General features: G+C 38.4%; 1 protein-coding gene and 1 pseudogene across 2 annotated transcripts; both read left to right on the plus strand.

Annotated features, from left to right (window-relative positions):
• Positions 1–858: 858 nt before the first annotated feature.
• On the plus strand, positions 859–23,442 carry LOC309602004 (polyadenylate-binding protein-interacting protein 1-like; the record flags this gene model as incomplete). Its single annotated transcript, XM_082335281.1, has 11 exons — positions 859–1,084; positions 2,340–2,521; positions 7,931–8,119; positions 11,478–11,590; positions 13,088–13,199; positions 14,519–14,644; positions 17,875–17,981; positions 20,015–20,132; positions 20,268–20,322; positions 20,943–21,036; positions 23,218–23,442. 11 exons carry the CDS (start codon positions 859–861, stop codon positions 23,309–23,311), a joined length of 1,416 nt encoding a protein of 471 aa, XP_082191407.1. The 3' UTR covers positions 23,312–23,442.
• A 447-nt stretch (positions 23,443–23,889) lies between these two features.
• Positions 23,890–48,822, plus strand: LOC309602009 (uncharacterized protein C5orf34-like; annotated as a pseudogene). The gene is made up of 14 exons: positions 23,890–23,999; positions 25,165–25,301; positions 26,933–27,141; positions 27,631–27,720; positions 30,868–31,507; positions 32,158–32,258; positions 33,551–33,682; positions 36,391–36,482; positions 36,707–36,776; positions 43,796–43,962; positions 46,125–46,213; positions 46,959–47,051; positions 47,845–47,901; positions 48,642–48,822. The product of its transcript is annotated as an uncharacterized protein C5orf34-like (transcript).
• The last annotated feature ends 3,847 nt before the right edge of the window (positions 48,823–52,669 follow it).

Below are 52,669 nucleotides of genomic sequence, written 5' to 3' on the forward strand. Positions count from 1 at the left end.
TTCACCCAGTTTCTGTAGTTTTATCAGCTCTGGCCACTGTCCAGTCTTTGGTGCTAAGATGTTCCCTTCTATCAGCTTGTTAGCTCTTCTTCAAGGTTAGAGCTGTTAATTTTCCACGGTTCGTTACTTACACAAACATTTCCATATCTTTTAGCTCCCTCCCAAATTCCTTTCCCAAGGCACAAGTGGTTAGTAGTTTTGCTAATTGGAAAATTAATGATGTCCTGCAGGACATTAACAGCATGCTATTTGTTCCTGTAGGGAAGCAATCACAAGAGAATATTGTCTTTTTGAAAACACCATTTCCAAGCTTTTGTGATTTTTGAGGAAGGTGTGACTCAAATACATCCCGAGGCCCCAGAACCGGCTGCTAACACAAATAAACCCCACACTTGTTTGTTGTTGGAAGTCGATCCGGTGTTGGGGGGGGCGGGGCTGACTCATCAGTTCTGAACACGTGGGGTTGGCAACGCGGCCCGAAATCCGGACGAGAGCCTTTAACCCGTAGCAGCCGAGCTGACCTTCTCTACGGTAGTAGCTCTTGCGGACATCCCGCCTGGCCTGCACCTGCGGGCAGTAGCGGCTCAGGCACCCCCGGCGCGGCGGAGCCGCGGCTGCCTGGCGGGCTGCGCTCCCACCCCTCCCGGCGGCAGGCGGCGCTAGGCCCTGGCGGCGCCGAGGTTGCTATGGCGACGGGAGGTGCGAGGCCGCGAGGGGGCGCTGTGAGCCGCTCTGGGTCGCGACCATCGTGGCGGTGCGTGTGGGGGTGAAACTGAAAGTGAAGGGCTCGGGCCGCGGCGAAGCGGGATTGCATCGCTGGCTCCTTCCCATGAGTGCCTGAGCCACCCTGGTCTGAGCATGTCGGATAGTTTCGACCGGGCTCCAGGTGCTGGCCGGGGTCGAGGAGGCGCCGTCCCCCTCAGCGGTGCGGGCGTGTCGGAGAGCGGCGGTAGGGCCTGCCTTGGGGGCAGCGGTTCTCACATCTCAGGCTCGGCCGAGCAGCAACACAAAACGGGCGGCTTCTTCCCGCAGCAGGAACCGTTGCGGTCTCCGAAGACGACGCCACTGGGCACCGGATACGCAGGTACTGGCCGCTGTGCAGCAGTTCCTTCCCCGCCCTTCCGGAGGCCCTCAGTGCCGAAGGTGTCGGGGAGCGGCCCCCTAAAGCCCGCCGCGCTCCCCTCCTTTGCGCGCACCGCCCTGCTCCTGCTTCGCTTGCTGCTCCGACACCCTCCCCCTCCCCCACTTCGCCGTCCCACTGAGAATGGAGCCCTTCCCCCCCCCACCTCTCTCTGGTCTGGCCGCGAGGGCGCGTCCTTTCTCCCGCCCCCCGCACTTAGGGGCTGAGAGGCCACCGTGGCCTGAGGGCCAGCGCTCTGCGCATCCCGGGCGCCTGCCTGGCTCCTCTCGGCACCGCATGGAGATCAGCCGCGTAGAGGGCCTGGCAATTGCACTTTTCCTTAGATGATCGGTCATGTTTCTGGGCTATGGACCTGTGCCTAAGTAAAGGTATGATATTGTGTTGTAGCCTGCTTGCATCACCTTTCTGTCCGTCCCTCCCCTTCTGTGCCCACATACCTGTGTGTGTGTTTTATCCATTTGTTAATCTGACCGCAGATGGTCTCAGTCTTGCCTTTATTGAAGAACTCTTTAACTCTGGTATAAAGGTTTGCCAAAAAATAAACCCAACCCAAAGGTAACATAAAGCATTGTTTGTTGGTTAGCTTTTTTTAGGTAGATATCAGATTCTGTTTTCAATAAATTTAGGAGCTAATTTATAAAGAAAGATTTGGAAAGATGTGGTTTAAAAAACACCGTTTCATTGGATTTTTTTTTTTTTTTTTTGCAAATGGTCTATGAGAACATCAATAGTTAAATGTCTTTCAAGATTGTGTTAAAAATTAGTGGTCTTCCATTTATTGACCTTCAGTCTTGCCTTTGCATCTGAAATCTATGAAAAACCCACAAAATCAACAAGCATATCATAAGAAGATTTACTAGTTTCTCAGGTTAGCTCTTTTAGAAAGCATCAGCTGCGGCATCTCCTCCGGCTGCGGTTTGGCAGCTTTTAGAAAGCATGTTTTCACGGGGGAGGAGATGGACGCCCCCCTTTTTTTTGTCACCTTCACATAAACATTGTGTTTGCTTTCTGCCATGTAGAGTTTGCTAAAGTGAAAACTTTATTCATATTTAAGAAAAACAATATATTTGAAAGTATATTTATAGTATAAGTAAAAGTATATTTAAAGTCCAAAAAGTGATGTATTCTGTGCGTACTCTGTGTGAATACATAGTAATTTAGCGATTTCTAAGAAAAACTGTTAACAAAAACTTTTCAGAACACCTGCAACAGGCAAGAATTCCATCTGGATCACAAGATAAAGTTTCAGTTCCTGATTCTGGACCGGAAATGGCTGAACCTCAGGTGGCTGTGGCTCCTGTGGTAATGTCGAAATTGTCTGTTAAAGCACCTGAGTTTTATCCATCAGGATACAACCAGAACTTCAGTCAGAGCTTTGCAGTAAGTGTTTATCTTATCTTTTTAGTATATGCTAATTTACTTCAAGTTAACAATGTTTTCTTGAGATCTTATGTATCAGATAACTTGAATGCTGCATTTGCCAAAGAGATTCCAAAAATTCGGATGATAACCTCCAGAGACACAGTCAGAATGTTAAATGATAATGAGTGAATATTATGCTGTGTATGAGAGCCTTTAGTGTGGGTTATTTTGCTAAAGCTTGCTGCAGATAACCACATTCCTTGTTGATTATACCAAGCATTGATTACACCCAACGTCACAGTAAGCTTTTTGGCAACTGCCTCTGTTGTAGTTACATCTGCACTGCGTTTTAAGTAAAAGCTTAGCTGCGCTTTTATTCAGATTTCACAGGTTTTTGAAGCAAGCATGGGAGAAAGCTTGAACTTTAGCTTTTCTAAGCACAGGCTTTACCTTTCCTAAATTTATTGTGCCATGGGTATGATTGGCCATGACTGCCTAACTTTATGTACTATCATGTGTCTTTTAATTCCTTCGGTGATATTGTATCACCAAAGGGCAAAAAAGTAGGGTTGGGCTTGTTCCTAGCAGTTAACGTACCCACATACCTAATATGAAATGTACTTGCAGCCAGACTAAGGGTAATCTCAGATCAATATTGTAGATTCATCATGTAATAAAAGTTGATACTTATTTTATACTCCCCTTGTCTTCCATATTATTGCTACAGTAATTCTACTCCAGGGAAATTCTATGTGAATTCTTGGAATATCCTTTTGTTATGCAAGCAGACAAACTCTGGTACTATATATAAATAGGTGGGAACTATTACAAATACAATCAAGTGATAATAAACAATTATACTGAAACAAATAGATTTTGAATAACTTAGAGAAAAATACTTGATTTGAATGCTCAACATGGTGGTTTGGTGTTTTGAAGTTTTTTCTTCACCAGTAAAATCAGTTATCTGGATGTTACCAGCTTTCCCAGCTTATTGAATAAAATCACTGTCCTGGATAATACAAGCTCATAGCCAATATACAACTGCTAACAAATGCCAATACGAACATGCTTCAGCGAATGGATAATCTAGGAGAAAAAAATACTACTTTGCCCCACTACATGTTACATGTTTTCTATAAATAAAAAAAAAAAAAGCCATTTGGAATGGCATGCATGTGCATACATATAATTACGAAGTTTTGAGGCCAGCGATGTTGCTTTTCAGCTGTTTTGCAAAAACACACAAGCATGTGGGAGTTCCAGGTTGCTATGTTGTAGGAATATGCTATGAATATAAGTGACCTGTCTATTAATTAAAATAACTCTTAAAATGCTAGCAAAACCTAGAACATTTATTTAGAAGTATGCTGTAGGGACCCTAATCTAATCAGAGTATACTAGGCATAGAATAGTGATGTTTCAGACTTGTTAGTCCTTCACTATTACAAAGTTTGGTGGTTTTTTTTTTTTTTTTACTTTAACAACTGAATTAATTTCATAAACTGGGTCCACCTGCAATAAAAATAAGGAATTTAGCACACTTTACTATTACACAGATTTTCACCGTGAGTTTTAAAATTTGAATCAAAACAAAGTTTTGAGAAAATTTTCTGTTTTTCTGACTTAGAGTTAATACTTAGCTTTCATTTATCATGTTCCCTGGAATTTTTAGATCTGAAATCTCACGTTGTTTTTGCTATTTATTAAGCATTTATTGTTTTAGAAATAATGTGTTGATTCCTTGTTTGACTGTACATTACTGTAATTACTATGTGTGTCCGTATAATACTTGATTATTAGATTAGTTAATCTCCAGTTAGTTCTGATACTTAAAACTATCAGTTACCTGTGAAGATACTTTAAGGGGTACAGCATCCAAGGCATACTGGAATTTTCAGAAAAACTTTACTGGGACTTTGGGGAGGAAAGACCTCCATGGGATTCTCTGTTTGCATACAGCTGTCCATCCCATATGAAGTTGTGGATGTCTGCAGTAGAATTGGTGACTAGATTTAGATTTGGATTGCCAGTAGGAAATGTCAGACTTGTTCTCTGGCATGGGTATATGAGGATAATATGGCTGTCACTCTATCAGAAGGGCATAATGTTCTCACTTCATAGTTTTAGGAGTGAGATTTATATTATCTTAGGTGGAATCTTCCCCCCACCTCTTCCTCCCCCCTAACTAATTTCAAAAAGGAGGCTAAGCAGCCTCAGTGGTAGGTTTTATACTTTTAGCCAAGCGTGAGGGTGCCACTTAAGCTCATACAACATGAATAGGTTATTTTGTACATGCAACAGTCTTTGTACTTAATTTTGCAATAACTTTATTGTAAACTTGTTGAGTACGTATAATCTGAAGGAAAAAAAGCTTGTTCCTAAGAAGTCTGACGAAATCAAATCAATGATAAAGTATTGGTAACTAAGTTCCTAAGTGGAAATGTTGTGAATACTTCTCAGGTATAGGAAAATGGTAATTAGCACGTACTGAAACAGAGCCTGAGAGCAGATTTTGCTCATGGATCTTTGCTATAGACTTTCTGGGTTTTATCTTTATGTAAATTAGAGGGATTTTAGTACCTACTTAGCCTTGTCATTGTTATGTCTTTAAACTAATGAACTGACTCTTAGAAGAGAGGCAAATCTATTACCTTTAAGTTAGCGACTCTTGTGTTTTTGTTGTGAATAATCCAGGATCCAGTCCTATAGCTATTAAACATAAAGGAGAAGGATTAGACAGTGTTGGCCTGACTGAGAAATCATTGAAATTACTGGAAAATTTCTAGTTGACTTTCATGGCTTTGAATCATAAATTTTTAATGAATGTGTAAACTTATAGCCTCCTTTTGGCCAACTACTGTTTAAAAATAGCCAAGAGGAATTTGCTTTACTTTCCCTTAGTTGATACAGTATGTGGTGCTGTCTTCTCTGTTAAATCTTAAAATCTGCTGGTGAGAAACATGAATGGTTTATGTCTAGAAGTTACTGGACTAAATCTAATTAGTTTTTAAAGTATTGAGTGTTACTAATTTAGCAATATATAACATATAATTCAAACATTATTATCTTTCTCTCCCATTTGTTCTGTTCCCTGGCATAGTTACTAAAACCTAGACTGCCTTTGGAGTTGCATATTTAGTATAGGTAGATGAATGTGGTGCTGAGTTTAGCCTCTGTGTTTAGCCTTTTAAATACAAAATGGGAAGAGGAATATGAATACAGGGACACTGATATACCAAATGGGATTGGAGCCCCTTCCAAAACAAGGACATTTTCCTCCAAGATTGACTTTTTATTAGGTGAGGATGAGAGGAAGATACCTTCCTCTCTGCAAAATGAGGGTCTCATAACAACCTGATGGCTGTCAGAAAGAGCAGCTTCTTTTACTAGCTACAACAATTGCACCCCCTGCAACCTGGCTGGAGAGTTTTCAAACAGGTTGTTTGAAGAGATGCTAGTTCAGCTGTATGTGACTAAGCTGCAGTTGTTGCACAATAATGTCATAGTTCTGTGGAACAAAATAGTTTAACTTTATTATACAGAATTTTTACTTGGCTATTTGAAATTGCCTAGTAAAAGTTGATTTCCTTTAGAGAAATAGAATATTTAGCAAGTTACATAGAGGCCTGTTAGCTTTTATTTTTTGGTTTCATAAGCTCCAAGCTGTTAGAATTCTGTAATAATTTAGGTTGGAAAGGACCTCTGAAGTTCCTCTGGTCCAATCCCCAACTCAAAGCAAAACCAACTTGGATCTGGTTGTTGAAGGCTTTATCCTTATGAGTAGTAACAATTTGCCACCGTTTCCTTAAACCCATATTTTTTTCCTATTTCTGGTGGGTCACGTTAAGTAACTTTGTCTTCAGTATTATTCACTGGACAAATATTCTACTTAATTAAACATCATAAGAAATCTTTCTAGTTTTTCTTCTGTTACATTGATGTCTCCTTCATTAGCTAAAGTTGTATACCCTTACAACATGGGTCTTTGAAGAATTTTGGAAAATCTGCATATTTTTTTTTTTCCCCCTACACATTCTTCATAGGTCACGAAACTAATGTCAATACTTGATTTTCAGCAATGTGTATCTGTCTTTCTCCACAGTTCGTATCCAGGGTTTTTATCTTTCACAGATCCATGTTGCTTCACAGTAGAGGAGAGACTGAGGTGTTTTGAAGACAAAAAGTAAAGGATATCCCCTCATTAAGGGAGAATATAATTATAAACCTTATCAATGTATTTATGTCCACTAAGTAAAGAAAAAGTGGCTTATCGTTTTTTAGCTCAAATTTTCATTACAGTAGATATATTTGAAATATTTTTCATGTTAAATAGTAGATCATTTGAGAATTCTGATATCCTGTATGTTACCCTTGTGTCTTGAATCGCTAATTATAAGTCAGTTCTTTAGCAATCCCTCTTCGGGCTCCTGCTTGCACTTCTGAGATCTCATGAGATACTTTCCACAATCTTTTGTATAGTGTGATAAAGTGAATTATTTGTACTGTGTTATTACGAGTTACATCACAAAGTATGTTGCTTCCTATGCTATTCCTCTCATATACTAGCATTGTAATCATCCGGAACAGCATTGACTTTAGAGACTGTTACATACATTCATTTTTTGAATGGACAAAATTAGCAGCCTTCTGTTCCATCAGCAGGAGTATAAACATTGATAAAGTGATATTGTTCTAGTTCCTCCTTTCTTTAGGGAGCAGGTGTGTTTACTGTCTGGTTTTTAACATCAGTAACTGCAAATTAATGCATTACCATTTGAATAGTTTCATTTCATGCCTTGTAATCTTTCATCCATTGCCAAGAGATGCAAATTTGCTGACTTTAAAAGATCAGTTTTCCTGGCTATATTTTATACATGGGAACACTACACTGTATTGTATTTCTGTAATTTCTCCCCCTCCTGCATATTTTGGAGCACTTTTGTGCTCTATGTAAGCTCAAAATATTTTGTTTCCAATTTTCAATTATTTTTCCTTTTACAATTCATATATCTGCAGCACAGTTTGTGTGTGCATCAGGAAAGGGTGTTGTGCCTCAGTTTGGTAGTTTTATTCTTAACAGGTATACTTACTTGTTAGTTTGTTAGTTAATCTTACACCCAACTTGGCAAACTGATTTCTTTTTAATCTGTCTTCTGATGTGTTTTGCTGGGAGACCCTAATATCTATAAAAACATGTTACCTAGTTCTTAATATGATAGGACTACTGGAGCTTTCTGATGCATTGAGGTCTATGCTCTCTAAAAATGTTTAAGTGAACCATGTAATAAAGATCACTATCAAGTATGCAGAGCATCAGGAGTTATTCAAGATTAAGGGCTATATGGTTACTTCTGGAGATAGAAGTGTAACAACTTTTATTTTGGGTTCCTTTTAAATAGCTGGTATATTTTTTCACTGCTATAGGATTCTTCCTTTGAAGATGGATATAATGGCTATCTGACTTTGGCAGAATATGTACAAGACTTCCTAAATCACCTCACGGAGCAACCAGGTTGTTTTGAAACTGAAATAGAGCAGTTTGCCGAAACACTGAATGGCTGGGTCACTGCAGATGAAACTTTGCAAGAACTTGTTGAACTCATATATCAGCAGGTAGCCTGTGTATTCTGTCTTATAACATGGATGTTATGCCTCTGTTACCTAGTGTCCAAGATATGTGTACTAGTAATATTTGTTATATCGTTGTACCTATGTAGTGTTTTAATGGTTTGAATTTTTCTTTTTAGGCTGAAACATATAGGGAAAGATTTTTCTCAATAAACTGAAATGATAGCTCAAGCGTGGGATACTTGGCTGGTTGATAAATTTCCCTGATTTACTCTGTTTCCTTTGCTGTGTATTTGAATCTCCTGGGTCATGTACTACAGTTGAAATTACAGCAGTTAAAGGAGTTATATTTGAATTGCTGGATTTATATAGTAGAGACTGAAGAAACTCTTAAGCAATGTCAATTGTACATTTTTATTCTATCCTACAAAAAAATTCTTCATAGTACTTAAATATTTTTAATTCCTTGGTATTTTAAAAAAATAAATTTATACCTACTGTACACATCACCCTTTGGGAAATGCTCTTTTACTGACAGGCTTTGTTCTTCATTTGGAATTATACCTATTTCAGAACAGCATAATTGGAAAAAAAGGAAAGCTAGTCTGCTGGTAACTAGGTCCAGTCCCATGGATGGAGACCTTGAACTGAACTCTCTACTAATTGGGAGAGCCATTGGAAAGAACAGCTTAATCTGTGTTGCTAAGCAAATGAGCTGCTGTTACTGTCTTCTGGGCTTGCTGCAGAGAATGAAGTCACACTTGTGCTTGCTATTTATTACATTGGGCGTCTCTCACTTTCCTGAGTTGCTTTCCAATTCTACCTATAATTTTATTGGAAGAAAAAAAGAGGAATTTATCCTATTTATAACTTCATATGTGTTAAATAAATTGACTCTCATTAAATGAAAGTATTTTAATGTTGCCTCCTCTCCCCCTATTTAAAACAAGTCCAATGTTAGGGTTGGCTGTGTCTTCCTTAACTGAGAAGCATTGAGTGTTATCAGTCTGAAATGTAACAGTTTTATGTGAAAAATAAAACTTGGCTCAGTGCAAAATGCTGTCCTAGTATCCAAAAGCATATGATCTTAGCTTTGTTGTATGTCAGGATATGATAGTGTTTGAGTGTCAGTCAACTATGCTGCTTATTCTTCTGTCTTGAGCTTCTGCTCAAGTATTTGTTTCCTCATCCTGGTTTATTACAAAACTTCAATTAAAATTGCTGAAGTGTGTTCATAAGCATCTGCTTCAGTGATGTTTAAGCAGATTTACAGATGCTAGGTTTGTGAAGGAAAAAGGCTAAAATGAAAGAAACCTAAGTCCTGTACAGTTTTTCCCTTCATCTGGGTATCGGGTATCTTAGCATGTCTATAAGAATTAATTATCTACTTCCCTCTGTTCTTCCTAATCTATATATGTCTCAACAGAGTAAAGTGCTGTTCTCTTGTTTTCCAAAAGCTGAACACTCTGACTCCATGGCTTAAGAATCTTGACTGTTGTCTAGTTAATACAGTGGATTGTTGCTGTTACAGCAACTGAAATTTCTCAAGATACGTATTGGTAGACTAGCCTTCATGCTTAGATTCTGACTTTTTTTGAGTCGGAGATAAACTAGGATTACCAAGCAACAATAATTCAGGGAAGACATTATTGCATTATAATGATTGATTATTAAGATGATGTGAAGTGGTTTTCTTTGGTCTCTGCATGCTGTGCCAGGTCATAATACCCAAAATTGAATTGTTTCCGTATTTGATGCAACCACAAATACAGACTAATTGATTGGGAAGATAATGGTTTTTAAAAAAAAAAAAAAAAAAATGCAGATGAGGTTTGAAGAAGTTGTGGGCTTTGGTTGTGTGGTGTTTTTGGTGTGTTTTTGTTTGTGTTTGTTGGTGTTTGTTGGTTTGTTTGGTAGGTTTTTTTTTTTTGGTTTTTTTTGTTTGTGGTTGGTTTTTTTTTTTTTTTAAGGAAAGAGAAGTGTAATTTAAGTGATATATTTTTGCCTTATAAAAAGGGGGGCACCTCTTCTAGTCCAAGCAACTGATTGAACCAAAGCACCAAAAAGCTTGTTAGCTATTTCACATGCCTCTTAAAGGAAACTAAAGTCGATTTGACTAATTACTTAAATTTGAGTATCTTCCAAAGACAACTCGGTTCTTTCTAGCAGCGTTATGCACGTAGTACAATTACATTGAGTGCATATTTTCCTCTGCCTGTAGAAGGTAACTAGCTATAATGCACTGACATGCTAATGGCAAGATGCTTTTTTCAAACAAATTAGAAGCAGAAGCATGCAAGTACGTCTATAGTGCTGATAGATGATCAAGATGTAAAAGAAACGTTTAAAGATGAGAAAGCCAAAGGAGAAGTTTAATGAATTCTTAGCATCCCTGAGTTTTTTTGGCAGAGCTGATAGTTACTTAGACCAGAGCCTCTTTTCACTGAAGCTGTATCTGAGAAATACTTTCAAATTCAAGTCTTGTTAGAAGAGAGTTCAAAACAAATGAACAGTAATAAATTGCCAAAATAAGGGGATGTTCTACTTTAAGTTCTAAGAGAGGTTGAATGTAGACACTAATGAATTCCCAATTTTTTCTACCTCTTGGAATTTTCAAGTATCAGATTTAAAGCAAAATATTTTTCAGACAGTGTATAACTTATGTTGTGGAATTTCGTTGCCACCACCTGTTTTTAGATGATAAAACTATAAATGTTCAACGGTAACAGGATTTGTTTTGAACTTGTTTTTGTTTTGCTTTTTTAAAAAAAGGACCCATCAAGAGCTATTAACTGTAATGATACCGTTTTAGCATTTGAATCAGGAGTTTGCTATTCTGCAATTTGCTGGAGCATGTACAGGAGAAAGTATTTATCTTTACTTGCAATGTTCTTGTGCTCTTTTCCTGGGCATTCACTATTGCCCAAAATAGATTCTGGGATAAATAGCACTTAGACTGAATGAAGGTGACTTATTTATTTTGTATTAATGCACTCATTGCTCCTTAAGAGAGTGTGTGTCCTTGAAAAAGTGTCTTAATGTCCACTGTTGATTTTTTTTTTTTTTTTTTTTTTTTTTAAAATAAACAGTTTGTAAGTGACTTTCAGACACTCTTTGGTGTAGGTCACAATGGAGAAGTAGAATTGAGGACACATGGCATAATGGTGGTTGTCTTAAAGCCACAAAATCACATAATAAACTTTTAAGTGCTGAAATGCATATAGCAAAGTGTTGATGAGATACAAAAATTAACATGAGAAACAGTAATTATTAATCTTCTGCTCTTCAGTTGTCTAGTCAACTGTTGTTAAACACAGTTTTCCAAAAAGCTTTTAAAGATGTTTCCTGATAACCTAATCATGACTTTTATGAATAATTTATTTTTCCACTTTTATTTTGGAAGGCCACATCTGTCCCAAATTTTTCCTACATGGGAGCACGGTTGTGTAACTATCTATCTCACCATCTAACCATTAGTCCACAAAGTGGGAACTTCCGACAGTTGTTACTACAAAGGTCAGTATTGGCATGTCATTTTAAGCCTGTTACTTTCTCAGGTCAAGTGTCTTCCTCTTTTGTATGTAACTCTTAACATAGCGTGCAAAGAGGTATGATTTAAAATAGAAGTTTAGATTGAGGATTATTAAAGCACAGTTACATACTGAATATCGAATACATATATTTTAAAATATTTTTATATTTTTTAATATGGAAATAGGATTCAATTTGGGGTTCTGTAGGCTTATTTGAACCGAGTATATTAGATTGATACTGAATTACAGGGTAAATTTGAAAGCCAGTCAACTTTAAAAGTATACTAAATGCACATATATATATTGACTCTTGTCAGGACTTATTTAATTGTGTTTTTCTTTAAGGACTTTTGGCTTTCTAAACTTCAGAATTGCTGCTTATTTTAAAAGTTTCACTTGGTCCACCTATGTTTAGGAGCAAAGGCATGATAAACTTAGATCATCATCAAAATGCATTGCTGTTAATCGGCAGTGGTACCTTATGGAGAAGCTGAATTTTTTATCTTGTGGGTTTTTTAATCATGTTTGTTACTTGAACAATACCATGAAGGAAATCCCTGTTAATGTTGGATTTATCTGATTCCTGGTTTTAAAGTCAACCCAATAGATAACATTCCTTTTAGCACCCTGAACCCATAAATTTGAAGTTGCTTATGTTTTTATTGCTAATATGGATGGAATGGGGGGGGGGGGGGGGGGGAGGGAGATTAACAAGCTAACAATATGAATACAGAGAACTCCTGTTTCTCAGCCCAAGTTTCTACTTGAAATTTTTTATTTCAACTCCGTAGATTTTTCAGTTTCTCAGGTATTTCTCAATCTATTACATAACCATTGAGAATACATTGGAGGTTGTCTTGCTTTCTTTGTTATTTCAAATATTTTTTAATTCTGGTTTTGAACTGCTATGTAAACTTGTATATTTTTTGATACAGTTGTTGAATACTAGAAAATTACCTCACTGCCATGTTATCTTAATCCTCAGTATTTGCATTTATATCTAAATTATGCATCACTGTCACTTAAAATGGTGAGATAAAGAATTTATCGAATAAGTGTAAAGACATCTAAGATAATGTGGGCAGCACCCTGAAAGGGGGAAAATGTTTTTCAGAGTATACCTACTTTATTTCTGTTGATGTTTGGCTGCCTATGTTAAACTTCCTGGACCCATATTCTAATATATAAACTGTGTAACTGTCTTTTACATGTTGCAATTTGCTCTGTTTTATTTTGCTGTCTTAGATATCTCTGTGCTTGAAAACACAATCATGTAATCATATGTGTTCATCTAGAAGGACAAAAATCCACATTGCCTTTGTGAAGTCCTCTCACTTCCTTCACAAATCATACTTCCTAGCATTCAGCATTTAACAGTTTTAATGCAGTGAATAAGTTCTTAGCATTCTATTAAATAAGTAGCATGTTACATATGTTGGGATGTCTACAGATTATATGATTTTTGTTTTAATGTTTTCAGGTGTCGAACAGAATATGAAAACAGAGATGAAGCTGCCAAAGGAGATGAGACTACTCGAGAACAATTTCATGCCTTTGTGTTGTTCTTAGCTGAACTTTACCTGAACCTAGAGGTAAGAAGAAAGTTGCATGTCAGATGGTTCTTCATTAATTTTTGTTGTGTTTAGGTAAACACTAAAATGGAGTATCATTTGAGGTGTGGTGTTATGGTTTTGTGTTTTTGGTTTTTTTTAAGGGAGAGGGGAATAAAGTAAAGACTTTAGAACAGTTTCATTTTAACGTGTGTCCAAGAAACAGATAAACAAAAAAGGACAAGATCATCAGAAGAGAAATGTATAAAGATTAAAAAAAAAAAAAGTGTAAGAACTCATAAAAAGAACCAACCGTAAACCACCTTTAAAATGAAGCTTTTGGTATTTTCTTTTGTCTGGTAAACCCACCAGATTACTACACTTAACCAACATAGGAAATGTTACAACCTAGCAGAAGCAGATCAGGATCAATAACCCATGTAATTGAGTATTCAGCGATTAATAGGAGCTATTATCAAATGCTTGAGGAAGATGTGGGAATCTTCAAAATGAACAATTAAAAATGCAGACCTTTAAAAAGATTTCTTCTGAAGGCTGAGTCCTTGGCTTATGCATGAAGCATGAAATCTTGTATTTAGAACACTTTTTTTTTTTTATGTGTACATACACTTTTTTTGCACATATACATTCTTTGACTCTTATACCTGTGAGTTCAGTAAGTTCACTAACTGCTTGTAGTGTCCTTAAAAATATATTTTTGACTGGATTATTTCAAAGGTTTGATTTAAGCAGATACTATAAAAATGTTCTGCTGGCATGAGGAAAGAAAACTCTTCCATTTTTGTTCATAAGTGGGCCTTGAGATCTAACTTTCACTTTCTAGAAGTAAAAAGGAAGCTTTCCAAAGGGTTTGGGGGAGGGGGAGTTGCCCAGTTTGGTTGAGTATACCGTTTATTTTTAAACCATTTTATATAATTTTTTTTAAAATATATAAATAGTGCCATCTAGAAGTAAGCTACTCTACAGCTCTAGAGAATGTATAACATAGGATGAGAAAGAACATGGGATTCTGAGAATTTGGGATGATGTGGACCACTTGCCAGGCGTTTTGCAGCTTTTTTTTTTTTTTAGCAATTTATTAGCAGAGAAACAAAATGCTAGACATGCATTGTTATGTATATGTCAGAATTGTAAGGATACTACTCAAAGTCTGTGTTCTAGAATAGTTACAGTATTTGACATATTCTTCCAACGGAAGAGCTCAACTATGTTAATCCCAAACCATATCATACAGCATTCGAGAGAGAGAAAATGTGACTAAATTAATTTCTAAAACTTAAGTCTTTTAAATATGGTTTGGTTTTTTTTCTGTTTTGTTTTTTTTTTAATATATTTTGCAGATTAAAGGAACAAAGGGACAGGTAACGCGAGCAGAAATTCTTCAAGAAGGCCTTTGGGAATTACTAAATACGCTCTTCTCTAATCCTGTGGATAATAATTTGATATGTGCAGTGAAACTGCTGAAGGTGAGACAGTAGTTTTAAAAGGAAAAAAAGTGTTGTTTTTTTTTTTAATATATCATCATAGTCGTGAATAGAAGAGGGAAGCTCATGAGTGCTACTTGTTTATATAATTATATGTAGATCATAATATATTTTAAAAACAAATACTAAGGTACTTTTGTTTTTTTTTTTTCTTCTTGAGTTTTTTTTCATCTGGGATAAGTAAAAATAGAATACATGACAGCTGACAGTGGAAAGTGAGGAAAATGAGGTATGGTCATATATGGTTCTTGCTGGTGAACTGGTGGAAAAAAAAAAAATTAAGGAAAAAAAAAAAAATCAAGTGAAAGCCTATTTCTTTGTGCCACAGGCTAGAATGGTTTCCTGGGCCACAGATTCAAGATCCAGGCTAACAGAGGTAGCCATTATTGGAGTTAAGCAACTGCCTGTCATTCTTGGATGTCCAGCTCATATGCTTCCATGTCTTGCGAATGCTTTAACTGGATGCCTCAAAAAAGAAATGAGCAATGCATGAAGTCAGTGGGTTGTGCTTCTGGAATGCATAAAGTGTAGGTGACAATGTCTTATGAAAGTATTTCTTGTCAGAAAGATGAGAATTTTTGCATATCTGAATGAAGTGCTTGAAGATTGGGAAGAGAAAGCAGAAAGGCTTTGGATAATGGGAAGAATATTTTTTCAAAAAGCCCTACTAGACAAGGAAAGGTATGCAGGGAGCATTATGTTTCTTTTTGAGACAATGGATGTACCTTTGGGAACAGTGGAGGAAACAACTGCAAATGAGGAAATATTTATGGAGTTTTATGCATTACATCATTAGTGGAGCAAGCTGTACTTTTTTTCCTTAGTGCTATTATGAAATTGAGCAAACAAAAAAAAGTAACGTATTACTCTAAAAGTAAAATGCGAGGCCATTTGTGTACATATAAGAGCAGTAGAACTGAAGCCAAGGTGCAAAGGAGTAAGCAATCCCTTTAGCTCTCCTTTTGCCACTTCTGGTGTGGGAGAAAACTGTTACCAACTTGAATGAATTGTGGGGTTTTGGGTATGTTCTCTGTTCTGAAGGACACTCAGCAGTTAGGGTTTATCACTTGAGGGTTTTGGGGGGTTTTTTTGTGTGTTTGTGTGTTGGTTTTTTTTTGTTTGTTTTTTTTCAGCAAAAGGTTCTTTATATTGGTTATTTCCTACTGTATTGTCTGCATCATTACTACTGTAGAAATATTTCTCTTTCATGATGAAGACAAGCCTCTTTGCTCTCAAGTTTTACTTAGGAAAAAAATAGGCTCTATGCAGGGAGAAACTTTTATCTTCACAAGCCATGGTTATACTCATAGTTGGGAAAACAATTTATTTTAGGAATGAAGGTCAAAAGCTAAACAGTATTTTTATGGAGTTTTGTTTCTGATTTTTGTGGTTGGTCAGTTTGTTTTTCCTCATTCTTCCCCCTTCCTCCCACTCTATAATTTTTTCAGACTCTTCTATCTTAAATTCCAATTCTGGGAGCTTCTTTTGATATGGTAAATAGGGAAGAAAGGTTTTGCATCATACAGTTTTTAAACCCTTTAAATGAAGTTTGGATGTTTAAGCAGGTTACTTCATAGCAAGTGTGAGGTTGTGTTCAACAAGCATATTCACTCCTGCAGTCAGTCTTTATGTTGAAAGTGATTTCCTGAGGTAAGGCCCACTGAAGAACCTTTCAGAAAGACAGTACACAAATTGGGAAGCTTTCCAGTGCTGCTTTGTTTTCTGATTGTTCTCCAAAGAAGATGCGAGGGCTCACTATTTCTGTGAAAATTCACAGAAGTATTTATTTGGCTTCAGAATAAAAGACAGTTTTGTGGGGTTTTTTGGTTGTTTTTTAATGCAAGTATTTTCTGATGTCTCAAAGTATCTACAGATACACTCCAACATTTGTAGCTAGACTGGGCTACCTCATGAAACCTTGGTTTCACTACTGAAGCAATAAATGTCTCCTGTTGTCCTTTCCATTTAATATAGTGATAGATACAGATTTTTTCACCTGTTTGCTTTGCAATATATTTATTTTTAATTACACCTTCTTGGTGGTGTTATCTAATTACCTAGGATCAAGGCAGGACCACAGTAGAAAACTGGGAATGTGAAACAAGTGCTGACAGAGATGCTTGCTTTTATCTTTGCATTTTATTCCTTTGTATCATTGGATGCCATTCCAAGCATTTCTGGATCATGCAATATTTATTCTGAGTAGATCAGGAATTGCTAATTACTTTGACCATAGTGGCAAACTAATTTTTCGTAGTTTAACTCTCATCTCCTACTGTGCAATTATTGGGCAATGAAGTACTTATTCTTAACAGAAAAGGCTTTCATCCACAGCAGTTCTAGACTGTCTGCTGCTAAAGCGCTCTCAGCAGCAGCTTCAGTCTCACAGATTTGATATATTAAAACTCAGGCTGGCTTGGTCAGATAATTCTTGGCTCCTTATATATATATATATATATATATATATATATATATATATATATATATATATAAAAAATACATACACACACACACACACCCCCAGATGAAATTCTCTGGCATGTCTGATGCTAGGTATGTTTACTGAAGTCTTTCTAAAGCTTACTAACCTATTGTTATTCTCAGGTAAGCCTGTGGCAGCATCTGCAAAAATATGGTCTCTTTTTTTTCATAGCATGTACTTAAAACAATTAAGACCTGACAAATGCTGTTAGTCCTTTCAAACAGGATTTAGAATGTTGCAATATTTCGGTGTCAAGGTGACCCACGTAACAGTATGGTCAAATGCAATCTCCATGTCCCGCTGATGCGCAACTTCAGAAAGATGAAGTGTAACGATTTTTCACAAGAAATCACTGCAATATTAAAAAAAAAAAAGTAACATGTATGCATTTTGTTGTAATGTGACTGTTTCACAGTGTAATTAAATTGCTGGAGAGCTGTTTCAAAATCATGTTTCAAGACTGAAAGGAGGGAAGTGGCTGTGAACTTCTAGACAACATAAACATTGGGCATAGAGTTACCATACTGTCTATAGTTTAAAATAAACTATTTACAAGGTCTATTAATCTGTTTAGCAAAAAAATGTAGGAGATTGGGACCTTCAACCCTCAGGTAGTTGCACAATACATCTAAGTGTTCTGGATTGTTACAGAATCTCTTCTGTTGACAGTTTCTTAAAGTTTTATAATTTGCTTTAAAAAAAAAAAAAATTACTAATCCCTTGTCTTTAGTTGACAGGCTCAGTTTTAGAAGATGCCTGGAAAGAAAAAGGAAAGAATTATATGGAGGAAATGATTCAGAGAATTGAAAATGTTGTATTGGATGCAAACTGTAGCAGGTGAGAAGATGATAAATTGATGTGCGGTGTTCTGTTTTATATTAAACAGAACACCTTAAAAATGTCCAAAACATTACCTTAAAACTTTCATTTACAGAAAATAAGGTGATATTTGGGTAACTTCCCATCAAACAAACACCCCCCCAATTGAAAATTACTTTTTGTTATATTTTTGGTTTTGGTTTGGTTTTTATCTTTTACTAGAGATGCATGTTCTACTTGATGAGATGGTGGTGGTGTTTTGGTTTGGGGGTTGTTTTGGGGGTGTGTGTGGGGTTTTTTTGTTTGTTTGTTTGGGTTTTTTTGTTTGTTTTAAAACCTTTAAGTGTTGAAATCTCCCTTAAGTGCTTTAGGCTCTAAAAGCACGTATAAATACAAAAATACAATAGTGGTGTGTCGTGGTTTACCGTGTGTCACCGGTGGGATGGGAGAGAGAATCAGAAGGGTAAAAGGGAGAAAACTCGTGGGTTGAGATAAGAACAGTTTAATAATTGAAGTAAAATAAAATAGAACAGTTAAATAGGCAAAGCAAAAACCGTGCATGCAAACAAAACAAACCAAGGAATTCATTCGCTCCTTCCCATCGGCAGGCAGGTGTTCAGCCATCCCCAGGAAAGCAGGGCTCCATCACGCGTAACGGTTACTTGGGAAGACAAACGCCATCACACCAAATGTCCAACCCTTCCTCCTTCTTCCCCCAGCTTATATACTGAGCATGACGTCATATGGTATGGAATAGCCCCTTGGCCAGTCTGGGTCAGCTGTCCTGGCTGTGCCCCCTCCCAGCTTCTTGTGCACCCGGCAGAGCAGGGGAAGCTGAGAAGTCCTTGACCAGTGTAAGCACTACTTAGCACCTATTTAGCAACAGCTTAGCACTACTTAGCAAGAACCAAAGCATCAGTGTCTCATCATCGACATTGTTCTCATCCTAAACCCAAAACACAGCCCCATACCGGCTACCAAGAAGAAAATTAACTCTATCCCAGCTGAAACCAGGACATGGCAATATCTCATAGTTTATACTTTTAAATCTGAATTTAACAGCGTTAAACATAGTATACAAATCACTGTAAATGTAAGGGCAAAATGGAATATGCTTTTTCTGGAGAATGTACCTTTTTGGTAGGTTCTTACTACAGGCTGGAAAAGAATGAGTGGTTGACTAATGTATTCTGTTTCTCAATTTGCAATCAACTGCATGCATGAGGTTATTTTATTCTGCTGTGTTTCATCCTCAGCTTCTTGCAAACTTACTAAAAACCTATAGAGGGTTCAGACATTGTGACCTGATCTCTTGCCATATGGAGGGATGACAGCAGGTAGCTGGTAGCATCTGTTGGTTGTAATTTAGCTGCCTCCCAGGGAAGATGAGGAAAATCTTGCTTCAAGAACCAGAGAAAATAGCACAAGTCTGAGGCTTCAAAGACACGGAAGCATGAACCTCTTTTAATAGAGGAAGCAACCAAAGAGATTTTTTTTTTTTTTTTTTTCCTTAATGAGACTCACTGAACTCTTCTCCGTGGACTTGCTTAAAGAAGAAAGCATTTTCTCTTATTTTAGGGATTAAATGGGTGGTGGCATCTAATGTATTGGAGACATTACTTTTCACTGTTGACTTACAGAGTTTCAATGTATATTAGAGAGCTAAAGTTAGAAGCATAAATTAGATTATTAAAATGCAATTTGAAGATCACCCCCTGTTTTCCCCAGTATTATCCTCTTATAAGAAAAGCATTTGTTCCTCGACTTGTGCTGCAATTTTGGTATCTTGATTTAAAAACTATAGCAATTTCTGTTTCATATGGACTCCTTCACCACAGAGGAAGTAGAGAGTGTGTGTCATAATTGAGAGGGACACGTAAAGCATCTAGACTTGCAGGAAAAAAAACTAACTCAGAATTATCTGCAGACTGGACCAAATTTTGTCCTTTTTGGAGCTTTTTTGAGATTTAGCTATCTAGTATATGCAAGATATAGCCCAATTATTGCTTAGCACAAAACACTAACTTTTGTGATGCTTCTATTTATTTCAGAGATGTGAAACATATGCTTCTGAAACTAGTAGAACTACGATCAAGTAACTGGGGTAGAGTTCATGGAACTTGTCCACATACAGAAGCTACCCCTGAAAATGACCCAAACTATTTTATGGTAAGAATGTACTGACACTTCAGTTCATTAATTTAATGTGAATTTAACTTTAATTCATAGACAATTACATTGCTGGAAGCTACAAGTAGCTGTCTCTCTGAACATGTATAACTTACTGTATAACTTTATTCTTAGAATGAACCAACTTTTTACACTTCTGATGGTGTTCCTTTCACTGCAGCAGATCCAGGTACGTCACAAGCTTAGTATACCTGTCTTCTCAATCTTCTTTAAAAAGTTGTAATTAAATTTATGTCCTGTTGAAGTACATAAAAAGTTGTTCTTAAAATATTTGAAACTCATACAACTTAAAAGACAAAATTATGTCTGAATTCTTGGCTTTGTGTAACGCATGTCTTATTCTGTATTAAAAGAAGGTAAATGTTTGAAATGGAGAATGTGCATTTGAGTTCATATAGTTCAGAAGAATTTGTGCCATAGTTCTCAGTGCTTGGTCTCTCCAGGAAGCCAGAAATCTTCAAGTCTTCTTTTGTTTGTCCATTGTTAGTAGCAAAAGGGTTTGTTTCTTCCTTGGTTTCTTTGTTTTCTATAATCTGAGCACAACATGGCATGACATCATTTGAGGTAAAGACATCTGTGACTACTTCTACAGTTCTCTGGGAAAATAGGTATCATTCTTAGAGGTTGATTGATGTCTTGAGAAAACACTGTAGCAGGAGTTTTTTTTTCTAGAATATGTTTTGTGCCATTTATGGTTTCATTAAATAGGCTATTTTCAAACTGTATAGATGTATGTTAATTTAGAGGGCTAGTCTTATATATTACTTGGTCTCATTTTTACTATGCCAGATTACCAAGAAAAATACCAAGAGCTGCTTGAAAGAGAGGATTTGTTTCCAGATTATGAAGAAAATGGAACAGATTTATCAGGACCTGGAGATCAGTATGTTTTCTTTTTGAGTGATAGTGTTTGGTTTTTTTAACAGTAGTTGTTTTTACTGCAGACTTAGGAATCCAATCTTGACAAAAATGAAACTAAATAATAATATTATTTAGCCCTACAATGGAAGTTATGTATTTGTTCAGATGTAAGTTGGTTTGTAATCACACAAGTCTGAAACAAATTTTATACTTCTCCAACTGAGTAGGGCAATTAAATTTCAGATATTTTTGCACACGTACAAACATACTCTCTTCTACGTTTTTAAAAAAATAAATTTGCAAGCAAAATGAAGCACCAGACCTTCAAGTGTTGGTAGTGAGGCAACCTGAATTCATTTGACTGATGTGCATACGTGTCCTAGCTAGAGATAATTACAAAATTTTTGGTGTCTTTCAAAGGGAGGAGGTTGTTAAGTTTCTCTCCTCAGGATAAGTAGTATTCCCTCAATTAAATGGCTATTCAGTATTCCTGTAGAACAAGAAAAGCAACCTAATGGCAAAAGGGGAAGCAATAGATAGGAATATAGTCTGACTTTCTGACACCGGTTTATAAGAATTTGATAGGAAACCAGTAAAAGAAATACAGTCTAAAATAAATTGTTCTGAGCTTTGTACTCATCTGGTTGAAGGAGGAATTTCAGATCATGATTTGATACCCAAAAACATTTTCAGTATTGTTTTTGTGTGATAAGAGTGCTGGTCTGGATTTATATTTTTGTTAGTAAATTAGGAAACTTTTAGATGGCACCTAGCTGAGGGGAGTTGTAGGAACTTTGGAAGATAAATTAAATATGTCATTGGAAATCAACAAGCTCATACTGTGGAAATAACTACCCTCGTGAACTGCTGTGCTTAGAACAAATTAAATGCAAAATGGAGACAGACAGCAGTTAAACACAGCAAATCTGAAGAGTGACATGTGGAAGACTGAATCAACCTTCATGCAAGGTGACTGTGGAACCTTCTTTGTTGAAGGCTTAAGAAAAGCTTAGACAAATCTATCCTGATCTGTCAGCTATTTCTCATGATTGACATCAGGGAGAAGGGTTCTATGTCGAGTTCCTTCTCAAGCCTATACTTCTACAGGAAAGGATGAACAAATAAAATAAATATGTAAACCGCTTCTTTAATGTGCAGTGCTCAAGAAAAAATGCTTTCCTTATTATATGTTTCTGTAGCGCTTACTGTGGTTTTGTGCAGAACACACCGTTTATGGCCTCTGTGCAGATGAGGCATGCAGATTCCTTTGTTTGGAACTAAGGCACAGAAGATAATAAACTGGGCACCTGAAACTAACGCACACTTTTTGAGAGTCAATAGCTGCTGACTTTTTTTAAGGTTGTTTAGAATTATATACGCTATCATGTTCAAGCTATAACTCTGTTGTCCTGGTTTATGGTGATGAACGCTCCAGTTGGACCTAGAGAAAACAAGGAACACTCAAGTTATTTCCCAATAACGTGAGGAGAAAGCAAGCTGTTAAGTGATCCCCATCACTTCTCAGCTTTATTTTGAAACTCTGTGGTAGTCTCCACTTTGCGCAATACTGATTATCATTAATGGGATCCAGTCTTTTCTCTGACCTAAAAGAGAGATCTTTTCTGAAAGACTGGTTACCATGTAATAGAAGGTAATATAATGCAGATGCAAAAGGGAGGTGAATTAAGGTTGCCTTCTTTCATATATCAACAAATAGGAATACAGGTTTTCTATATAAATATGTTTTTGAGTAGTGTGCAACCAAGACAGTTGATGGCAGTATTTGAACTAGGATGTTAACCAACCAAAATTATGCTAATATGATGCTAATTATGTTTTTTGTAAATACATCAGTGCAAATGAATTATTAAATTTTTGAAAGCTTGTATTGCATTATTGCATTTTTTCTATTCTCTTGAAAACTCTTTCTGTCTTTTAACCTGTGGACAGCATAAGATGATCTAAAATGGTGACAAACTGTAGCAATTTGTACATATCTATGCTGCTTTGAGGTTTCTGTTTGTTTTCCTAGTACCCATAATTTTTTTCTTCTTAGTTCCCTTTTAGTAAATGTCATAGTTAACTACTATTTATAAAGCTCTGTTTTATTCTTGACATCTACATAAATATTTCACCTATTTACTGTTTCTGAAAATCTGTACATAAACTTAAATTGGTGATTTTTTTTTTTTTATTTTTTTAGGTATTTTGATGACTGTGATGACAAGATGGATCCAGAAATTGAAGAAGCATATGAAAAATTCTGTCTAGAATCAGAACATAAGAGAAAACAGTGAGATGTTACACATTAACGTTAGTTTATTAAACCAGTTTAAGTATGGTTAAAATACAGGGGGAGACACAACACTTGTACCAAAATAAGGAAGTTTAGTTTCTCCAAGTACTAAAGTTACACAATTTCATTTTGTTAAACAGAATCTGCCAAAAATTGTAAACTTATGCCCTGTAACTTAATATGTTGTGTATATATCATAGTTTATTTTATGTACAGGTATATGAACAGTGTTTTGGCTGCAATAAAATTGACTTTAGAAGTATCATAATGGAAATTAAAATTTAATGGGGAACTGTCCCATAAAATTTCCCTTGGGGGGTGAAAGGGGAAGAATAACTTGATCTAAATTTAATTGCTTGCTTGGTTTAGTATACATTAGGACTTATCCTTTTTGCCATATACAAGATCTGGTATTGAATTTTTTTTTTTTTAACTAAGGAGCATATGATCCAAATACAGATATCCCCCCCCCCCCCCATAGATCACAATCATGAGATCATGAGAAGTGGTTTGTGAAGGGTTTGTTCTGTGGGGGGTGTTTTTTTGTTTTGTTTCTTTCCTTTTCCTTCCTCTTCTAAAACATGAGTGAGGTCTGGACTCTTTTTCCTGGAATAAACATGTTATATGTTGATATGTGAAAAAGCAAGCAGTATTTTGGAAGTCAGGTGCTTTCAAGAATTTTGGTTCAGGTAAGCTTATTTTCAACTTTTACAAGCAAAAACTATCCTTTAATTTGCTGTGTTCTTCAAGACTACATGAATATAATTGTTTTAACCCATGCTTCTCCAAGAGTATGTGCAGTGCTTAATATATTTTTTTGAATGTATCTAACATGTCTAACCTTCCAGCAACCCTTGTAACTTTCTCCATTCTTTTAATTATTTTATATAGCTTGTTTTAATTTTGTAGTTTGAGTAAATTCATATATTTCATAAATGTTAACATTCTGAAGCCAGCTGCTCTTTTTTGACCCTGTTAGTCTTCCTAGGATACACCATTGTTGTTGCCAAACTGTTGTACTACTTCCTGTTACCTGTTATTGGTTAGACTGAGTAGAACCCCTTACCAGAAACAAATGGGAAATATTTCCCGAAAGGTAGCTACTGTAAAGAACACATGTTGTAAATATGCATGTAAATAATTATCTGTTTGGTGAAATAACTTGTGTGTCTGCTAATACAGTGAGCACTGACTGTTTTCTGGATGTTTATTTAACATACTCATTTAGGTTGGAGTTTTGAAGAGAAAATTTAACTAGCTTTGTTTCCTTTGGTATAATTTACACTATCTTGTCTTTTTGCTTTTAAAAAAGTTTGGGTTTGTTGTGTTTTGTTGTTTTTTTTTTTTTTTTTTTTTTGCATTCAAATATGCATTATAGTAAGGTAATAGTGTCTTCAAGAGACTCTGCCTTGCATGTTTAGTTTTGCATCTTTTGTATAAGTGCCTTTTTTTTTTTTTTTTTCTTTCCCCCTGAAAAGTAGCTGTCAGACTCCAGATGTATACTCTGTCAGCTTGTGGAGACAGTATGTCTTAGATGTAGATAAGAAATATGCTAAGTCATCCCATACAAAAATTTTGGGAACTAGGAATTGTATATTTAAGGCAATTCAGATCAAGGTTTGCAAAATAAGCTTTTTTCCCTCCACCAGCAATACTGAAAAATCAAAGTGGGACTTTTGCTCAAAAGAGTGGAGAAGTTTGTGGTGTCTGTGCATATGAAGGTTTGTAAGAGCTTTAAGCCTGTATTGCAGTAAGGAAAAATTGGTTTTAACTCTGTCCTACTGAGTAAGGAAGACAGGATAACCTTTGCCTTAAATGTTTAACAATCTGTCTTACTTGTCTTAAATTTCACAGGAGTCTAATACCAAATTAGTGATGTTGGAATGAGATGTGAGAGAGCTAAAGAAAGAAGCAGGCTTTGCACTGTCACAATCGCCATCTGCTGCTTCTCTGCCCACTTTTAACTGCCAGTAGTTCTGTGTATGATAGAGGTGAGTCTTGAGAGGTTTAAAGATTTCACCTGAATTTTAGCATTTACAAGTCTTAAGCGCACTGTGTAAAAGTGTTTTTCATCTACAAGTTTCTGGATGATACCTTACAGATAAACAACCCTTTAAAAAATTTCTTTTCTTTGTGGCATAATGTAAGCCAGTGAAGGCACAGAAACATGGAAAGGAAACTTTAGGGGAGAAGTGAAGCAAACTTCTTTAGTGCTGGTTCTGAAAAGAAACATCCTTTGCATTCAAATTCTGGCACATGACCAAGCTTCACACATCAGAAGTAGTATGCACAATATTTGCCACTCCTGGCAACTCAATTGTGATTTAAAGAAAATGTTTAGTATTTGAAAATCACACTTTGCTTTAAGTTGTTTCAAACTGGGCTGCAAGAGGTGCTTCTTTCATTCAAAAGCAAACCACATGCAGAGTTACATATTCAGAAATGAAGTTAACTTTTTCTCAGTAATATCTTTTCAAATCTGCTAAGGACTTCGTGCTATTGGCCTATTTATTTATTTATTAGGAAAACAGATGGTCACTGAGGTTTTTGAATGTTGGCTTATTTCTCTCTGGGCCAGTATTTCATTATCACATTCTGCCTTTCTTTCCTACTGCACAGAACTCATTCAATTGGTGATAGTTCAAGTTTGCAATTTTTCTCTGAATCAATTATAGTTCTAATCATCCAGTTTATGCCTGTGGATCCTTGTAGTTGATACAGGAACAGAAAATGACATTCTGGCCAAAAGGCAAGGAAGATACTGCACTGTTTGCACTCTGTGAATTGCTGATTTGCCACCTCTACTTCAGCCTACTTGACCTATTTCCACAGTTCCTATGCTTAGAGTTCTGACCATAGCAGTGAAGTTGCCAGCAAAATATAATGCATCTTCTGTAAATAATAAAAAGTAATAAAGCAGAGAAGTACCATTATTTGTATTTTTGATGGATAAAATACAAATACTTCAAAACTCAGCCAGGACTAGAATGTGTATTTCTGAACCCTAGTTCAGCCCTATAAATGTTATACTTGCTTGCTTTAAAACCAAGTATCTCTATACTGCTAGATTTACATACAATAAAAGTTATAAAAGGAGGATTCATAATCCAAATATATACTTTGAAACTTGCTTCAGGCAAGTACTATGCAGAATAATAATCATTAAAAAGGATATTACAAATAGAACCAGATTTCTTTTAATGTATGGCTGTGTCTGCAGCCACTTGACTGGATGTTGACCTACCCTCTACTTTGCTGAGAAAGCAGTTGTAGAGAATGGGAATTTGTACTGAATGTACTTCTGCCATGATTACATACTGATCTAAGAAATCTGTACTTCTGTAGATAAAAAGAGACATCCCTGTTTCCAGCAGATAGTGATAAAAGCTAAAAAAAGTTAAAGTAAAAAGGCACAGTCTGTATTTTCATCTAGCTTGTTTTACATATGTGTGTATAAATTGGGTCACATTTTCGACCTGTTATCTGTTAGCAGGAAGATAAGGTAAATTCACCAAATAAACGTATGCGCGGGAGGGAGGGAGCTCGGCGGGCCGCCCCGCCCCGGGCTTCCCGCGAGGCGGGCCACGGGCGCCTTCTGTTGATTCCCCGTTGTCCTGCGTAGCCCCTTCCGGGGAGATGGACGTGGAAAGCGTGATGGTGCTGTACAGGGACAACTCGGTGAAGGTGCACTACGCGGGGGGCTCCCTCTTGTTGCTGTCTCCTTGTTGCTTCGAGTACCTGTATGAAGCGGCGTTCCCCGCCTCTGCTCACCCCCTCCAGCAGGCGGAGACCACCCGCCGCTGGGCTGCCTTCGTCGTCAGTGCCTACAGGGTACGTGGTGGGTTGGCTTTGTCAGGCCCTTTGCCCCGCGGAAGGGAAGATGGGCTCGGGAGGAGTGTGGCTTGTGTTACTGTCTCCATCGGAGGCAAGCAGGTTTTGGAAAGCAGTCTTAATGAAGAGTACTTGAACTGCCATTCAGGAGTAAAAGAATTGCTGCTTAGGAAGTAGTGTCTCTTGCCTGCCGCATTCTTGTGAAGCCTGTAACGCAGAAACTGGGAGTCGCACAGAAGTCCTGTTACCTGTGCCCCATAGGGGAGGGAAAAGAAAAAACAAAACAAACAAAAAAACAAAACAAAAAAAAACCCCACAAAGCAAAACACAACCCAACAAAATTGTTGTTGCTCTGTGTAAAATGGAGGGGATTTCTTGGATCCTGCTCCAGAAAAGAAGAGGATGAAATCCGCTAAAATGTTTTTATTGCATAGAAAAACTCATTATATTACTGGGGTTGTTTTGTTGTTTTTTTTCACGCTTAATTAGGAACAGCTTCTACGAGCTCTAGATTTCTGGAACAAGTTTTCTTCTCACCTGTACTTACCTTCATGTATTATATCCCCAGAAAGAAAAAAGGTGAGTTTTACATATGTAATGCTTTTGTAAAATAAACGTCCCTAGTTGTCTGACAAAGTAGACTTACATAATTCATAATTTAACATGCATGTGGCTAATGCGTTTGTCAACTTGATCAGAATACAGCCATTTTAAATTACAGTTTTAAATGTTACTTAGTCCTCTATTTATGCATATCCTTTGCAGCTGAACACTAAAGAGTTTGCTTACTCTTAGTAAGACTAAAACCTAGGATTTTGTACATTTGATAGAATGAACTATTTTATATATTGTTGCTTTGCTGTACAAGACTTGGTGAAATACAATGGTACTTTCTGAGAGGCTGTCAGGTTCAGAATCCTTTTGTTTCCCCTGTTAAGTACCTGTGTGAGTCTGTTAAGGGGGCCTGAGAGAGGACCAGGGCAGAGTGTTGCTCTGTGGAAATGGCTACCCCAAGTCAGACTGAAGGTCCATCTAGCCCCTGTTTACTGTTTAAGAGCTTTACTCCTCATCAGCATCCATTTGGTGTTGCTGCTGAATGCATTTGAGTGTGTGCACTGTGGTGGGAGTCTTTAGAAGCCTGATAAATCAGGTGAGTTTTAAGTTTTTAAAAATTTTAGACTGATGTTTTATTAGAAACACACTTCATGCTAACATTTAGTTGTTAAAAACATTGTCAAACAGTATCACTACATACTTACAGCAGTTGGTCCTTAACAGCAATACCGCGTTCACTGCAAGTGTACAGCACCACAGAGCTGATGCACTGTCCTTAGCACTAGTGGGTAACCTTCTACCTTCCCCCTGGGCCAGGATCTTGTTCTTCTGGAAGATGGCTGAATTTCTAGACAGATTCTAATTTAGCTTCCACCGTGACTACCTGCTTCAGGATACTGAGGGATAACTTTCCCAAGCCATGGTAAGTGCCTTATCCTGTTGCTTGGATTTTTTTCTTATGTCTGTCTGTCCCCTCCCCCCCAATTTATTAGCTGCTGCTTTTTTTTAAAGCAAAAGCAGTCTTTTTGTAGCTCTTGAGATTGTACTTCTTCAGTGACCAGTAACTTACTATCAGTTTATTGTTCAGTGGCCTCTATTTTCAACCAGTGCCTATGTTTTCAAGGCCTCTGCTATTTCCCCACACTTTAGCAGTCCATTATAACAAGATAACAGTTAGCAAGCTCCAGTTTATTCAGCATGTTCTCATAACAAGTTGGTAATGAGCCTAAAGGGTCAGCCTGGGGCTTTGCAGTTAGCATAAGACATAGTTAGTATAAGACCTGTGGCCTGTTACTAGCTGTGACAATACTACTTTTACTGGGCCACTGAGTACAAAAACGCTTCTACAGTTATACTGTATTACTTTGTTTTGAATTCAAGCATAAGCAATCTAGTACTATGGTTTGCTTAGGTTCTGCTTTGGCCACACTAACCATCCACATCTCTGGGCAGCTTGACAAGGAGGATCCTGTCAGTGTGGCCTGTATAGAACTGCATATAGTATTCAAAATGCAGGTTAACCACAAACATATGCAGCGGTATAGTTCTATCTTCTGTTTTGTTCTTGTTCCTTTCCTAGAAATTTCTAACATTTGATATACTGCTTAAGCTGCTACTGAACGTAGAGTATGTTTTCATGGAACTGTCAATCATAACACCAAGATCTCATTCCTGGGTGGTGGTAGTCAGCTCGGAGCCCATCCTTTTATATATAAAACTTAGAATTGCCTTTTCCCATTTATATCACATTATATTTTTCTCCACTGAAATATTATCTGCAGCCTTATTGTCTGCTCACTTTTATATTTTTTTTTTTAGGGTCCTTTTGCAATTCTTTACGGTAAATTTTCATCTTTAGTGCCCCAAATATCTTCAGCAGACTTTCTCACCTTACTAATACACTAGTGCTGTCATATTTCACTTTTATTGGACTCCAGGCTTTTCTAGTGCTGCACCAAAGTATGATCCTGGCTGAAACATATTTGATTAAAGGTCAGTCAAATGAGACAAAGCTGATTAAATTGAGATAAAATAAATGAGGAGTGTGAATAATCTTTGGTTAACTTTTTTTTTTTTTCCACACCTTATTTGAGAGGGTTTGCACTTCTGTGTTTATCTAGTGCTATACCTGGAGTCTTCAAATGAAAGCAGACTAAGGATATCTTCTGTGCAGTGATCAGGCATAAGGACAATACAAAGGAAAATATCTCCTTTTGGGGCAGAACTTTTGCAGATGACTAGAAAAGCATTCTCTATCTTGACAGAATTTTTCTAGTTTCAGCATGTGAGTAGTGCATTTTTTTAAACTACATGTAACTATATCTCCTCTTTGGGCAAAGCTTTAATCTGGGGTTTGAGGTAGATGCAGTGCTTGTTTGGAGTAATTTGTTGAGAATAATTTGCTTCGTCTTTGTAGAAGGGGTAGCACGAGGGCATATGCTGTGAAAATGGTTTTTGTTTGTTTTGAACAAAAGTGCTAATTGAAGCAGCAATCTGTACTTGAATATCACTGCATTATGATGAGGCTATTCTTCTGAGACTTTCCAAATGTTGTATTGTAAAACTCTCAAATCTTTATTATATTTTAAATTCTTCAGATATATGCTCTATCCACATCCCAGCAATAGCTGTGCAAACGTTCTCAATAAATTTCCGTTTTGGTAAAAATGCATAAATACATGTTACATGCCATTTTTACAGGCTTATTTTAATTTTATAAATAAAAAGACTATTTCAGAGCATGTGGCATTTTAATGTACACAATTTTAATGTGGACTTTCCATGAACTCTACTGATAACTGATATGATCAAGATAATTTAGGCTTTCTCTTCAGTGCTTCTTAAGAAGCAACTGGAAACAAATATCTACTGCCTGTGGGCAGTTGTGCCTGGTCAGTTTGCCATGTATCTTAATAGTTTATGAATGAATATTAAATGACAACCTTATTGCTAGATAAAATCCTGTTGAAACAGGAGGAAGTGGATATGAAGGTTAGATATTTTGCTTCCTCTTGAGTTCATGTATGCAAATAAACACAGAGTAAAGTTTCTTGCCATACATCACCATGCAGAAGGACCAAATTAATTTAAATGTAAATCCTTCACTGTAACTTCTGGCAAGCATGTAGTTTTTTATCTTGCAATACGTTCATATCCTTTTTCTTGTATTAGTTTCTTTTCAGTGATGTCTTAGAAGTTAGGTGGCCTGACCCTGCTATGGCTGATCTGACAAGATGTATAGAGAATGGCAGTGTGAAGATCTCATCAGTAGATGGTTATGCTCACCTTTACCTGTCAGAATTGCAGCAAGAATTTACAATAGAGTTCTTATGCAAAGTCAACTAGTCATCTGCAGCATCCTTACGCTCCTCGCAAAAGAACAGCAACTATCAAACCAGAGATCAGTATGGAAAATCAAGTAAAAATTCTGTTCCAGAAATGTCTTCGAGACAAACAAGAATTGAGAATAAGAATGAACACGGTTGTGCTGAAGGTAAATACAGAGAACCAACCAAGCCAAAGGACCAGAGAGAGATGGAGTCCCTTTGTTTTACACAAATTGTTCTTCTGAATACACCTGGGTTACACAGCATTGGTCTGTTTCCTCCTACCCAGAAGAATGGAAATACCCTTTGTCATTGACATTAGTGCACTGTAACTTAGATACTGTTAAGAATGTAATGAAGACATGTGAGAATAACAACTATACATCTATAGGAGCTGACGTTTTAATAGACCCTGAAACACATGAAAAAGTTTCTAGTTTGCCTACAGCTTTGCCACTCAGCTGCAGAGCCCCATATTTACACAGGTAATTTAAACTGTTTACTACTTAGTTGTTAACATGTGTTTTACAATTTTGCAATTCTGAACTTCAACCTCTAGCAAAATAACTGAATTCTAGCTATAAGAAATAAAAAATGTATTATATTCTTTTTTTATTAAGAACTTCTTGACATGAAACTTGTGAAACCAACATTGTGTATCCTACTGTAATGGATAAATAGTAATTAGTCCAGAGAAAAATAAATTTTATTTTCTGACATGCTGTATAAATATGTAAATGAAAAAATACTGAAAAAGAACACAGGGGTTTGGGTTGGTTTGTTTTTCAGAAGATAATACTTTTGAGGTGGGCCAGTGACATATATTCTGTCAGCACCCCTAAGAATAATTAAAAAACCTTTGCAGGTTTGAGAAAATAAGTTTGGTAACTAATGTGGATAACTAAGGAATCAGAGGACACTGAAAATATGTGGCCTCTTCCTTTGAATACATGTGCATGCATCTGTTCTTGGTATAGAAACATATTTCCATTTAGGATACAGAAATTATCATCAGCAAAAAGAGAGAAAAACAAAACAAACAAACAAAAAAACCCAAACCAACAACAAACCAAAAAAAACCAACCAAAGCAACACACATTTGAACTTACTGAAGCTTTTACTGTATTTTATACAGGTGGGAGTTTCTGTGACTTTTCTATAGAAGAATCAAGATACTGAAAAATATTCATGCCCTCAGCTAATTCAAATTGTATGGTGCCAGGGTGTGTTTTATAGGTATGAAGGAGAGCATGCTTTTCATTTTTGGAAGACTTCATTTGTATGGGAACTAGAGACAACTAAGACATTTCATCTTTTCTCACCTCTTGAGAAATTGTACACAATCTTCATGTAAGATTCTGTTAATTTTTGCTGTTTGTTCATTGGGCTTCAAATTTTCTAGTACAGTATATTTCCAGGTCTGAAATTGGGTATGCCTGAAACAATAAATCTGAAATCATATTTAAGGCTTTTAAAGAAGTGATCTGTTTTCTTAGGGGTTTACTGGACAGCTGGAGCTCCCATAGACTTTACTGACAATTATGGTGCTTGGTTTCTTTGCAAATTACATCGCTCCTTTTGATGCTGAAGATTTCGCGCTTTAGAAATGTTTGTCTTGGTGACCTACATAATTTGCATGTTGCAGGCAGCTAAACTGGATTTTCCTGGCAAAATCACTTTGTTCATATGTTTTTTACAAAAAAAAAAAAACCCACAACTTTTTTAAAATTGCTCTTTCAAATCTGTTATACAAGCTTTGAAAATGCTACAGTTGCTATCAGCATCTAAAAGTCTGATAAAAGCATAATCAGTCTTTAAAGCTTTAAATCTTTCTGCCCAGTGTTCTTCATTTTTCTCAGTGTAATGCCTAAATTTTCATCTCATCTGAACAAAATGTTTAGCAGCTTTTCAGTACTATAACTTATTTCTTTGGAAGTATGGTGAGTAGCCATACTTAGTCTTAAAGTCCCATTACTGAAGTCCAGGCATCTAACCACAGAGTTGCAGAATTGGGTCCTTAAATGGGTTTTAGACTCTGAGATATCATATGATCACAAGAAAAAGACCACTGATCTTAGTGAAAAAAACACACAGCTGCAGTGGAAATTAAGACTTCAGGTTGTTGAGGAAACATTCAGTCTGATAATTCTCTCTGGACCAGCCCTACCTAGCATACAGAGAGAGTGGATTTTCTCTTTAGCATTGCTGTATTTTGTGGTCGGTGGAATGGGGATTGAGCAGCTCTTGTGAGATGTTTACCTCAACACAAAAAAGCTCTCCTTAGTTTGTTTAAAAATAAACACACTCACACCCTACCCCCACCCCATGCAAACAAAGAGCTTGGTAAAGCTAATCTTCTGTGTTAAAAGAAGTAATTGGTATACTCTTCTGTTTGTGAAACAAGAGTAGAAAGTTTTTTCATGTGAGAGTTGTGTTGAAAATGTGTTTGCGCTTAGTGCTTTCTTCAAGGGTACTAACCTGTTTTGCTTGTCTAGTGACACAGCATTTGAAATAATTTTTTTAAGAAGTATTTCCCTTCTTATCTATGGTAGGACAAACATCACAGAAATTTATCCTGGTGATGACTCATTTTTAAGTCAGAGGGAACATTTTTGGGAGACTACTTTGTACATTATGCAATCCAGAAAGGAACAAAAAAAGTATAAAACTATTTTAAAATATGTTCCCAATTCCTTCAACTTAGCAGCTTTCTTAATTTTAAGACATTTGGCTATGGAGTCTATAGTGAAGTTCCTACATAGGTAATTACTATAATGACTGAATCAAACAATCATACAAAAAATAAGATTATTCCTTCTGTTTCAGAATGTATTTTCATAAATTTTAGACACAATAAGAAAAATCTTATGCATTGTAACATTTATTTCACAAGCTCAAGTAAGTACTGCAGTAAGATTCTATAATATCCATTTCTCACTAGAAGAGTAGTTTACTTTTTAAACTAATAATCTTTATGTACTTGGAGTTGTTTTCTTTTTTACTATATGGAGACAGAACCTAGAAGATGCAGGTTCTGTTCCGGTTCTGCCACAAACTGGCTGTTCAGTGCTGGAGAAATAGTTTTGCTTCTGTCTTGTCTAGTAAATTTCCCAGAGTAGAGATCCTCTCAAGTACATAAGCACAATGTATTGCATCTAACTGCAAAGAAAAACAAAAGAAGGTAGTAAGCTTCTGTTTCCACACTTGCAGTTCATATGCTGGAGAAAAATGGACTAGCATATGTGAGACAAAACAAGAATCATAAAATCGTTAAGGTTGGAAAAAACTCTTAAGATCATCAAGTCCAACCGTTAACCTATCACTGCCAAGTCCACCACTAAACCATGTCCCGAAGCACCACATCTACCCATCTTTTAAATACCTCCAGGGATGGGGACTCAACCACTTCCCTGGGCAGCCTGTTCCAATGCTTGACCACCCTTTCGGTGAAGAAGTTTTTCCTAATATCCAACCTAAACTTCCCCTGGCGCAGCTTGAGGCCATTTCCTCTAGTCCTATCGCTTGTTACTAGGGAGAAGAGACCGACCCCCACCTCGCTACAACCTCCTTTCAGGTAGTTGTAGAGAACAATAAGGTCTCCCCTCAGCCTCCTCTTCACCAGGCTAAACCACCCCAGCTCCCTCAGCCGCTCCTCATAAGACTTGTTCTCTAGACCCTTCACCAGCTTCCTTGCCCTTCTTTGGACACGCTCCAGCACCTCGATGTCCTTCTTGTAGTGAGGGGCCCAAAACTGAACACGGTACTCGAGGTGCGGCCTCACCAGTGCCCAGTACAGGCACTATCACCTCCCTGGTCCTGCTGGCCACACTATTCCTGATACAAGCCAGGATGCCATTGGCCTTCTTGGCCACCTGGGCACACTGCTGGCTCATGTTCAGAAGTTTTTAAACTGAAACTGTTCATTGCAGTGAGATGCTCTGATGCATTTGGGCAAGTGAAGGAGTCTGTACAGTTAGGATGTATGTTTATAAAAGCCCTGTTCTACCACTCTACCACCCTTATGTCTTGTAATCTAGTTGAGTGAGAACTGTTGGGGGGGGGAGTGTGTTATAGTGCAGTATTCACATCTGAGCAGCAGATTTCTGGGAAAATAAGGGGAGAAATATGGTACTATACTGAAGAGGATGTTTGTAAGACAGTATATGTAATCACATGTGATTCCCTTTCCTGTTAGGGTCAGAACGTATTTGAAAGTCAGGAAGGAGATGCAACAATCCTTTAATCTCTTCTGTCCCATAACATATAATATTCAGTGTTCGGTAGTAGCAGTGCTTGCTGGTATGGAGGGATATTAATGTCTTCTTACTGAGCATTTCAGGGGAAAAAAAAAAATCAAGAGTTGGTTATTATGTTGGGGGGGTTCTAGAAGTATTATAGCAGAAATGCTTCTTTGTTTTCAAGTGAGAAGTTTCTTTGCCATGGCTTTTACTCCATTTGCATTTCTTAACTTTATCCTTTGCTTTTTCACCATTTATTAAATATATTTGCAAATTGAAAAGTTGTGTGGGTTTTTTTTCTTCTGTCCTTAGGTTTCTGATCTGAATTCTCTCAGTGCCAGGAGGCACACAAGGCGCGAACATCGTTCTTCCACTTCGATCGGTCCGCGGCTGCGTGCTCTGGAGTCAAGGGCCACAGCGCAGTCTTCCGTCGGTTTCCCCCTCAGGACACGACCAATCCAGCTCCATCTCCTCCTCCTCGCTTCGTTACCGATTTTCTCCATCATTTCTGATGCTCGTCGTTTCTGCAACTTTTTATTTTTTTTTTCCGAGAGGAGGTAGTTGGCCTCCTGCCCAACCCCCATGACTTGGAGGGCCAGTGGTTTTTCTGTCAGGGTGACCTTCCCTTAGGCTGCGTTGGTTCGCGGCACCTTCTTCAATTTTATCTGGTGCACCCTCCAGAGAGGGATCCCCTATCCACCACCCAGGGGACGCGCCTTCTAGCCGTGCAGCCCCAGCCGAAGGCGTCCTTAGGTTTGGATATTTTTAATTTTAAAGCAGAATTAATGGTTAACTTTGTACCATTTGAATCTAGCCTTTAACTTGTTAGTCAAATTTAGTTATTGAGTAATGAACTACAGTCTATTCTCTCTCTGATAAGAGAACTTCTTGGTCCATACTGAGTGCATAGAAACTGTGAATGTTTTTATTCCCACAGAAGTAGGCTTAAAGGATACAACTGCATTTTTTACTTTTCAAGGAGATATTTATCTGTCTTCTGGGACAAATTTAAATGTGATTATAGTTGCTTTCGGGGAGGTCAGAAATATCATATCTTGCAAGCTCTTAAATACTGTTTTCATGCTACAGTACCTATAAAAAACTCATCTCCTTTCTGCTCTTTACTGCAGAGAGAAGAAAAAATGTGTTCAGTAAACAGTCTACCTCCTCATGTACCAGGAAATCCATACTCTATATCCTCCATTATTACTCAGGCAACCAAGTAACTTTATTTTTTTTTGTTATATTAATTCCTCTGACTTTTAAAGGACAGTAGTTAAAATTACACATAATATTTATTATGACATTACGTATAAAAATTAAAGGAATTTATATTAGCACTGAGGACGTCTATAAACTTACAGGACAAAGGTGGCAACTGTTTAGAAGACATTATAGTAAGTAAGTATGAAATGCTTAATATCTTGTTTATTTTTTTTTTCTCAGAATGCTTCAGTACTGCTACAAGACTAAACTACCATTAACTCATAATTATCATCTCTGCTGCTGGAAAATGGTATGTAGCTGAAGATTTATAAATCTTTCTGTGTTATAAGGATGATTATACAGGCTATAGGGAATAGGACCTAGTCTAGAGGGAAGAATAGTAAGGGTTTCCTATAAACAAAGATCAGAAGGTATATATTTGGGAACCAAAACAATGCAGTGTTAAGGTATATTTGTGAATGTTGTGGTTTGACCCCAGCCATCAACTAAGCACCACACAGCCGCTCGCTCACTCCCCCCACCCTGGTGGGATGGGGGAGAGAATTGGAAGGGTAAACGGGAGAAAGCTTGTGGGTTGTGATAAGAACAGTTTAATAATTGAAGTAATATAAAATAGTAGTAGTAACAATAATAATAATGATAATAAAATAATAATAAAATAATAATAATATACAAAGCAAGTGGTGAACGATACAATTGCTTACCACCTGCCAACTGATACACAGCCCGTCCCCGAGCAGCGATCGCTGCCCCCTGGCCAACTCCCCAAGTTTATAAACTGAGCATGACATCATGTGGTATAGAACAGACCTTTGGCCAGTCTGGGTCAGCTGTCCTGGCTGTGCCCCCTCCCAGCTTCTCACTGGCAGAGCATGGGAAGCTGAAAAGTCCTTGACTAGTGTAAGCACTACTTAACACACTGCTGTTTTAGTTGTTGCTATCAACATTATTCTCATCCTAAATCCAAAACACAGCACTATACCAGCTACTAGGAAGAAAATTAACTCTATCCCAGCTGAAACCAGGACAGTATCCGCCCCTTATTCCATACCATATATGTCATGCCCAGATCTTACACTTTCCAACACATTCCAATTAATCACCACCACTTTTCCAGTCTCTTCATATATACACATAGATACAATTTCCTTAGTCTATAGGCTATCCCTCTAAAATGTTGAGTTCATTTAGTCCATGACTTTGAGCTTCATCCATCATAACAGTCTTTCAGGGCAGGAGAGATGGTGTGTGGTGGTGGATTGTTGCATGCTGAAGCCAGTTCTAGTTCCATCACCTCTGCACTTTGCTCGGTTTCCTCAAAGTTCGTTCTTCAGTAATCTGGGTGATTCTTACTGTATACTGTTGATATGGCACATAGTAATCATAGAAGTGATGACACCCAGTATTATATAGCAACTAACATCATACAATTCAGTTCATTGGCTATTTTCACCCAAAATCAAATCCCCTTGAGGTACATATCGGACTTCCCCATCCTTCCGCATCACCCACCAAGTGCACCCAGGTCCTTGAGCAAAAGCAATCCCACGAATGGGTTTACCTCTGCCTGAGGCAGGAGTAACCCAGACTGTCTTCCCTGTCATATTTTTTAGGTGGACTACAGGGACTTTATCCCCCTATACAGTATGTAAAAGTCTTGATTGGGCAGGGCCAGCTCAATTGGCAGATCCCCTGGTGTTGACTAACCAGGTGGCCTTTGCTAAATGTGTATCCCAGTGTTTGAATGTCCCACCACCCATTGTTTTTACTGTAGTCTTTAACAGTCCATTGTATTGTTCGATTTTCCCAGAGGCTGGTGCATGATAGGGGATGTGATATACCCACTCAATGCCATGCTCTTTGGCCCAGGTGTCTATGAGGCTGTTTCGGAAATGAGTTCCGTTGTCTGACTCAATTCTTTCTGGGGTGCCATGTCGCCACAGGACTTGCTTTTCAAGGCCCAGGATAGTGTTCCGGGCAGCGGCATGGGGCACAGGATATGTTTCCAGCCATCCGGTGGTTGCTTCCACCATTGTAAGCACATGGCGCTTGCCTTGGTGGGTTTGTGGGAGTGTGATCTAATCAATCTGCCAGGCCTCCCCATATTGATATTTCAGCCATCGTCCTCCATACCAGAGAGGCTTGAACCGCTTGGCTTGCTTAATTGCAGCACATGTTTCGCATTCATGGATAACCTGTGCAATAGTGTCCATGGTCAAGTCCACCCCTCGATCACGAGCCCATCTATAGGTTGCATCTCTTCCTTGATGGCCTGAGGTGTCATGGGCCCACTGAGCTAGGAATAATTCACCCCTATGTTGCCAGTCCAGACCCACCTGAGCCACTTCAATCTTAGCAGCCTGATCCACCTGCTGGTTGTTTTGATGTTCTTCAGTGGCCCGACTCTTGGGTACGTGAGCATCTACGTGACCTACTTTTACAACCAGGTTCTCTATCCGGGCAGCAATATCTTGCCATAATGCGGCAGCCCAGATGGGTTTGCCTCTGAGCTGCCAGTTGCTCTGCTTCCATTGCTGTAACCACCCCCACAGGGCATTTGCCACCCTCCATGAGTCAGTACAGAGACAGAGCATTGGCCGCTTTTCTCATTCGGCAATATCTAAAGCCAGCTGGATGGCCTTCACCTCTGCAAACTGACTTGATTCACCTTCTCCTTCAGCAGTTTCTGCCACTTGTCGTACAGGATTCCATCCACCTCCGATGCTTCCCCACAAGACAACAGAACCCATCAGTGAACAGGGCATATTGCTTCTCATTTTCTGATAGTTTATTATACGGTGGGGCCTCCACAGCACGCGTCACCTCCTCCTCTGACGATATTCTGAAATCTCTGCCTTCTGGCCAGTCCATGATCACTTCCAAGATTCCTGGGCGACTGGGGTTTCCTATTCGAGCCCGTTGTGTGATCAGTGCGACCCACTTACTCCACATAGCATCAGTTGCATGATGTGTACAGGGGACCCTCCCTTTGAACATCCAGCCCAGCACTGGCAGTTGGGTTGCCAGGAGGAGCTGTGCTTCAGTACCAACCACTTCCGAAGCAGCTCGAACCCCTTCATATGCTGCCAATATCTCTTTTTCAGTTGGAGTATAGCCAGCCTCGGATCCTCTGTATCCCTGACTCCAAAACCCTAGGGGTCGACCGTGAGTCTCCCCTGGTGCTTTCTGCCAGAGGCTCCAGGTGGGGCCGTTCTCCCCGGCTGCAGTGTAGAGCACATTTTTTACATCTTGTCCTGCCTGGACTGGCCCAAGGGCTACTGCATGGACTATCTATCTCCTGTTTAATTTGTTCAAAGGCTTGTCGTTGCTCAGGAATCCATTTGAAATCGTTCTTCTTCTGGGTACTTGATAGAGAGGGCTTACGATGAGACTGTAATTTGGAATATGCATTCTCCAAAAACCCACAATGCCCAAGAAAGCTTGTGTTTCCTTTTTGGTAGTTGGCTGGGGCCTAGCTGTTATTTTGTTGATCACATCCATTGGGATCCGACGACGTCCATCTTGCCATTTTATTCCTAAGAACTGGATCTCCCGTGCAGGTCCCTTGACCTTATTTTGTTTTATGGCAAAGCCGGCCTCCAGAAGGATTTGGACTATTTTCTTCCCTTTCTCAAAAACCTCTTCTGCTGTGTTGCCCCACACAATGATGTCATCAATGTATTGCAGGTGTTCCAGAGCCCCACCCTGTTCCAGTGCAGTCTGGATCAGTCCATGGCAAATGGTGGGGCTGTGTTTCCACCCCTGGGGCAGTCGATTCCAGGTGTACTGGACCCCCCTCCAAGTGAAAGCAAACTGTGGCCTGCACTCTGCTGCCAAAGGGATAGAGAAAAACACATTAGCAATATCAATGGTGGCATACCACTTGGCTGCCTGTGACTCCAGTTCGTATTGAAGTTCTAGCATGTCTGGCACGGCAGCGCTCAGTGGTGGCGTGACTTCGTTCAGGCCCCGATAGCCTACTGTTAGTCTCCACTCTCCATTAGACTTTTGAACTGGCCATATGGGACTGTGAAAAGGTGAGCGAGTCTTGCTGATCACTCCTTGGCTCTCCAGTCGACGAATCAGCTTATGGATGGGAATCAGGGAGTCTCTGTTAGTGCGATATTGCTGCCGGTGCACCACTGTGGTAGTGATTGGCACCTGTTGTTCTTTGACCCTCAGCAACCCCACAATAGAAGGGTCCTTTGAGAGACCAGGCAAGGTGGACAGCTGTTCAGTTTCCTCCATCTCCAAGGCAGCTATACCAAAAGCCCACCGGTACCCTTTTGGGTCCTTGAAATACCCTCTCCTGAGGTAGGCTATGCCAAGGATGCACGGGGCCTCTGGGCCAGTCACAATGGGGTGCTTCTGCCACTCCTTCCCGGTTAGGCTCACTTCAGCCTCCAATACAGTCAGCTGTTGGGATCCCCCTGTCACTCCAGAAATACAGATGGGTTCTGCCCCTTTATAGCTTGATGGCGTTAGGGTACCCTGTGCACCGGTGTCCACTAGAGCCTTATACTCCTGTGGGTCTGATGTGCCAGGCCATCGAATCCACACAGTCCAGTACACCCGGTTGTCCCTTTCCTCCACCTGGCTGGAGGCAGGGCCCCTCTAGTCCTGGTCATAGCACTCGTTACTCACTTCTTGTAAATGCGAATCAAAAGTCCCTTTATTGAGATCGGAAGCAAAATCAGCCCTTCTACTCTGTCTGGGGAACTGCTCACTGGAAACTGGAGCAGCAATTGTCCTGGAAGAACCCCCTTTTGTAGTTGTTTTTCCTTGCAACTCACGTACCCGTGCCTCTAGGGTCGAGGTAGATTTTCCATCCCACTTCCTCATGTCCTCTCCGTGGTCATGCAGATAAAACCACAGGGTGGCCCATGGTGTGTATCCACTATATCTTCTCTCTTGAGCAGAGGGACGCTTACTCCTAATGGCTGAGTCCTACTGGTCCATACAGGTGAGGAGTAGGACATATCCTCTTTGAGTTGCTGGACCTTCTGGGACAGTTTCTGCACAGCCGAGATGCAGGCCCGTAGGGAGGAAGAGAGACTTTCTTCGTATTGTCGGAGTTGGTCAGTCATTTCATCCACCGTCTGTCCCTCTTCATCTTTCATGTCATTACTGCCAATGAGTTTGCATGTGACGGTTTGCATGGTGTGCTCCGTACAAACTTCTGCCACATGGGTCGTGTGCACTGGACTTCATCTGGATCTTTGGGTAACTGCTCGTTGTCCAGGTCACCATAAATCACCTCCAGCACAGCTAATTCCCTCAGGTACTGGATACCTCTCTCCATGGTGGTCCACTTGCCTGGGTGACATATAACATCTTCCTTGAAGGGACACCTTTCCTTCACACCTGACAGGAGTTGCCTCCAGAGGCTGAGGGCTTGTGCCCCTTTTCCAATTGCTTTGTCAATGCCCCCTTCCCTAGAAAGGGATCCCAGCTGCTTGGCTTCCCTGCCCTCTAATTCCAGGCTACTGGCCCCATTATCCCAGCATCGGAGCAGCCAGGTGACAATGTGCTTGCCTGGACGACGACTGAAATCTTTTCGCATATCTCGCAGCTCACTCAGGGACAGAGATCGGGTGGTTGCCATCTCATTTATGGGTTCTGCCTCTTCCTCCTCCTGTTCTCTTGATGGCCATGGTTCATCTTCATCCCTTCTTAAACAAGCTCATTTTCTTGTGTATTTTTTCTTGTGTATAGGGGCAACTGATACTGGCACGGGTTTGTTCTCTGGCGTAGCCACAGCGCCTGTTGTTTGTCGACAGAACCAGAGACCTTCTCTTCCCCTTGGGGGTTCTGAATAGTGTTGAACAGGGCTCTGTAGGCATGGGCCAGGCCCCAGTACATTGCAGTGATTCATGTCTCTCTGGAGTTGCCAGGGTGACAGCATACTTTTTCCAAATACTTTACTAGTTTTTCAGGATTCTGCACTTGTTCAGGGGTGAAGTTCCAAAACATTGGAGGTGCCCACTGTCCTAGGTACTTGCCCATGCTGTCCCACACACCCTGCCACTCATAACTATCCAGCCTTGGGGCAGATCTCTGGGTGATATTCTTAAACTGCTTATTAACCTTAGACAAAACTGAAACAATATTCCCAAGAACTACCAATAGATATATCTTAACTATCCAAGGATGTTCAAGATACTGAATAGTTATTGTAATGATGGAGGAAACATCATAGTAGAAAGCAACGAAGGTACCATTCTGTATTTCCTCCATAAAAAACCTCTCAGAGGAAGAAGTATAATTGCTAATTGTCTCCAAAGTACAGTAATGGCTTCACTACAGAACCCAAATACCAGATAAGGCTCAAGGCCAGTGTTTTAATAACAAATCTCCCAGGCAAAACATCACTAATCACTGCAGAGCACAGCAAACTGCAAAACCCAACACCAGTCTTTTTAACACATACTGCAAAAACAAGAGCATGGTGCAGATCAAATAAACTAATATCAAGAACAGATGAATCAATATCGTGACCAGCAACTGTTAACAGATACAAATTCCTTAATACACTCTTGTTATTATCTCAAACCCTTTGAGCCCCATGTTGGGTGCCAAAAAGGACTGTCGTGGTTTAACCCCAGCCAGCAACTAAGCACCACACAGCCGCTCGCTCACTCCCCCACACTTGGTGGGATGGGGGACAGAATTGGAAGGGTGAAAGTGAGAAAACTCGTGGGCTGAGATAAGAACAGTTTAATAATTGAAATAGAATAGTAGTAATAGTAGTAGTAATAATAATAATGATAATAAAATAATAATAATACTGTAATAATATACAAAGCAAGTGGTGCATGATACAGTTGCTCACCACCTGCTGACTGATGCCCAGCCTGTCCCTGAGCAGTGATCACTGCCCCCTGGGCCTACTTCTCCAGTTTATATGCTGAGCATGATGCCATATGGTATGGAATAGCCCTTTAGCCAGTCTGGGTCAGCTGTCCTGGCTGTGCCCCCTCCCAGCTTCTTGTGCACCTGGCAGAGCATGGGAAGCTGAAAAGTCCTTGACCAGTGTAAGCACTACTTAGCAACCACTAAAACATCAGTGTGTTATCAACATTATTCTCATGCTAAATCCAAAACGCAGCACTATACCAGCTACTAGGAAGAAAATTAACTCTATCCCAGCTGACACCAGGACAGTGAAGCAGAAAAAAATTGCATAATAGAGAGAACTGGTTGTGGTGTGGAAAAACAAGTGAACTGAAAAATCTGTAAGAGATGCAAACAGCTGTAACTATTTAAGTTACCTTTCCTCAAGTTTTTCATATATTTGTTTTGTTCTAGGTAACTGAGACGGATGAGAAATGTTGCTAGTTTTGCTGTATGAAAAGGTTATTCCTAGCATAGGAATATTTGTTGTGTACTCAGATCATAAAGTCCATGCTGCTTTTTGAGATGGGATGACCTTGAATGTGGTCTGGGATTTCAGCTCTTGCTGTAGTAAGACCCAGGTAATTCATGGATTAGAGGAATGATTATTATTGAAATTCTTCATTAAATATAATTTGAAAACAAAAGTTCTGATACCTATAAAATGCAAACTGAAGTCTTTTGAGATTCATAACTCATAGCAGTTTTCTACTGTGGGTTACTCTTGAGCTGGTATAGTAGCCTAAATGAAAATAGGAACTATCTGCAGATGCCACCGTTAATATATTGCCAGTATTTTAACTAGAAACAAGGAGGAAAAATATTTTAGTCCATAACTCATGCCTAAATAGATAAATGAAACTTTTTCCTTTTAAAAAGTCACTCATATTGGTAGATAAGGGAAGAGTGACTGATGTCATTTATCTGGACTTGTGCAAAGCATTTGATACTGTCCCGCATAATATCCTTGTCTCTAAATTGGAGAGACATGGATTTGATGGGTGGACCACTCGGTGGATAAGGAATTGGCTGGATGGTCGCACTCAGAGTTGCTGTCAACGGCTCGATGTCCAGGTAGAGACCAGTGATGAGTAGTATCCCTCAGGGGTCTGTATTGGGACCAGTATTATTTAACATCTTTGTCGGGGACATGGATAGTTGGATTGAGTGCACCCTCAGCAAATTTGCGGGTGACACCAAGCTGAGTGGTGTGGTTGATAGTCCAGAGGGACCTTGACAGGCTAGAGAGGTGGGCCCATGTGAACCTCCTGAAGTCCAGCAAGGCTAAGTGCAAGGTCCTGCACCTGGGTTGGGGCAATCCCAAACATGGATACAGGCTGCGTGATGAGTGGCTTGAGAGCAGCCCTGCAGAGAAGGACTTGGGGGTGTTGGTGGATGAAAAACTGAATATGAGCCAGCAATGTGCGCTAAGCAGCCCGGAAGGCTAACCATATCCTGGGCTGCATCAAAAGAAGCGTGGCCAGCAGGTCAAGGGAGGTGATTCTGCCCCTCTGCTCCGCTCTCCTGAGACCCCACCTGGAGTACTGTGTTCAGCTCTGGGGCCCCCAGCATAAGAAAGACACGGACCTGTTGGAGCAGGTCCAGAGGAGGGCCACAAAGATGATCAGGGGGCTGGAGCACCTCCTCTATGAGGACAGGCTGAGAGAGTTGGGGTTGTTCAGCCTGGAGCAGAGAAGGCTCTGGGGAGACCTTAAAGCAGCCTTCCAGTACTTAAAAGGGGCCTACAGGAAAGATGGGGAGGGACTCTTTATCAGGGAATATAGTGATAGGACAAGGGTTAATGGCTTTAAACTGAAAGAGGGTCGATTTAGATTGGATATAAGGAAGAAATTCTTTACTGTGAGGGTGGTGAGGCACTGGAACAGGTTGCCCAGAGAAGTTGTGGATGCCCCCTCCCTGGAAGTGTTCAAGGCCAGGCTGGATGGGGCTTTGAGCAACCTGGTCCAGTGGAAGATGTCCCTGCCCATGGCAGGGGGGTTGGAACTAGATTACCTTTAAGGTCCCTTCCAATCCAAACTATTCTGATTCTGTGATATTGATCAAAGAAGGGAGTGTGTGTGTGTTTTTTATTTCAAATTATCTATAATTGAGCAAATGGATAGTGAAGAATTACTCTGAGAAGTAACCTTACGCATATGGGATTCCATATACATTTTTAAATCTACTTAATATAGAAGTAAAAAGATTATGTTGATTTTTGCAAAATGGCACTACAGAGAAAATTATGTGAGTGTGGGATTCAAATTGACTGCTGAGTCTTTTGGCTTCTGTGTCTTTGCTTATTACCCTAAGGTGACAAGACACAAAAGAGATGTCAGTGTCTGTGAATATTCTAAATAATGTAAACATGGTATTCAGTGTGTTGAAAGATATAGTCTAACTTAATGATGTGAGCTAGCTCAAATCTTTATACTCACTAATGATAAAAATAGGAAGAATTGAAAATTCTTCAGGTTTGGAAACATTTCTACACACTTTTAGAAATAATAAATTATTGAATAGCACAAAACAAGTGTTGGGGCTGTGCCAGGTGTTCTTCCCCCCCACGTTTGTGATAACAGACTATACCAAATTGTATCCTTAGCAAAACACAAACTTTTAAGCATTTAAAGTAGAATGTTCACAGATACTTAATTCTTAAATTAGCAGATGATACTTGTTTGTTTTTTTTTTTCCAGACTGCAGCAGAAAATTAATACTTTTACTATTTTTTTTTTCTAAGGTAAATGAAGATGTAGGCTGGTATAAGTTAACTACTCCTGATGGGGTACAGCAGCTAATCTAAATAAGTCATCCTGGAATCTATGAAAGGTATAAGTAATTTAAACAATTTAAAGTTAAATATAAAAGAATTCTATGCAAATCCTTTTATATGAAGAAATGGTATTTACTGAAAATACATTTGATGGGGGGTAACCAAACACATAATGATAAAAGCCATGTCTTATATCTGGCAAAGATTCAGGACCTGTGTGACTCGGGACCACTGCATGCTGTCATTCTAATTGTTACAGTAATGTCTTTTAAAAAAATAACTAGAACTGCAACTTGGCACTTATATCAGTGGATAAGAAAAAAAAATCTTTGCCCTTTATAGAGCTGGTGCATAGATCTGGATAGCACTTGATCCAATTTTGGCTTTATTACAGATATTGTCCTCTGCCTGCAGATTGCTTTCTCTAATCTGCTTGCTCTAATTTCAGCCTCATTATGGGAATCATCAGACGCTTACGCTGCTGCATTTTAGCAAGCAGATATTCACACACAAAAATTTACATTTCTACACTATTCATTACAAATCATATGGCTTTGTTATAATTTTCTATAACTGCATAGATTTAAATATGAAGGAGATTCTAGGAAAAAAAAGTGGGAATCCAAAAATGGCAAAGAAACCTAGAGAAAAAGTTAGATTTTGAATCAGTGCTTTTTTTTTTTTTTTTTTTTTTTTCAGATCCAGGTATATTGCTTTAATGCCTTCAATTTTTTGCTTGAATTACTAGAGTATTTGTCATCCAAATAACTACTTTTTTTGTGAATTTTCACATTAACATAGGTACATCAGAACAACAATAGAATGGTGCAGAAGTTTGCATGAATGGAAGGAGATTCCTGAATATACTGCATGCTCTGTAACTGAAGAAAACTAGTATTCATCTTTATCCTAAATAATTGACTACAAGTAATGTTGAAAATAAAGCTCAAAAAGACTCTAAACTCTGAATTTTATAGACTGAATATAGACTGTAAATCCACTTATTTTTTATGGTTTCATATTTTTCTTATAGTGTTTAGAATGTTAGATAAGTTGAGTTCTAGGTGAAGCTTGTTTCATTGCGCTTCTGTCTGCCTTATTTAAAAATCAGACTTATGGTGACTTTGCCAAAGTAGTATTAATGTTACAGAGATAGTATCTTGTAAGGTGAAAAGGAGAAACTAGACTAAGAAATGAATCTTTTAACAGAACGCCAAGCAGTTCAAAATAGTATTTTGAACTGTTAAATGACATTTGGATCTTTTGCTAATATAGTTGTCCTTTTTAATACATGCTAGTGACTGAAGGTCTACTGACATCATATACAAACATAATTGGGAATTAAAAATGTGTTAACTGAAATTGATTACACAAGCACTTGTTATTCAAATTATAGCAGATTCAGTAGCTGATGAAACAAAAATTATATCTATATTTATACATGTATACAGCAAAGAGACTATTCTTAGCAGAGCCCCGATTTTTGGAAATATATGATTGACAAATGGCAGCCATTGACTAGTGATATGAAAGACAAATATAAAACATTTTTTTTCCACTTGGATTTTGCTCATCTAATTTTCACTATTGTTGGAAAATATTAAAAATTAAAATCTGAAGTAGAAAAATACATTTGAGAACCTTTTTTGATACTAAATCAATTAATAATCTTTATTTTCTTGGACAGGTCTGATGATGCTGAGCTTGAAAAAAATACAGGGATTTAACTATCTTTTTGAAAGCTGTAAAGATTTTTCACTTTTATATTCCATATTTCATCTGCATATTCAAATCTGAATTTTTAGATCGTCAAAGGTGCTCTGTCCGGTTCTCACCTTCTTCTGTCTTACCCACTTCTTAAAATTAGCTTTTTAAGCCGTTTTTTGTTTCCTCATTTATCACTTTTGTTTTGTCATTTATCTTGTCCAACTTCTTTGTAACAGCACCAGAAACAAATACAGCAGCAGAGTACAAAACTAAAATTAAAAAAAAAAAAAAAAACACAAAAAAAAGGAAGCCCTTTAATGGGTATTTAATCAGTTTTGCTAACACTCATCTGCTAATCTGCTCTTGAAAGAGGGATGATGCAGTTGCCTTTGGGCTGCCTGTTGCAGTACAATACCTTTTTGTTTAGCAACTACCTCAGTATTGTTCCACTGTTCAGCCAGCTCAAAAAACTGTGCAGCGCTGCATGTCTTTAAGCCAGCGTTCAATTTTATTAGCATGCTGTTAAACTGTGCAATGTGACATCAGATAGTTTCCTTTAAAAAGTAACTTTTAGATAAATTGAAGTCTTGGTAAAAACCTTTTCTAGAAATGTTATAGATGTTTTAATTAATATACTCTTATTTTTTTAGCTTTATGTAATTACCATGCTATGAAATGTGAGACTTTAATGCAGAATGATGAGTACAAATATAGAGAAGCATTTTTCTTGTTATTAGGGGGAAGACTGATATTTTTTTTTACTTAAAATAACACTAGTTTTATTGGATAATAGCAATGTTTTAGAAAGGACATCTGCAAAAATGGTATTACTGTCAAAAAAACAAAATGGGAGTGAGCTGGAAGAAATCAGTGAAGGGTGCATCTTGGAGGCTTTGGAAAAAAAACTTCTAAAGTAATTCAGGATATTGAATCTCTGCTTGCAGCTTCTGGGAAGTGAAGCCTCATAGCATGTGAAAACCTGTGTTACATATCTTCATAGGAGCTGTCCCAGCCATGTCTGAAGAGGCATAAAAGCTGAAGCTGTAGTTGAATGCCTTTTCAGACCAGCGAAGTGTTTAATTTGGTATTAAAATACCACAGTTGTATAATGTGGATAGGCAAAAAGTATGGGTGAAATAATAGAGCACATCTGTATAAATATGACAGGGCTGACCTGACAGTGCTACTTTATAAATGTATGAATGTCTGTTTGAATAATTTAATTTTATAGAGGATGGTGTGAGCATCTTAGTTAAACTGCTCAAGTGACTAGAGTAGGGATAAGCAGTTTTAACTGTAAAAATGTGCTTTTATTCAGAAGCTTACACCAAGTAGTCCAGTATTGAATAGAGTAAAAAGTTTTCCAAATGCTTTCTACTCTACTGTTTTGTAGTAAATAAATATTTATTTAAAGCGTGTTTAGTCCTTTCTGGTATGTGGTCAGTCACTCGGTGACGTACGCTATCTTTAGTGATAAAATACTAACCTTTTACCGTTGGTTTTTCTTCCAGCGCTTTATTTAATCTTGTGGGGGATACTCAAATTGTTTTCAGTTTTTCTAGAAAAACTTCTCCCCTCACCCCAGTGCGGCCCCGGGCGAAGAGGAAGGGGAGGGGCCGCTCCCTCAGCCGCGGTGGGCGGGCCGCGGTCCCAGTGTTCTCCACGGCCACGCATGCTTCCTAGCCCCGCGCCGACGGGGCTCGAGGCGGTCGGCTCCGCTTCGCCTCACGGGGCGGCTGGCAGCCGCCGCTCGTCAGGTGGGCACGGGGAGCGGCGGCGACCGGCTTTCCACCTCTGCCTGGGCCGGGCAGAGCTGCTCCCTGCCCCGGCGGCCTCGCTCCCTGCGGTGCGGAAGGCGGCGCTTCCCCGCGTAGAGCGTGCTCTCCGCCGGCTTGCCGGCCCGGCGGGCACTACCCGGGCAGCCCCCGCCAGCGGGAGGCGTGGGCTTCTCCTCATCGCTCCGGGCTGCCTGCGGCGGGGTTGGGGTTTCGGGGTCCCTTGGTGAGGGGACCCCGGGGCTAAGCGTTTCCAATACGATGTTTTTTACTGAGAAGAAGCTAAAGCGGGAGAAGGCTGTCGTAGCACTCTGACAGGAGTTAGCATCAAATTCCTATTTTATTAATATAGTTACTCATTTGTGCGTTGTGTCAGGTCTTAACATAAAAAATGTTAATGTAGAGCTTTACCTAAAGCCAGACATGTCACTTACATATTAGGCTTCGTAATGCTCTTGGTTCCATTTTTGCGGTAAAGATGACAATATATAATGGGTTTTGGTGTTGAGTGTTGAGACAAAGAATACCCTTACCTCAAGACATAAAAGTTGTTGCTGATCTCTGTAATTTTACATGTCTGCTGCATGCATGTCTTTCCTTCATCCCTCTCTTTAGTTACACATATTGACTATTTTAATCTTAAATTGGATTAGCTGTTTATGATCCGAATGCTGTTGTAATTAATGAGGGTAATGCAAAAACTGCTTATGCTTTTTTCTTTTTTTTTTTTTTTTTTCTAGGATGACAAATGAATTTTTTTTCAACTGGATAGTACTGTGGTTTGTTTCCAGTTACTAAATACTTTTAGGACATTTCTCTCAATTCTTTCTTTCCTCTTAGATACATCTCAGTTCTGAAGTACTCGTTAAGGAGAAGATCTGCATTTTGGTAGCTTGGATACACTCTTTTCAAACACTTCAATTTAAGGTCCCTGAAATAAATAATTAAACAGTGCAGATCCTGATTTTATGTTTATTTTGTTTAATTGCTTATTTTTCTTAATTTCCTTTTGGTTTTAACTCAGTTTGTTCCTAACTATCTTGGTAAAATCCTACTGATGCATTGCGTGCTTTTGTCCTCTTTCCTCTTCAACCTCCTTCTATCCTCTAATCCCAATAACACATCGTAATTATCTGGCCCAAAAATATTTGAATTAGCAGTCCTTCACAGATTGTTTTATGCTCGGATCTGCTTTTCCAGGAGATAATACATTAAAAGTTTGAGCTTGTGTCTTAAAGGGTAATTGTATTTTATTAAATTTTTAACATAAATTAACATCCAATATCAAATAATGTGGGGTTGTTTTTTTTTTAGGAGATTATAGAATTATAAGGGACCACTGCAATCTTTTGACTTCTTGCATAAAATGGACAACAGAATTTTATGCATTAAATTCCTATATGTATTCATGTACCTGATAACTTCTTGCAAAATTGGAGCAAAAATTTTGGAGAGTGATAATATTTCTAAATGCTAATTTTAGCCATTGGATTTTTGCTTTGGTCTTAAACCATGAGTTGAAAGGCCTCTTAGTGTCAGGTATTTCCCCAAATGCATGTTTGCAGCTTTGATCTAAATATTTTCTTGTGTCAGTAATTTATGATGTCAACTGTGCATTTATTAAAATTATTTTTATAATTTCCTTAAATGAAATTAAATATATCAACAAAATTGCATTTTGTGGGTATAGGTGGAGACAATGCTTTAATGCTTTATCCCATATAAAAATATCATGAGAAATAACAACTCTAAGTAGCGTTGATGATATATCAACTGTTGTGTGCACGTATTTTATGTAAACCCAACCTAAATCTTTTCTTCAAGAAGTTAACTGTACTAACCACCGATACTCTTCAGTTGTGAAGCTAGCTTTCTAAGCATTCTTGTATAATGCATTTATTTCCCACTTTCCTGTTTTAACAAGAATGTAAGCTCCATGACTATGCTTTCTGAGATTTATAGGATAGAAAAACCTATGATGCTTTATTACAATATTTTGTAAGCATTCTGAAAAGATTTTTTCAGACAAAAATACAGTTTCTAATTTTATATTAAAAATAATAATTTCAGATATTATTTTGGTGGAACAGAGTTTTGTTTTTTCTAGTCCGATTTCACTCTTGACCTGCAGAACATTTATACTTATGCTGTTGTACCTGGGAATGTGACTTGTTTTTTCCACAGACCGTGGTAATTTTTTGTCTATGACAGATGGCAGAGACAGACTGTTGAAAAAGAACAGTTATGCCATGGACATGGCTCTTGACTAAGGATAATCTGAAGCCACAGTTTTGCTTTCTGTTCTTCATTCTTGCTCAAAGACACCCATTCATGTATTGTCCTTGTTTTCCAGTTGGTATTGTTACCTTTATGTACCATGAGTGAAATAATTCCCAAAACACGTTCATTTTTGGATTTTTTTTTTTAAGTCTGTAGTGATACTTTTCCTGTATACTTTATGCACATGTTAATAATATTTATAGTAAAGCAGTGTAAGCCTACCACAGAACTGACACAGACCTCTGTTGCTATTTGAATTTATAGGTCTCTGTTTATCTATACCAAGATCACTAATTGATGGGATGAAATTAAAAAGACATCCCTGAATGTGACTTATGTATGTTTCATTAGGTGGGAATCTTTCAGGCACACAGTTACAAGGAAAAAAAATCTGTTAAAATGGATTTCTGTATATTTTGAAATGCAGTTACTTAAAACAGAAGGCTGGAAGTGCCCTTTTCTGACTTTATGACATAGGGGTTTATTATCTTTTAATTATTATCTTGTTCCATCTTTGTGCCCTTCTCTTGTTTTATGGTCTTGACTTTTTTTTTCTACTTTCTTTAACAGAGCTTCTAAGCCCTAGCTGAAGTTGCTTTTAGCTCAATTATATTTGTTCAGGAATTCATTAAAAAGATGTTGCTTCCTTCTGTATTTTTGACTATTGTTCAGTTTTCATGTATGTTTTGTAGAGAGTTTGTAGAGCTTTTTGTAGTATATCGGTGCTTACTGTTGCCTGGTTTGATTTAT

This window comes from Platalea leucorodia (assembly GCF_965183815.1).
Source record: "Platalea leucorodia genome assembly, chromosome: W".
NCBI classification, from domain to species: Eukaryota; Metazoa; Chordata; class Aves; order Pelecaniformes; family Threskiornithidae; genus Platalea; species Platalea leucorodia.